Source organism: Gopherus evgoodei, chromosome 3 (assembly GCF_007399415.2).
Source record: "Gopherus evgoodei ecotype Sinaloan lineage chromosome 3, rGopEvg1_v1.p, whole genome shotgun sequence".
In the NCBI taxonomy this organism is placed as follows: domain Eukaryota; kingdom Metazoa; phylum Chordata; order Testudines; family Testudinidae; genus Gopherus; species Gopherus evgoodei.
Genome location: NC_044324.1, coordinates 180,709,117 through 180,781,205, shown reverse-complemented (window position 1 = coordinate 180,781,205; position 72,089 = coordinate 180,709,117). Strand labels below are relative to the sequence as shown.

The window sequence follows — 72,089 nt, the reverse complement described above, 5'->3', positions numbered from 1 at the left end:
GATCAGTTGTTAAGTAGAGTTTTGACCGGAGAAGAACGTAGTAGATTGTGGATGGCAGAAAGGACATGGGGAGATAGCAATGCAGCTAATTTTACTTGGATGGATAGGCGGGATCTGGCCGCTGGCTGGAATCCCCTAGACTGGACTCAGCTAAGGCTGACTCAGCTGCAAACAGACCGAGAGCGATTGTTAGAGAGACTCAAGGAAATGGCTCGCCGCTCGCCTAATCAGGCTAAGTTCATGCAGATTCGGCAGGAATCTGATGAGCCGCCCAGAAAGTTCTGGTCGAGGCTATTGGAGGGGGCCCGAATGTTCACTCAGATGGATCCTGAGAGAGAAGCAGACCACCCTACTCTGTTTCATTTTTGTGAATCAGTCGGTGCCCCCTGTAAGGGATTACTTCTTAAAGTTTCGCCCTGGTTGGGGAGGTGAGTCAGTCACTTCAGTGTTGGAAGTAGCTGATTTTGCCTGGGAGAAAGAAAGGGAAAGTAGTAAAAAGAAAGAGAAAAAGGAAGAATATAAGCTGATGGCTTTAGATTTTCACGGTGGTGTTCAAGGCAAAGGCCGTGGCCGTGGCAGGGGATTCCAGGGTGCCCGGGGAAGAGGGTCCTGGCGACCCCAGCCATCAGGAAATTGTTTTCAGTGCGGACAGCCTGGTCACTTTAAACGTGAATGCCCCTGGGGACGCCCAGAGGGTCTGGTTGCATCCGCAGATGCTTATACAAGTGAGGAATACACCCCTGCACCACCAGCTCAGCCCATCCCCCAGGCCTGGATCAACTACGGGAAACAGCAGCAGCCGCAGCAAACTCAGCCTCCTCAACGACGGTACCCCGGGGGCGAAGGCAAACAATGTGATGGTCTTATTTCCTTAATGTCTTTAGCCGGCTCCTTTCTCACTTTCTCCCCTCCCAGCAAAGAGCATCGTTTAACCCTTTCAGTCCAGGGACTGCCTGTCTCTTTCCTCATTGATACTGGGGCTACTTTCTCTCTTTTAAATCATGCCCCCTCTCCCTGGCTATCCTCTGAGGTTAAAACTGCGACTGGGGTGGAGGGCAACCCACAGTCTCTGGAACTCACTTTGCCTTTGAATGTTGTTTATGCTGATAAATGTTTTCCTCACCGTTTTCTTTTTTCCCCAGCTTGTCCGATCCCTTTGATGGGCCGGGATTTACTCTGTAAGCTTGAGGCTACTTTAACCTGCACTCCTGAAGGGGTAGGATTATTGATGACAGTGTTAGGAGATTCGGCCCCTACTCAGGGTAATTGGGAAACACCTCTCTCTCTCTCCCCTGACCTCACTGACTTGCCTTCAACCCTCTGGGGAATTTCTGACACTGATGTTGGCCTGCTCCTTTCGGCAGAGCCCGTAAGGATTCAGGTAAAGCCTTCCTTAACCCCCCCGTCAGTCCCTCATACCCCCTGTCGCTGGAAGCCCGGGAGGGCATCCGCCCCATTATCGAGGGATTCATTGCACAAAAGCTAGTCCGCCCTCAGCGCACTCCCTGTAACACCCCTATACTGCCTGTCAAAAAGCCTCCTAAAAAGGACGGAGACCCTGTTCGTTGGCGCTTTGTACAGGATCTACGAGTTGTTAATCAGTATGTGGTCCCTCTTCATGCAGTAGTTCCTGACCCAGCTACTATCATCAGCCAAATCCCCAGGGATGCTGAGTGGTTCACTGTTATTGACTTAAAATCAGCTTTTTTCAGCATTCCTGTGCACCCAGACTCTCAGTATCTCTTTGGTTTCACCTGGGAGGGACAAAGTTATGTCTGGCAACGACTTCCTCAAGGCTACAGAGACAGCCCCACGATTTTCAGCCAGTGCCTCCGCCACGACTTGGAAGGTTTCACCAGTCCGCAGGGATCCACATTGGTCCTATACGTAGATGACATCCTATTAGGTAATCGCGAAGAAGCTGCCCTCCGCATCGATGGTAAGGCACTTTTATTATACCTACACACCAGAGGCCACAAGGTAGACCCTAAAAAGATTCAGTGGGTCTCACAGAAGGTCCGATATCTGGGCTTCCTGTTAACCCCAGAAGGAAGACAGATGGACCCAGCCCGCATAAAGACTATTCAAAACTGCCCTCTACCGAACACCAAGAAACAACTTCGAGGTTTCTTAGGATTAATTGGCTTCTGTCGCCCCTGGTTGCCGTCCTGCGGGGAGTTAAGCAAACCGCTCCACCAACTCACTGCTAACCTTGCTCCTGACCCTTTGCAGTGGTCCCCGGACACTATTCAAGCCTTTCAGTTACTCAAGGACAGTGTGGCCTCCTCCATGTCTCTCCGCCCCCCCAATTACAGCAAACCCTTTCACCTTTTTTGTCCACGAGAGGGGCGGAATTGCTAGTGGTGTCCTTACCCAGCTGAGCGGGCCCCACCATTTCCCGCTTGCTTTTTACTCTCAGCAAATCGACCCTGTCGCTCAGGGAACCCCATCCTGCACCCGGACTCTGGCAGCAGCTGCCCTGCTGATCACAAAGGCAAAGAGCCTAACCCTGGGTCATTTTACCACGGTTTGGACCTCTCATGCCTTGTCAGCCCTTCTGCATAGGGGCACAACCCAAGTCTTTTCGGCCCATCGTCAGCAACAGCTAGAGGCCGAACTCTTAGAAGACACTAACCTAATTTTTGAAAGGTGTGGACCCCTTAATCCAGCTACCTTGCTTCCTGACCTGCCAGTCCCCCAGGACCAGCACGACTGTGTGGAAGTAGTTTACAGCATCTTACAGATAAGAGACAACCTGTTTGACGTGCCACTGAACAACCCCGATTGCATCCTCTTCTCGGACGGAAGCTCCTTCTATGTTGATGGCAAGCGTTTCACTGGTTATGCTGTCACCTCTGAATGGGACATTCAAGAGGCCGCCTCACTGCCAGGCAACTGGGGAGCCCAAGCCGCTGAACTCTATGCCCTGGCCCGAGCTTGCCAGTTGGCCGCTGGTAAGACCGTTACCATTTTTACTGATAGCAAATATGCTTTTGGAGTTGTGCATTGTCATATCCACCTCTGGAAGTTTCGAGGTTTCCAGACAGCTGCCGGTAAACCCATTCAGCACCTCCCCCTCATCCACAAGCTTTTGGACGCCCTCCAAAAACCCTCTGTCCTGGCTGTAGTTCACTGCCGGGCCCATACTAAAGATAGCAGCCCCGTTACCCGTGGGAATGCCCTGGCTGACGCCTCCGCCAAGAAGGCTGCCACCTTACCTTTAGCCATGCCCACATTGGCTATTGCAACCTCCTCCTTTACTCCACCGCACCCCGTACCAGTACCCGCTGCTGAACTAAAATCATGGGAAAGCCTCGGGGCCACTCTGGTCAAAGGGACCTGGCTTATGCCAGATGGCCGAGCCTGCCTCCCTCGCTCCACGTACCCCGTGGCAGTTCGCTGGCACCATGATAAAGGGGGTCACTACGGCACGCACGCCCTCGTGGACACTATCGCTCGCTTTTGGTATGCTCCAGGCATTCAACCCTATTGCCTATCAATAGTGAAAGCATGCAGCACATGTCAGCGTAATGGACCTGCTCCACCTCTTAACAAAATTAAGGGTGGAAGACCTCCGCCTGCTGCTCCATTTCAACATCTTCAAATTGATTTTGCAGATATGCCAAAGGCTTTTGGGAAAAAGCACCTCCTTGTTTTGGTTTGCCCTCTGACTTCCTGGGTCGAAGCTTTTCCTACTGCTAATTGTACTGCTGCCACAGTGGCGAAGAGTCTCCTTAGAGATATTGTACCCCGTTTTGGCATCCCTCTTGTGCTCGACTCAGATCGCGGACCTCACTTTACTGGTCATGTCCTTGGCCATTTAGAACAAGGACTGGGCATTTCACACTCCTTTCATACACCCTACCACCCCCAGTCTAGCGGGAAAGTTGAGCGTATGAATAGGGAACTTAAGTTTACATTGGCTAAATACTGTCAGGAAACAGGATTAAAGTGGCCTCAGGTACTTCCCTTGGTCCTGTTTCACCTTCGTACTCGCCCAACCCGCGCATTGGGATTATCCCCCTTTGAACTGCTCTATGGACACCCCCCTTTCAAAGGCGGGGCGCTACCACGTGCTGATGTTTCACTATTGGGAGGTGATCATATGACTGCGTGTCAGTTTCTCTCCCTACAGGCTCGCCTCCGTACCCTTTGGAAAGCCTCGCAGTTTTCCCAGACCGTGCCGCTGGAGGAACAAATCCACCCGTTCCAACCAGGGGACTTCGTCTGGGCCAAAAAGTTCGTTCGTGACGACACCCTCCAGCCAAGGTTTGCTGGACCCCACCAGGTTCTTTTGACAACCCAGACTGCAGTGTTCCTGGAAGGACGCAAATCTTGGATCCACCACTCCCACGTCAAGCCAGCCGTAGTGGACCACAGTGACGGACCAGCAGCTCTTGTCACCACTGAGGACACTGCCTTCGACCAGTGGACCAGCTTACCTCTCTCAGACATTAGACTTAAATTAACTCGAAAAAAATGAGAGGACCCTTTATTCTGACAACTGTATGTTTTTTATGCTTTTTTAGTTTATTTTCTGCTTATGAAGATAATGCTTTTATTAGATATTCCCACGAGGTTAAAACTCGTATTTTAGGAAATAGAAGTGATTGCTGGGTATGTACTCAATTTCCAGTAAATGCAGCACAGGGACTCCCCTTCACACCCATTCCCCTAACCACTGCTAATATGACTTGGATGCCACCGACTAGAATAAAAGATCCAGTCCAACCCAATCTTACATGGGACAAAACAGAAGTGCCAATTAACAAATATCTCAGGGTAACCAATCAAACAGGATCACTGTGTTTTGTTAAAGAAAAAGGGTCAACTTTTGTGGGAACAAGTAAATGCAACATATATTTTAATGGCACCGCCTTTAGTAAAAATCTTGGCTTCAAGCCTTGCGCATCCCACTTATCCCATATGTGGATCCCTCACCCCGATCCAACCTTTTCAACTTTTTCATGGAGGGGCAGGTTTTCAGAGTCAGTTTTTAAAAAGCCCTGCTCAGATCTCGAGGGTGTCCAACTAATTGTTAAAGGATACACAATTGCCTTCTACAACTGCTCAAGCAGTACTACACTGCCCTTTGAGGACAACACTACCAAATTGTGCCTCTGCAGTTCACACAACGACCCCTCTGCGTTACCAGGGGAACAGTGGTACAACGGGTGGTGGGTTACCTCCTACTTTGAGAAATGGAATACCCAAAACGCATTATATGGAACATACTGGGTGTGCGGGCCCAAGGCTTATTATTTTCTCTCCCCTGATTGGGCAGGGTCATGTTATTTGGCATGGCTAGCACCGCCTTCTCGGATCTCCCTCACTCCCCCCTCATTTTCCCCACGTTCATAACATCCGTGAAACTGACAGAGATATTAATCTCCGTGATGGTTTGTCCTGGCAGCGGTGGGCTGGTCACACTAGCTTGAAGGGTGCCATCATCCGTCTACAGGGACTATTAGAATCTTTGACCAATGAAACTGCAACCCTATTTGAGAATCAGGCCGGGGAAATGTCCCAGCTGTGCCAGTTGGCTTTGCAAAACAGAATGGCTTTAGATATGATGTTAGCAGCCCAGGGAGGAACTTGCGCCCTCATAAATGAAGAATGCTGTGTTTTTGTAAATGACACCTACTCTGACACTTTTCAATGTACCAAACACCTAAGGGAAATGGCTAAAAACTACTCCTCTGGCCAGCCACCTTATGATTGGTGGGGAGCCTTATGGAATTGGCTGCCCGGATTTGGGTGGGTTAAAAACCTCTTGGTGGGTGTTGTTGGGGCCATGGTAGTCCTTATAATACTGTGTTGCTGTATTCAGTGTGTCCCCTCCCTCATAAACTCATGTAAGTCAGTTTATTCTTTTCCCACTTCAGCTAAAAGCCTTACTCTCTTCGAATTGGCCCAGGCTGAAATTGCCAAGCGGCCCTTGAGATCTTGAAATAGGGTGTAGCTTTTTGATTAATAGTTATCTCAAAGCTACAAATGGAGGAATGTTGGGTCTAAACTTTTGGTGAACTTTGGAGCCAAAAAAAAACACCCAGACTGGCCGTCTCTGCATAATCCTTTCTGAACCTTTTTTTTTGAACAAAGCACTGACCTGCAAACTACTCATGACACCCCCTTCCTCAAGTAGCCATTAGCCTTTATCTCTATGCATTTACTTGTTAAACTTGCTTTTCCTGTAAAATCTTGATTGATTATGCATGACCATTATCTTTTATTAATCACTTTGTTTACTTCTGTGTATAAATATTGATGCTCACCCCTAATAAAGGGGCCACACTTATTCTAAAGCTTTTGGGGTAGTGTGAGCCCGTTGATCAACGCATTGCTGTCTGGTCTCTGACAGAATTGTGTGCCCAAATTCCAACTCCGCACGAACTTGGGTGTTGGAGAGGTGAGTGAGGACTTGCTTTATTACCTAACACAAACACCCCCCAAAGAACCCAGCCAATGAAATCAACAACAAGTAGGTCAGCAGGATAAAGCATTTACATCCATTAAGTCCAATTGCTTTAGGATTGCACTGGCATATGACAACTGAACAGCAAAGAATGCTGACTCAAAACCAGTTGATCAAATGGAACCTTTTGAAGATGTCACAGCAATAACCTCTAAGAGATTTCTTCAGTTTTGAATCTCAATCCCATTTGCAAATTGTATTTCTGACAGTGCAGCTCTTTCCCTCGAAGCGAAGTTTTGCATTCTAATCCTTGAGCTGTTGTAGGCCTGCCAGAATCAGCTGGTGCGCTCAGACATTTGCAACAGTTGCCAGCTCCTCTCATTCCTTCTAAACTATTTCTTGCACACCTACAGCATTATGTAACTAATAATTATGCCTCTCATTGAATTCTGCTTCCTCCCATTCTCCTAGTGATGTTACACCCTTGCCAACTGCAATGGACAGAGATTTAAAAAATAGAACTAATTCTGGAAAATAAAATATTTTTCCGTTAATGGATAACTGACAAATGTTTCAAACTGCCACAGAACTGGACATTTTGGTTCCAGAAGTATCTCCCACTCAGACGCTTTGTTCTTCTACCACAACCTCTATATCTGTTTTCTCACTCACCTAACTCAAAAATGACTGAATAGATCAGGGGTCAGCAACCTTTCAGAAGTTGTGTGCCGAGTCTTCATTTATTCACTCTAATTTAAGGTTTTGCATGCCAATAATACATTTTAACATTTTTAGAAGGTCTCTTTTTATAAGTCTATAATATATAATTAAACTATTATTGCATGTAAAGTAAATAAAGTTTTTAAAATGTTTAAGAAGCTTCATTTAAAATTAAATTAAAATGCAGAGCCCCCCGGACCGGTGGCTACGACCCACGCAGTGTGAGTGCCACTGAAAATCCGCTCACATGCCACCTTCGGCACGGGTGCCATAGGTTGCCTACCCCTGGAATAGATTTTTCTCAAGCTTAAAAAAAAAATCAAATAACCGTTAGGCTAATAAAAGGACATACATTTTGAGCCCTGCAAATATGCCACCATTGACAATTACACATGCTGAGCAGTATAAAAACCTACATCAGATAGAAATAATATTTTTTTCGTTAATTTATGAGCAGATAAGGAGGTTCAAAAAGAATAATATTTTGTAGTTCTATAGTTACTTTTGTCCAAACACCTCAGAGAACTTAACATTAAATTAATTCAGCCTCACAACACCCCACTTGGTAAAATTAGTTTTGGTCTTGTCATTTTATAAGTTAGGAAACTGAGGCACAACGAAGTGGATGAGGGCACACAGGAAGGATATGGCAAAACCAGGAACAGATCTGAGCTACCCCAACATCCATCCTGACGTTTAAGTCACAAAAAGCCTGTCTACGCTACTGCTACTGGTTGATTTAAGCTAAGCAATTTGAGTTATGTTAATAGTGTAACTCAAGTCGACGTAGCTTAGATCTACTTACCACAGGGTCCATGCTATGTGATGGAAGACGCTCTCCGGCCGACATTGCTTCAGCCTCTCATTGAGGTGGAGTACAGAAATCGATGGGAGAGTGCTTACCCATTGACTGAGCCTGTGTTCACTAAACCTGCTAAATTGATGCCACTTCATCAATTGCAGCAGCACCAATTTAGCTCCATAGTGAAGACCAGCCCAAAGTGTCATGCTATAATGGAAGCCAGCTTGCAACTGCAGAGATAAACTGCACAGGCTTGGCACAAAGTTATACAACTTGTCAGTAAGACTCAAGAAAAGGGGGAAAGTATGTGGCTGTAACTATTATTTGTATTACTGTAGTGCCCAGGAGCCCAAGTCATAAACCAGGACCCTGCTGTGCAAGGGTCAGTACAAACATGTGATCAAAGAGACAATCCCCGCCCCAAAATGTTCATTGAAAAGCATCTTTTGCACTTTAACAATATTACAGCTCATCTGAGCTGCACCCTCTCTGGTTTCTTTGTCAGAATGAGTGACATCACAACTACCATAAGCAAAAGAAACAAAAAAGAAGATTTTCTTTCAGCCCCCCATGCTAACAATAATTAGAGTCATTCACCTTGGCAGAGAAACAAGGAAATTTACAGCTCAGACACCTCAGGCCCTTAAAGAAAATGTAATCGTGTAAAAAAAGTTTAATCAGTGATAATTATATCTATTTTTTCCATTTGCGAAATCACATGAAATCTAGGCAGTCCAGCTTTAACTATCACCTTCAACATCTCAGTCACTATAACTAACAGGAGAATAGAGTTCAAAGTTCTGCTGATAGTGGGACAGATGAGTGGCTAGGGATGTCTTCACATCATTCCTCCTGAGATAGTATATTGTCTGGGAGGGTACTAATGGCTCCAGGAGACAAAGGGAAAGATTAGCTCAGGCTGAACAAACAAGTTTCTCTACACAGGCGGTTAAATACATCTATTGGGGTTTTGTTTATGTTTATGAAAAAGATAACTTATTAAAACAAGGGTACCCATGGAAAACCCATGTGAGCTTTCTCCTCTGTCTTGATTGTGGGTTGCTTTAACTCTTTTTTTTCACTTCTTGTTACAGCTGATTCCCCAGTCCCACTGCAGCACCTCCCCTCCAGCCAGGGCCGGCTCCAGAGTTTTTGCCACCCCAAGCAGCAAAAAAAAAAACAAAAAAAACCACGATCGCGATCAGCTCTACCGCCACCGCTTCAGTCTTCGGTGGCAATTTGGCAGCAGGTCCTTCACTCCGAGAGGGACTGAGGGACCCAGCGCTGAACTGCCGCCAAAGACCCGGAAGTGCCACCCCTCACTGTTGGCCGCCCCAAGCAGCTGCTTGCTGGGCTGGTGCCTAGAGCTGGCCCTGCCTCGCTAGGAGGGACAAAGAGTTGTAGCTTTGAGGCTTAGGCCCAGATCCACAAAGATATTAGGCTCCTAAGTGCTGAGCGCTATTAGATCAGTCACTGAACCTAGTCCCCATATCCTTCCAGAAATCACCACTTCTCAGGAAATGCCCCGTCCATGGGTTGTTATTTAGTTAAGCACCCACAACTTACTGCACAGATTTCAGAACTGAACGAAGTGTTCTGGTTCTTCAAACTCAAGCACTGCTCTGTGTATTTAGCACACTTTCTGGAATGATTTCACATACCTGTGTCATGCTAAGTCCACAGGCTTTTGCCTTATGAAAACTTTAGCATCAGCCAACTGGCTGCACAATCCAGCCGGTATGTTTAAAGCAATCAGCACTGCTGGCACACATGCAATGGGGAAGAGAAGAAACATTTTGATATCATGTGAATTCACTGTCGGGAAATGAAACCTTATGACGATTCCTGTTAAGGAACCCCTTTCTTGTACAATAGTGGTCACATGGCTATAAGCAATCATATACAAAAGATTCTGTGTTGGTCAGCATGTTTCTCTGATTATTCCTACTGTACTGTCAGCATTTTAAACTTCCCCCATCATCCAAGCCACATACTTTCCTTGCCCTGCTGTATACATTTCTCTGGTTGGGAGAATTTCATTGAGTCAGAGAACAAAAATAACACAGAATGAAAGAATAAAGGGAGAAGAGGAATTCCCATTTCCCCCTATCCATAGAAGAGGATTCAGAGTTTAACAGCCCATTAGATAGTGTTTTAGGTCCCACTTTTCAATCTCAAACACAATTATTTTCCTCAATATATGAAACCAGGAAAGGCACAGGTGAAAATTCCACCCCAAGAACAGGAAATGACAAAGACACTTACTAATGTAACTTGCAGACTGCACATAGTAATTAAAATGTTACAATGAAAATAGCCAGGGATCAACACACCAGGGAAATATTTCAGCTGCGATTGCATACAGGCGACCTATCAGACCTGACCACTTAGAAAACTCTTGATCCTTACAGTAAAAGAAGGGAGAAAAGAAGATTCTGGGATCTTATGCAGTCCTTTGGGTTGAGGTTTGGGCAGCAGGGATACGCTGGCCGCCACTTCCAGCAGCTCCCATTGGCTGGGAACAGTGAACCACGGCCACCGGCAACTGTGGGGGCCATGCTTGCAGACGGTCAATGTAAACAAACTGTCTGGGGGCCCACCAATGGATTACACTGATGGGCCACGTGTGGCCCGCGGGCCACAGGTTGCCCACCACTGATCTAAAACATTGAGACATCTCCTTTCATATTTCATTTTCATGGAAGATAAATCTTCTAAGGGCAGGTCTACACTTCAAACGTTGTATTGGTGCAGCTCCACCGATGCAGCTGTGCTGCAATAGCACTTTAGACTTTTTAAGATGACAGGAGACAGTTTCTCCCACTGGCTTAGTTAATCCACCTCTGTGAGAGGTAGTAGTTATGCCAGTGGGAGAAGTTCTGCTGCTGACATAGTGCTGTCTACACCAGCGCGTAGGTGAGTATAACTATATCACTCAGAGAGGTGGATTATACATACTCTGAGCAACGTCATTGTACCAAAGTGGTTCTGTAGCGTAGACCAGGATTAAAAGAGTTTTAAATTTTTACCATTATTCTTTAATGGCCCAATCCAAGGCCTATTCCAATAGAAACAACCCTATTGAGTTCAATGGATATTGGATCTGGTTCTAATGGTGTCTGGAGTCAGCACTGACCTCTTCGAGTGGCATTACCTACACCTCAACCTATCACTGTTGCTGACAACAGTTATTAATCTTGGCTGCAGCTGAACAAGCTGATCATTGTGTCAACTAGGTGTTGATAATCTCGCTTTCAACCAAGGGTTAACAGCTGTAACATTTAGCTAATATGGTGCTGGACACCGGTTATCTTTGCCTACACTTACAGCTGAATGATGCTCAGCACTGTGAATGTTGTTAACAACATTAATAGTTCCGCTTTATAATGTAAACAGGGCCAGAGCGTTTTGGGCTGGAGATTTGATCTAGACCAGTCTCCACCACTAAACTCAGGGAATGAAAGACACTGAGATGCCTACAATGTGGATTAAAGTAAATGGAAGCCACTTGATCCTTACCTATGGGATTGAAAAAAGAAGAAAAAAAGCAACCCTCCCACCCCCAGCCTGACAGACACTGTCTGATAAATTGAGAAAATGGCCATTGCTCCATCAGCACATTAGAAATGTGTAGTTAAATCAGTAGGATTTCAGTATCACAAAATGGGATTATGAGGTGCCACATACATTCTATAGGAAGAAGAGTCAATTTACATATAAAACTCCTGGAGGATTACACGGGAACTATTTGTGTTTCTAAATATGAGTGCTCATGACCAGTCATCATTGCCAATGACTTTTCCATTCTCTCAGCACCCCATGTTGGAAACATATAGGAGATTAAGTGTTTCTCAGCCCTGTGTGTTTGAATTAGGAAACTATGAACTGCTGACCAAGCCTAAGTGATTCAGCTCAGATGTGTACCCCTATATTCCACTGAAGAATCTTATATCTGCAAATCTGGATGGAAAATCTAGTAAGACCGGGCTTTCTGGTAGCTGGGCCAGAAATAGCAAATCTTCCGGTTCCTGTTATCATTTATTGAGCACAGGGCAAAACATGGAAGTTGGTCCTTGTCCCAAACAACTTAAAAGCTATGGGCTTTCTCCTTCTCTATGAAAGTCAATGAGAGTTTTACCATTGACTTCAATGACAGCTGGGTCATGTCATTTTAATTAAGCAATTGATTTTACCATTCAGAAAAGGAACTCAGCCCCAACAAACACACACACACACACACTAATTTGTCTCCAGACTCTTAACAATTCTAAATACTACAATTTTACATAAAAAGGTACAAGAAGAGTTATGATACATTAAATAATAGCATTTCACTCCCATTAAATTATATTACTCTGTGTTAGATTGTAAATTATTTGCAGTGAGGATTCGGGCTTAGATTTTGTTAAGCGCTACATTCTCTTACAAATAAAAATTAATCATAATTAATCAGAACTGTCCAGTTGCCTCTTCCCAGTTGTATTATATCTTAATAGTATGTCCTTGAGATTGTCATGCTCACTATAGTTACCAAAGGCAATGGAGACATAGCTTCCATTCAGTTACGGGATCTAATTACTCACTCATTTGACCTATTAGTTCTGGTATGAATCATTTAAAACTAGACTGGAGAGTTTTTATGAAAAATAATGGAGGGAATATTTCTGCATGAGGGTTACTGGAAAATGTGAACTTAACGTTTTCCTTTAAAAAAATACATTTTTACAAATATAGCACATAATAATCCTGCAATTCTTACTCTGGCAAATTGCTCAAACTCCTAGGAGTCTGTGACACTGAGGGTACGTCTACACTACGGGATTATTCCGATTTTACATACATCCGGTTTTGTAAAACAGATTGTATAAAGTCGAGTGCACGCAGCCACACTAAGCACATTAATTCGGTGGTGTGCGTCCATGTACCGTCAATTTCTGGAGCATTGCACTGTGGGTAGCTAACCCATAGCTATCCCATAGTTCCCGTAGTTTCCCCCTCCCATTGGAATTCTGGGTTGAGATCCCAATGCACGATGGTGCAAAAATAGTGTCCCGGGTGATTCTGGGTAAATGTCATCACTCATTCCTTCCTCCATGAAAACAACAGCAGACAAACATTTCACGCCCTTTTTCCCTGGATTGGTCTGGCAGACGCCATAGCATGGCAACCACGGAGCCTGTTTTGCCTTTTGTCACTGTCACCGTATGTGTACTGGATGCCGCTGACAGAGGCGGTACTGCAGTGCTACACAGCAGCATTCATTTGCCTTTGCAAGATAGCAGAGACAGTTTTCAGTTGTTCTGTACTGTCTGCCATGCCATTGTAAATTGGCAATGAGACGACGGTTATCAGTTGTTCTGTACCATCTGCTGCTGTCATGGGTGCCCCTGGCTGAAGTCGGCCGGGGGCACAAAGACAAAAATGGGAATGACGGGTCATTCCCTCCTTTATGTTGTATCTAAAAATAGAGTCAGTTCTGCCTAGAATATGGGGCAAGTGTGCTAGAGAACCAGTGTACTAGAAAGCACAGCTGCTCCATGTCAGATCCCACAGAAATGATGAGCTGCATACCATTCTAGGGGGTGCACCTGCAACAACCCCATCCGTTGCTTCCCTGCTTCCTCAACCCTCCTGGGCTACTGTTGCAGTGTCCCCCCGCCCCATTTGTGTGATGAAGTAATAAAGAATGCAGGAATAAGAAACACTGACTTGTTAGTGAGATAAAATGAGGGGGAGGCAGCCTCCAGCGGCTATGATAGTCCAAGCAGGACATTAAACGGTGCGGGGGAGAGGAGCCCAGAATCCCACTGCTATGATAGTCCAGGCAGTACAGAATCTTTTCTTAACACATGAAAGGAGGGGGCTGATGAAGCTCAGCCCCCAGTTGCCATGATGAAGACGGTTACCAGCCGTTCTGTACCATCTACTGGGAATGACAGGGAGTCATTCCTATTTTTACCCAGGCGCCCCCAGCCGACCTCACCTGAGGCCAGCCAGGAGCACTCACGGGCTGATGATGACAATGGATAGCAGTCATATTGTACCATCTGCCAACAGGGAGTGGAGGGGAGAGGGTGCTGCTGTTCAGTGCTGCAGCATTGCGTCTACCAGCAGCATGCAGTAGACATAGGGTGACATATAAAAAAGTCAAGAAACAATTTTTTTCCTTTTTCTTTCACACGGGGGGCGGGGTGTAAAATGACTAGCTGTACCCTGAACCACCCTGGACAATGTGTTTGACCCAACAGGCATTTGGAGGTCAGCCAATAATACAAATGCTTTTCGGAGACTGCAGGGACAATGGAATAGCTGGAGTCCTCAGTACCCCCTCCCTCCCTCCATGAGGGTCCATTTGATTCTTTGGCTTTCCGTTACGCTTGTCACGCAGCACTGTGCTGAGTCCCTGCTGTGGCCTCTGTCTGGAGATTTTTTTCAAATGCTTTGGCATTTCGTCTTCTAGAACGGAGCTCTGCTAAAACAGATTTGCCTCCCCATACAGCAATCAGATCCAGGATCTCCCGTATGGTCCATGCTGGAACTTTTCTTGGATTTGGGACTGCATCACCACCCGTGCTGATCAGAGCTCCATGCTGGGCAAACAGGAAATGAAATTCAAAAGTTCATGGGACTTTTTCTGTCTACCTGGCCAGTGCTGCTGAGTTCAGATTGCTTTCCAAAGCAGTCACAGTGGTGCACTGTGGGATACCACCCAGAGGCCAATACCATCGATTTGCGGCCACACTAACCCTAATCCGATATGGTAATACTGATTTCAGTGCTACTCCTCTCGTTGGGGAGGAGTACAGAAACCGGTTTAAAGAGCCCTTTATATCAATATAAAGGGCCTTGTAGTGTGGACGGGTGCAGCATTAAATCAGTTTAACGCTGCTAAAATCGGTATAAACGCATAGTGTAGACCAGGCCTAACTGATATTTATCTCAGTAGGGCATTTAAGAATTTTTTTGTTTTTTTAAAACATGCCAACATAAAGACACAAAATCTTATTAACAGCCAGGAGTTAGAAGATCAAAGCAGACTGGATCCTTAAGTCTTTCATCAATGCATGCTAAAAAGCTCTCAGTCATTGGAAATGCCTCCAATAATCAGCTGGCTTGCTTCAGCACAGTGATATTTGTAATGCATCTTGCAATGCTTCCACTGGGCAAATAGAGCTTATGGCCTTGAAATTTGACAGCAGCCCACACCTGCCCAAAGTTCATGCTCTAATGTACACCAGAGTATTGAAAATCCCCAAATAGACAATGCCTGAATATTTCTCAACATATTATGTTGCCCAAGTACAGTATTCACAGGGAAAAGAAAATATATCTCTCTCAGTAAGACCTGGTCTACACTATAAGTTTATCTCGAATTTAGCAGCATTAAACCGAATTAACCCTGCACCCGTCCACACAACGAAGCCATTTACTTCGATATAAAGGGCTCTTAATATCGATATCTGTACTCCTTCCTGACGAGGGGAGTAGTGCTGAAATTGGTATAGCCATTTCGAATTAGGGTTAGTGTGGATGCAATTTGACGGTATTGGTCTCTGGGAGCTATCCCACAGTGCACCATTGTGACCGCTCTGACAGCAATCTGAAGTTGAATGCACTGGCCAGGTAGACAGGAAAAGCCTCACGAACTTTTGAATTCCATTTCCTGTTTGCCGAGCATGGAGAGCACAGGTGACCACGCAGAGCTCATCAGGACAGGTAACCATGCAGTCCGAGAATCGAAAAAGAGCACCAGCATGGACTGTACGGAAGGTACTGGATCTGATCACTATATGGAGAGAGGATTCTATGCGAGCAGAATTCTGTTCCAAAAGACGAAATGCCAAAACATTTGAAAAAATCTCCAAGGGCATGATAGAGAGAGGCCACAATAGGAACTCACTACAGTGCCACGTGAAAGTTAAGGAGCTCAGACAAGCCTACCAGAAAACCAAAGAAGCAAACAAAAGGTCCGGGGCAGAGCCACAGACATGCCGCTTCTATGCTGAGCTACATGCAGTTCTGGGGGGGGGCGACCACCACTACCCCACCCCTGACCGTGGATTCCGAGTTGGGGGTAATCTCAGCCATGCCTGAGGATTCTGTGGATGGGGAAGATTATGGATGATGAGGAGGAGGACGACGAGCTTGTGGAGAGCACACAGCACTCCATTCTCCCCAACAGCCAGGATCTTTTTCTCAGCCGGAATGAAGTACCCTCCCAACCCTCCCAAGGCATTATCCCAGACCATGAGACCAGGGAAGTGACCTTTGGTAAGTGTACCTTTGCAAATATAAAACATGGTTTAAAAGCAAGCGTTTTTTAATGATTCATTAGCCCTGAGGACTTGGGATGCATTTGCGGCCAGTACAGCTACTGGAATAGTCTGTTAATGTGTCTGGGGATGGAGTGGAAATCCTCCAGGGACATCTCCATGAAGCTCTCCTGGAGGTACTCCAAAAGCCTATCCAGAAGGTTTCTGGGCAGTGCAACCTTATTCCGTCCTCCATGGTAGGACACTTGACCACGCCATGCATGTAGCAAGTAATCTGGTATCATTGCATGACAAAGCCTAGTGGCGTATGGTCCCGGAGTTTGCTGGCTTTCAAGCAACATCCATTCTTTATCTTACTGTGTTATACTCAGGAGATTGATATCATCATGGTAACCTGGTTGAAATATGGGAATTTAATTAAGGGGACAGAAGTGGCCGTTCCTACTGGATTGTTTGCCTGTGGCTGAAAAGAAATCCTTCCCTGCAGTTAGCCAAGTGGGGGTGGAGGGGAGGGATGGTGCTGAGCTTTTTTGTGTTTGGCTAGCAGGGATCATCCCTGATACCAGCCACATGGTGGAGGTGGCTAGCAGGGATCTTCCCTGATACCAGCCACGCGGTGGGGGGAGGGGTAAAGCGATCATCCCAGAGAATTGGATGGCAGGGGGTTAGTTTGGTTTCTGCTGCTACACGTTAACAGGAAAGCTGCAGCACTCAACAGGCTTTGCTTGGTATGTGGGAAAGGAGGGCGCTGGTTTTGTGAAGCTGCAAAAGCTGAAAGACAATGGCTTACCATGGCAGCACGCAAGCCAAATTCTGTTGCCCAGACCGGCATCTGTGATCTCTAACACCAAAACTGCAGGCACTGAATATTAAGATGCAAAATGCAACCTTGTACTGAAAACACATGCTATGTAATGTGAATAGTGTTGTTCACGGTGAAAGAGTATAAGCATTGTTCTGTACCATGTATCTTTTTAAATACTTCTCTCCCTTTTTTTTCCTCCCTCCCTCCATCCCACAACTGCAAATTTTTCAAGCCTCCCTCCTCCATCCTGAAGGCTATCTCAGATAAGGCGGAGCTAAAAAGAAGAAGAGGATGCAAAACGAAATGTTCTCTGAAATCACGGAATCAACCCACAATGAAAGAGCTCATCTGAATGAGTGGAAGGACGTGGTATCAACGTACAAGAAAGATGCCAGTGAACATGAGGCCAGAAGGGACCAAAGTGAGGACAGGAGGGTTGAACGTGAAGAGAGGAGGGACACTTGAGATGAGAGGTGGCAGCAGGAAGATCAGAGGTGGCAGGATGCAACACTGGGGCTGCTGCATGATCAAACTGACGCCCCGGCATCTAGTGGAGCTTCAGGAATGGCAGGAGGATCACAGAGTGCCACTGCAGCCCCTGTATAACCACCCTCCCACCCTCCCAAGTTTCATAGCCTCCTCACCCAGACGTGTAAGAATGCGGGGTGCGGGGAGGCTCCATGCACCCGCCCATTCCACCCCAATGGACAGCCCAAGCAAAAAGCTGTCATTATTTTGAACTTCTGAAGTGGCCTTTTCCTTCCCTCCTAGCTTCCTCCCAAACCCCACCTGGGCTACCTTGTCAGTTCTCTCCCTCTTTTTATTATCAGTTAATAAAGAATACATGATTTTTAAACAATAGTGACTTTATTTACTTAGAAAGCAAGCTGTGATCAAAGGGGGAGGGTGGGTTGCTTACAGGGAATGAGTCAATCAAGGGGGCAGGTTTTCATCAAGGAGAAACAAACAGAACTTTCACACCATAGCCTGGCCAGTCATGAAACTGGTTTTCAAAGCTTCTCTGATGTGCAGCGCTTCCTGGTGTGCTCTTCTAATTACCCTGGTGTCTGGCTGCGCGTAATCAGCATCCAGGAGATTTGCCTCAGCCTCCCACCCCACTTCTGTGAGAGTAAGGTCTCCCCCTTACTCTCACAGAGATTGTGGAACACACAGCAAGCAGCAATAACAATGGGTATATTGGTTTGGCTGAGGTCTGAGAGAATCAGTAACGTGCGCCAGCGTCCCTTTAAATGTCCAAATGCACATTCTACCACCATTCTGCACTTGCTCAGCCTGTAGTTGAACAGCTCCTGACTACTGTCCAGGCTGCTTGTGTATGGCTTCATGAGCCATGGCATTAAGGGGTAGGCTGGATCCCCAAGGATAACTATAGGCATTTCAACATCCCCAACTGTTATTTTCTGGTCTGGGAAGTAAATTCCTTGCTACAGCCATTTAAACAGATTAGTGTTCCTGAAGACATGAGTGCCATGAACTCTTCCCAGCCATCCCACGTTGATATTGGTGAAATGTCCCTTGTGATCAGGGGTGGCCCAAGGCACCAGCACGCCAAGTGCGTGCCTGGGGTGGCAAGCCATGGGAGGGCACTCTGCCAGTCGCCGCGAGGGTGGCAGGCAGGTTGCCTTCGGCAGCATGCCTGCGGAGGGTCCGCTGGTCCCGTGGCTTCAGCGGATCTCGTGCAGGCATGCCGCCGAATCAGCGGGACCGGGGAATTCCCGCAGGCAAGCCACTGAAGGCAGCCTGCCTGCTGTGTTTGGGGTGGCAAAATACCTAGAGCCACACCTGCTTGTGATCCACCAGTGCTTGCAGCACCATTGAAAAGTACCTCTTGCAGTTTATGTACTGGCTGCCCTGGTGCTCCGGTGCCAAGATAGGGATATGGGTTCCATCTATCGCCCCACCACAGTTAGGGAATCCCATTGCAGCAAAGTCATCCATTATGACCTGCACATTTCCCAGAGTCACAACCTTTCGTAGCAGCAGCTTAGTGATTGCTTTGGCTACTTGCATCACAGCAGCCCCCACAGTAGATTTGCCCACTCCAAATTGATTACCGACTGACCGGTAGCTGTCTGGCGCTGTAAGCTTCCACAGGGCTATCACTACTCACTTCTCAACTGTGAGGACTGCTCTCATCTTGGTATTCTGGCGCTTCAGAGCAGGGGAAAGCAAGTCACAAAGTTCCATGAAAGTGCCCTTACGCATGCGAAAGTTTCACAGCCACAGGGAATCATCCCACACCTACAAAACTATGCAGTCCCACCAGTCTGTGCTTGTTTCCCGGGCCCAAAATCGACGTTCAACGGCTAGAACCTGCCCCATTACCAGCAGGATCTCCAATGCTCCGGGGCCCATGATTTGAGAGAATTCTGTGTCCACGTCCTCATCACTCTCATCGCCATTCTACCATATCCACCTCCTCCTCGCCTGGTTTTGCAGGTCCTGGTTCAGCATAAACTGCACGAGAATGCACGAGGTGTTTACAATGTCCACGATTGCTGTCTTGAGCTGAGCAGGCTCTATGCTTGCCGTGGTATGGCACCTGCACAGTTCACCCAGGAAAAAAGGCGCAAAAATGGTTGTCTGTTTTTTGCCCCATCCGGCATTGGGATCTCAACCCAGAATTCCAATGGGCGGGGGGGGGGGGACTGCAGGAACTATGAGATAGCTACGGGATAGCTACCCACAGTGCAACGCTCTGGAAGTCGACGCTAGCCTTGGTACATGGACGCACACTGCTGAATTAATATGCTTAGTGTGGCCACGTGCACTCGACTTTATACAATCTGTTTCCAAAAATCGGTTTCTGTAAAATCAGAATAATCCCGTAGTGTAGACATACCCTAAGAGACCTGGGAATCAGGCTCTTAATCTGGAAGCACCTCTTCCTTTTTCAAAGCATCAGAGCAGTCCACGTACCCAATCGCATAAATCCTTTAATTTTACCATATCTACTCCTCCTCTTCCTTTCAAGCAAGTTCCTTTTTGTATTAGGCACACAAGACCAAATTCATCCTTGTATAGACAGACACAGCTCCCACTGAATTTAATGGGGGTAGTGACTGGCTAGGACGGGGCTAAATTTGGCTAAGGACTTCATCTCCATATGAATAGCATTAAGCCAAAGCAGTGCTGCTGTCCTTCCCTTTATGCATGTCAGGATTGCATAATAGAATTCAAAGTTCTTTGTTCCCCATAGAAGTGCTTTGTCTTTGAAGATCAACACCCATTCTCTAGCCATGGTGGGAGCAGCCACCCAGCAGGTCTTTAGTCAGAAAGGGACCTGTTCTTACCTGCTTTGCTGAGGAAATTCATTCCACAGTCCCTTCTTGCCTACTAATACAAGGAGTAATAGGGGAGCCTCTTTCTGATCTGATCTATTTTGCCTGCCACATGGAACTCTGTCGCTCCAGATCTATAAAGAAGCTGGAATTTCAGAGGAGAGTCACCTGCACCTGCAGATCTGCCCCTACAGCAAACTGCAATTCCCTGTAGGGTGGGCTTCCAAAAGCATTTATCACTGGCCTGCCTCTGCTCCACTAAAATCAACAGTAAAACTCTCATTGATTTCTATGGGGGCAGCCAGGCCAATTCTGAGTGCTTCTGAAAACCCCACCTGCAAAGTGCTGCATGTTCTCCCGCTGTTTCTATCATATCTGTTCCACTCGATATAAGTTTCTCAGAGCTGCTACCAGCTGCACTAGTAAATGTATAGACTTCCTCCTGTCTTCTTTCTGCCTCCTCTGTCTTCCAGAGGTTTTCTCACTTATCTTGCCTACCCCTGTCAATCCCCACATCCTCTTTACTGGTTACCACATGACCATATGGAGTACTCAGAAACAGTCTTATGGGCATGCTACCTCACACTCTCTCCCTCTATGTTGGAGGGTAGGGTATATGTGGAGTCAATCACCTTCTAGATTATCCTAACAGGTCCCTGGGTATCTTTGCTGAAGCAAAAAGTTCAGCACACCTGCAAATATGGAAAAGTCCTATAGAACTGAAGAGAAAATCATAACCTTACTATAGATTTTTGGGGCAAGATCACCTGATATAATTTAAGAGATAATATCCCCACTGTGGAATTCTATAAATGAGTTAAGTAAAATTATTCTCTAAAATATATGGGATTTTAGAATACTTTTTCTATCAGCCTATTGGGTGAATCACTATTCAAGAGAACTCTTTCCATGATGAACTAGGGTGATGCAATAAGAGAGGCAGAAGGGTGTTTAGTGTGTACGTGTCTGTCTGTGAGTTGAACATTTCCCGGCAAGATGAGCTCAACAGGCAAAGCTCAGCCCAAGTGTTACTTCCTCAAAGTCTCTGTGTATCCAAATCTAGGATTTTGCTTAGGCCCAGCAAAGAGCAGGGGCCAGTTTAAGCTTGGGCATAAAGTCAGATCCAGCCTTTCCTGTGGTTCAAAGGTGTTTCCAACAGACATTCTGGTTCAGGCCCATCTCTAACTTTCTTGTTTGTATAATGCAGGTAAAAACCTCTGAGCCAGCCCTGATAAAAGACTACTGGACAGTCGCCCTTCCTTAATTTGCCCTATCCTGTGAATACATCATCATTTTCAGGGATGGAACGTTAAATGGTGACAAAGGGATATTGATTGTCCTGCTATAGGCGGAACACAAAGCATTGGGAACACAGAAACAGCTCAAATGTGGCTGGTCACTGTACTTCGGTGTCATGTCATTTCTCATTCAGATTCTCTTCCATGCACTGTTGCATGTTTTGGTAACATGAGAAATTGTACTGCTGCCTCTTCCTTTTAATTTACTGGTGAACACCTTTCCATCTACTTCTAAATGCCTTATCACCTTCCTGCAGAAACCCATGACACAACGCCCTTGTCTCAGCGAATATTGTAGTCATAAATAAACAAGGACAGCTCCCTGCAGCACTGGCACTAACTGATCCAGTCTCTTCAATAGCCAGGAGCCAGTTTCATTCTTAGTACTGATGGTCTTAACATGAAGAGTTCAGATAAAGATCTGTTCTGAACTTCCCCACAATTCATGGGGGTTTGGATCCAGTTATTTCACTGTTAGGGCTTACCTGACAGAAAAGCTACATCCCACCACTGCCCTAAAAATTGGGTAGAAGATTATGGAACTATTTATTAATTTGGTAAAAATTAATTGTATTGGAAATTGTGCTGCCAGTTTTCTCCTGCTATCAATGCCTATTGTGCTGCTCAGATATTTTAATCTGATGTGTTTGGCAATAGCAGTTTCATTTCTGCAAAGAGCAATTTATAGCATTTTAGCAACTGCTAGAGTAACAGGTTTGCTGCTGGGCCATTTTTCTCTCAAAAGAACAGATGAAGCCTTGATGAGCCTAACAACAGTCTTGGCTACACAAAGTGGTATCAGTTTGTGTAAACCCTGCTGTTGTGCACTACAGGCTCCCTAGTGTGCTTTCATGGAGTACTGTTTCAAACAGCACTATATTAAAGTGCACCAGCAGGGTATGCATGGGCCAATTAATGTGCATCACATCAGTGTGCCTTAAAAATCATACCCTCATAGACCACATTACCCCATAGTGTAGATAAGCCCTACAGCTCTGTTCGCTTGTAAGCTCCATCTCCAAGGTAGCAATTGTTCTCAAAGACATTGGCTATCTGAAGAACTCTGGCATGGGAGGGTTCCACTGGGGTGACTTGTGTTTTCTGGGGTGCTCACTGAGCCGTTCCAGAAGGAGACAAACCACTGTTGGAGTAAAGGGTTGATATTATTTGCAAGTACAGGTCATGTTCAGGTAGGATTGCTCAACCAGCACATCCATACTAGTGCCCCAACAGCATAACTCCCCCATGCTGAACCTAGACTTATAGTCCCTAAACAACACAACAGCCACATCTCACACCAAGCTGCCACTCCCCTCCCTGTAACATTTAAAAACATTCTGGAGGCAGGTTAGGCAGAGGGAGAGTACAGCATTTTTTTTACTAAGTGAACACTCAGCAAGTCAGTGCCTGGTCAGGCTCCAGGAATTAGATCCGGCACGCTCAGGGTTTTAGCACAAGTATTAGCATAGTCACTCCCATAAGCTAAGTTGATACCTATCATTACATCTAAACCTTTGTAACACCAGCCCATTTCCCCTGCCAACACCTTTCTAACCCTTACACACCAGCGCTCTGATCCAGCTCTCCCTCTGAGCTGCAAATCTCCAGGCATATAAGTTCTCTAGCTCATTTCTCCCAGTGAGCTGCCTCTATGCCACTCAACTTCTGCACACCAGCAGCCAGTCCAGGCCTCCTACTATCTTCCACTTTTCCAATGTCAGAGCGCAAGGACAATTTCCCCTCCCACCCCAGCAACTGATTTAGTCCCAATCACAAATTCCCCTACTGAGCTTTCACAACCCTTCCAACCCCCAAATATCAACATTTCAGCCTGTTCCCCTTTCTAGTTCATCCTTTGAACTTCTGTTACTGGCCAGGCTCAGTGAGGTGAGGTGAGGTGCCAGCACTCTGCTGAGATCCAGACACCTGTTCTCTGAGCTTCTCTCTCAGGCACCACTGCCTTCCTGATGCCCAAACAGGAGGTCTCCGACCTGCTTCCCTTTACTCCAGCTGCTCTCAGCCTCTTGGACCTGAAACATCAGTATTTAAAGCTCTCGGGGGTCTCCTTGTATTTGTATGCAGAGTGGCTAGCACCTTTTGGGTACTACCTTCATATAAATGTATCATCATTCCAGAATGATCCCTTCCTCCTAGGAAAACTTCTTTGTCATGCAAAATATTCCGGGGAACCTCTATAAAGAACAGCCCCAAAATGGAGTCCCTCTTGCTGCAAGAAACCTACCCTCCACATATGCCTTTCAGTGTTTCAACTCTCCTGGCCCAGCAACTTGCAGATTTCCAGCTCAGTTTCACTCTTTCGTGATGCTACTTTACTCCTCTCCCTCAACTACCAGCACTTCTACTCAATTGCTCTCCTCCCAGCTGCTTGCTGATATCTCCTGAACTCCAGTCACCTGGAAATCAATCCACTCCTACTCCATGTAGAGTCTAGTCATCTGGAAAGCAGCTAGAAAGAGATCTGCCCTTCAACACCACTTACACAACAGAGAATCTGCACATGGACACCTAAACATACAGATCTGATAGTGAACAACACAAGCTTATAAGGTGCTCAAGTCGATACCACTGTAACCTAGTTATTTGCTGAGTACACTGAAAGGAATGGCACTAGATGTGCACTGCAAGTATGTATCCACTAGAAAAGGCCATGTATCTAATCTACTCTCTGACCTTTCTAGAGCACTCATTGCCATAGTGTCTAAGACATTTTGATTGGCACTACTGTGATTTTCCTAATTAAAGTTTGAAAAATTGGCAGGCTTCAGCAGGGTGTTTTTCTGTTGATTTTTGCTTACTTTCTTAAAGAGAAATGTTTAAAAAGAAAAATTGTTTGTTAACAGGTTTTTCAATGGAAAGTTGTCAATTTGTTTGGTCCTAGCCAGGTTTGTTTTGTTTTAGTTTTAAAAAGAAAATCTTTATGTTTTGGCAGCCTAACAGCAGTTCTCAAACTGTAAGCCGGGACCACAAAGTGGGTCACGCCTCTGTTTTAATGGGGTCTCCAGAGCTGGTGTTAGACTTGCTGGGGCCCGGAGCTGAAGTCAAGGCCCGAGCCCCACTGCCTGGGGCCAAACCTCAAGGGGTGCGGCAGGGCTTAGGCTTCAGCTTCAGCCCTGGGTGATGGGCCTCAGGTTACACCCCCCACACACACCCTGCCCAGGGCAATGATGCTTAGGCGGGTTCAGCCTTTGGTCCCCCCTCCTGGGGTCATGTAGTAATGTTTGTTGTCAAAAGGGGGTCACAGTGCAATGAAGTTTGAGAACCTCTCTGAGCACTACTGATTAGTGTTTGTCTGAAGCAACAGATAATCATTTAGTTCAATGTTTATCATAAAAAATAATTTGAGTTATTACACCCCAGCCTTAACTGCAAGATCTTAGTGCTGTTACTGATATATAGTTAGGGTTTCATTCTCTCAGTGTTCCATCTGCCCTCATTTCATTAACAGTCATAGAAGTTGCAAGAACATAAAGGGAAACAGACTTGAAAATAAAATTACTTTAAGCATCAGGAATAAAATTTTGAAAAAAGCCTAATTCCCATTGAAAGTCAACTGGACTTAGGCTTCTACAGGTTACGTAGGCCAGATTTACAAAGGTATTTAGGCTCCTAAGGAAGCAGATAGGCATCTTATGGGATTTTCAAAAGAGCCTTAGGGTACGTCAAGACTACCTGCCGTATCGGCGAGTAGCAATCGATTTCTCGGGAATGGATACATCGCGTCTCATCTAGCCCCAAAAGCGCTCCTTTCGACTCTGGAACTCCACCAGTGCGAACAGTGATAGCGGAGTTGACAGGTGGCGCCGCGGACTTCAATCCCACACAGTGAGGACAACAGGTAAATCGATCTAAGATACTTCGACTTCAGCTACACTATTCATGTAGCTGAAGTTGCGTATCTTAGATCGATTCCCCCCCACACAGTGTAGACCAGCTCTTAGTAGGTCAGATGCTTAACTCCCATGATACCTAACCAGCTTAGACCTTTCTGCAAATCCTGCTAGGCATCTATGTGCATCTTTTGGAGCCTAAAGACCCTTGAAAATCTGGCCCTTGAGCATTTCTCTTACCCAGGTCTGCAGAGTTTAGACGTTTTTGAATCATACATTAGATTCTCAGCAAGATTGAACAGAGTTTCATAGACTCATAAAAATGTAGGGCTGGAAGGGACCTTGAGAAGTCACCAAATCCAGCCCCCGGTGCTGAGGCAGGCCTAGGTAAACCTAGACCAGCCCAGACAGGTGTTTGTCCAACCTCTTCTTAAAAAGCTCCAGTAATGGAGATCCCACAATCTCCCTTGGAAGCCTAGTCCAGAGTTTAACTTCCCTTATAGATATGAGAGAAAACTTTCTAACTAAACTAAATCTCCCTTGCTGAAGATTAAGCCCATTACTGCTTGTCCCACCTTCAGTGAACATGAAGAAAAACTGATCACCATCCTCTTTACAACTGCCTTTACCATATTTGAAGACTTATCTGTTAGTCATCCTAAGGGAATTAAACTGAGCACTATACAATTAACTAGGTGTGGATGTCTCAGGTGAGACTTTCAAAACACGAGTCCTGTCTGTTCTGCATACACAAAGTAAAGGTCCCATGAGATTTTCTGTAAGAGAAGGGGTTTGCCTTAGCAATGACTACTATATCCTATCCTTCCTCTGTTATCTAACAGGTTGTGTACCAGAGGTCCATGCATTGCAGTGGTATCATGAATATGATCTGCAAACAGCTTTCAGGTCACTGAGGACAAAATACAAAAACTAAATAGAAAATTTAAAAATTAAATTAAAAATATGTTTACATGGCAGAAATTGCTTCCTAGGAGCACTTTCTAAGATTAAAAACAAAACTGAAGAATTACCAGTGATTTGGAAATCTATTTCTCTCCTCTAGAAAGGAAAATACTCTTATGCAAGGGATATGCATGAGAGCACCAGAGGAGGTGATGTGGGATAGCTGCTCAGGTCTTCATGTTTATGTAGTTGGTTCTGGTCCTTATGAAGAGTTTTAATAGCATTGTTTTATAATGAATAAAGATATTGGAGCAAATTTCCTGCTGCTTAGATTGGTGCTGCTCTATTGAATTGAATGGCACTATGCCAATCGACAGCAGCAGAATATGGTCCAGAATATATATTTTAGCCTTTTTAGGAAATCTCCTCTCCAGGTAGAATGTTCTCCCTTTGTAGAACCTCTGGGAGAAACCAATTTTAGTAAAATGAGAATAAAAGAACTCCCATTATTCTGACTCTGCCAGCTTCTCTGGGTATCAGAGAAAATCCAAACCATGCAGATCCCAACCACTTCAGCTTCCCTCCTGCTCTGTTGGCATGGCAGTCTCCCTCAATATCACTTTCAGTCTGCTTACTCTACAATAGCATTCAGGATATGAGAGGCTAAAGCATCCTGCTGTGCAGAAAGCTTTTACTTGAAAAGTCTACCAGTCTCTCTCTCTCCCCTAATCTACGGAACATAGCTGTGATCATGAAACAACTAAAGTCATGAGGTTGTTAATGCTAAAATCACGGCTATTATAACAACAGGGTATTTATTAAGCATCTTGCAACCCTGCTGGGTCCCCAGACACCAACTTCTTTCCAAGACTTTTTTGTTTTGTTTTTAATAACCAAAAGTTAAGAACAGAAGTCTGTTTCTGTTAATTTAACAAGAAGTTATGCAAAGGAGAAAATAGTTTATAAACTCTCTTCCCTCCATGCCAGCTTGACTTCCATTACCAAGGGAAGCTACATTCGTTCTGCTCTATTCTTCTGCCTGGATGTAGCAGTATAGTCTTACTACACACACACACACACACACAGCAGCATAGGTTTATCTTTTTTTGGTATCTAAGTGACACATCATAATGTTGCATTGAAGGTCAGTGCTGATGTCATTTTACAGTCATGGATACCATGGCTTTGTCATGACTTACAAGTTGGCGCTGTTCGTTTAGTAAGTAGTTTGTAAACTAGCTCGTGTCTGGTAGACCTGGACTTTTCACTATTGTTAATCTGTATTAGGATAGCACCTCGAGGCCTCCACCAATTTGGGGTTCCATTGCACAGATAAGTGATAGTCCTGGCCCCAAAGCACTTACAGTCTAAAAGACAAGATGTAACAGGTGGATGAGACAGAAAGGCTGGCAGTGGGGAGGGAAGATAAGTGACAGTAAGAGAATTTTTTAATATACACTAGCTGTGTGAACAATTCATAGATGTCCAAACCAATCAGTAGCCTTTTTCACAGGACTCTTTATACTGTATAACCAATCAGTTGTTTCACTGCTCAATCCTAAGGCAGTTATTTCCCACAAGTTTCTAACTCCCTAGAATTTATGATATATGAAACATAGATTTTAAAGTCATAATTAGACCTTATCTATTCTCAAAAAGGGCAGTAGTTTCAAATCAATCTCGTTAAACCATTCCAAATTCTTCACTTACACACACAAACCAGTTTAACTCTAACATATCAATTTATCTTAAAATCAGTAATTTACATAAGCTAGATCCATATAACCAATAGTTAAACCATTTTAAGTGTATGTGTGTTAGGGTTTTGTGCTGGTTTAACTAGATAGATTTCAAAAAAATCTAATTCATTAGGCTGGTGCATTTTTCTAGTACACACAAGGTCTTAGCAGCAGAATGTAGCTTTTCTACAATTTTGCTGGAAGCTATGCCATGTTTATGCAACTTTCAATTTCTACCATTCACAAATTTGCCAAAATCAAATAAAATCAATAAACACACTCATCATGCAACTGTGTAATTGTAAAGAAAGCACAACAGATCAACACTCCTCCATGTAAGATACAGGATACAATTAGGCTTGGGAAGATTAGATTTTTATCAATAAATGCTGGTAAATATCAATTTCACTCTCACAAACCAATGAAAATGAATTCCATTCATAATAAACATTTAAAAATAGGCAAAGTAAAGAAATGCAGCTGCGTGAGAACTTAAGAGTTTGATTTAAGGATATTTACTTTGTATATTGTGACAAATGATGCTGACAATTTGTGTTTTAGCCATTATAAAACTTTAACTTTTTGAATCTCAGTGTCTGCAGCCATTAAATAATTATTCTCTGACTTCCCCAACTGTCTGACCCCTCCACAGTTTCCCACAACTGTGAAAATTTAAATAGATAAAAATAGATGTGCGTAAAGATAAACACTGATATTATCCATCAAAATCATACAACAATAAAAATCAAATTCTGACAAGCCTCGATATAGTGCTTTCTCCCGCCCTCAAAATTGTGGTTCACATCTCCTAAACCTGATGGCAAAGCAAGAGCAAAGAAACATGCTCGAAGGATTGAGGTAGGTGGAAAAGGAAAGAAAACTAGCCCAAGATATTTGCCTTTTTTTATTATTATTATTTTAACATACACTAAGGCCTGGTCTACACTCGAAAATTAAGTTGGCTCATCTATTCACTCAGGAGAATAGTCTGACATTTCAATGTTTGTTTCATCACAGATTGAGACAAAAAGCTGAAAGTTTGAAACTTTTTGCAGAACAGAAATTCTGAACAATTTAGATTTGGAAACATCAAAACCTTTCATTAAACATCTTCAGTTGAAAAGAAGTCATGTGATGCTCCACACAACTCAATAAGAGGGGAATCCATCTTGCATTATGGGAGATGAAGTCCTGCAGGTAGCCCAGCCCATAAGAGAGAATGGAGTCTTGAACTACAACTCCCACAAGGCATGCACCGATGAGGCAATGTAGTTTAATATTTTGTTGAACTGATTTGAAACTAAACATTTTGGGTCAGTTCAACAAAAATTAAATATTTTGATTTGGATCAAATTGACCTGAAACAAAACATTTCATTTAGATTTTCCCAATGGAGAATAGGATTTTCAGCAAAAATCAAAGTTTTCAGTGCTTTGGAAACTATTTTCCATCAAAAGCAGCAAAGAGTCCTGTGGCACCTTATAGACTAACAGACGTATTGGAGCATGAGCTTTTGTGGGTGAATACCTACTTTGTCGGATGCATGTAGTGAAAATTTCCAGGGGCAGGTATACATATGCAAGCCAGAAGCAGGCTAGAGATAACGAGGTTAGTTCAATCAAGGAGGATGAGGCCCTCTTCTAGCAGTTGAGGTTTGAAAACCAAGGGAGGAGAAACTACTTTTGTAGTTGGCAAGCCATTCACAGTCTTTGTTTAATCCTGAGCTGATGGTGTCAAATTTGCAGATGAACTGAAGCTCAGCAGTTTCTCTTGAAGTCTGGTCCTGAAGTTTTTTTGCTGCAGGATGGCTACCTTTAGATCTGCTATTGTGTCTCCAGGGAGACGGAAGTGTTCTCCTACAGGTTTTTGTATATTGCCATTCCTAATATCTGATTTGTGTCCATTTATCCTTTTCCGTAGGGACTGTCCAGTTTGGCTGATGTACATAGCATTGCTGGCATATGATGGTGTATATTACATTGGTGGACATGCAGGTGAATGAACCGGTGATGGTGTGGCTGATCTGGTTAGGTCCTGTGATGGTGTCACTGGTGTAGATATGTGGGAAGAGTTGGCATTGAGGTTTGTTGCATGGATTGGTTCCTGAGTTAGAGTTACTATGGTGTGGTGTGCAGTTACTGGTGAGAATATGCTTCAGGTTGGCAGGTTATCTGTGGGCGAGGACTGGCCTGCCACCCAAGGCCTGTGAAAGTGAGGGATCATTGTCCAGGATGGGTTGTAGATCCCTGATGATGCGTTGGAGGGGTTTTAGCTGGGGACTGTATGTGATGGCCAGTGGAGTCCTGTTGGTTTCTTTTTGGGGTTTGTCTTGCAGTAGGAGGCTTCTGGGTACACGACTGGCTCTGTTGATCTGTTTCCTTATTTCTTCATGCAGGTATTGTAGTTTTAAGAATGCTTGGTGAAGATTTTGTAGGTATTGGTCTCTGTCTGAGGGGTTGGAGCAGATGCGGTTGTACCTCAGTGCTTGGCTATAGACAATGGATCGTGTGGTGTGCCCGGGATGGAAGCTGGAGGCATGAAGATAGGCATAGCGGTTGGTAGGTTTTCGATATAGGGTGGTGATAATGTGACCATCACTTATTTGCACCGTGATGTCTAGGAGGTAGACCTCCCGTGTAGATTGGTCCAGGCTGAGGCTGATGGTATGGTGGAAGCTGTTGAGGTGGAATTTTTCCAGAGTCTCCTTCCCATGGGTCCAGATGATGAAGATATCATCAATTTTAGCATAGGTAGAGAAGGGGTGTGAGTGGAAGAGAGCTGAGGAAGTGTTGTTCCAGGTCAGTTATAAAAATGTTGGCATATTGTGGGGCCATGCAGGTGCCCATAGCTGTGCCACTGATCTGGAGGTATATACTGTCATCAAATCTGAAATAGTTGTGTGTGAGGATAAAGGCACAGAGCTCAGCAACCAGTTGTGCTGTGGCATCATCAGGGATACTGTTCCTGACAGCGTGTATTCCATCTGTGTGTGGGATGTTTGTGTAGAGAGCCTCTACATCCATGGTGGCTAGGATGGTGTTTTCTGGAAGGTCACCAATGCATTGTAGTTTTCTCAGGAAATCAGTGGTGTCACGGATGCAACAAAAAAACTTCAGGATCAGACTTCAAAGGGAAATTACTGAGCTTCAGTTCATCTGCAAATTTGACACCATCAGCTCAGGATTAAACAAAGCCTGTAAATGGCTTGCCAACTACAAAAGTAGTTTCTCCTCCCTTGGTTTTCACACCTCAATGGCTAGAACAGGGCCTCATCCTCCCTGATTGAACTAACCTCGTTATCTCTAGCCTACTTCTGGCTTGCATATATATACCTGCCCCTGGAAATTTCCACTACATGCATCCGACAAAGTGGGTGTTCACCCACGAAAGCTCATGCTCCAATATGTCTGTTAGTCTATAAGGTGCCACAGGACTCTTTGCTTTTTTTACAGATCCAGACTAACACGGCTACCCCAACACAGCTATTTTCCATCAGATCATAATTCCATTGTAATTATAGCTCTAATTTTAAGAAGCCAGAAGGTGTTCCAGTCATAGGCGCCAACTCCGTGGGTGCTCCAGGGCTGCAGTACCTATGGAAAAATATAGTGGGTTCTCAGCACCCACTGGCAGGCACTGCCAATCAGCTCCTCCCCTCCCCCTCAACATCCCCCACCCACCACAATCAGCTGTTCAACAGCCTTCAGGAGACACTTGGGGGCAGGGGAAGAAAGGGGAGCAGGAAGAGGTGGGGGGAAGGGCGCGAAGAGGTGTGGGGAGGGATGGGCTTGGGAGAAGGGGAGGAGTAGTTGAGGGTCTGGGGCAGAGCAGGAGTCGACCACCCCCCAGGAACTGGGGAAGTCGTTGCCTCTGGTTCTAGTAATTCTAATAATTTGAGGGCAGAATTCAGAGTGAACTGGTTACTGGAGTTACAAACCCTGAAAAGCAGATTTTAAAAATTAAGCTAATACATGCCCTCAGAACCAAAACATAGAGTTCAGTGTAAATGCTGCCAGAGTGTTAGCATTTGTGGTAACAGATAAATGGATTACAGTCTCCTATTGCACAACTCAGAGGTACAGCCTCAGTGCATTGCAAAATCTGCCATTTCACCTGTTTGCAATATTGTTGTCACCATCCCAGGATATTAGAGCAGGAGTGGGCAAACTTTTTGGCCTGAGGGCCACACCGGGTTTCCAAAATTGAATGGAGGGCTGGTTAGGAAAGGCTGTGTGTCCCCAAACAGCCAGGTGTGGCCCAGCCCTCGACCCCTATCCAACCTCCCCTGCTTCTTGCCCCCTGACTGCCCCCCCAGAGACTCCTGCCCCATCCACCCCCCCCGCTCCCTGTCCCCTGACTGCTCCCGGACCCCTCACCCCTGACTGGCCCCTGCCACCCTATCCAACCCCCCTCTCCTTCCTGACTGCCCCCCAGGAGCCCTGCCCCCATCCAACTGCCCCTTCTTCCTGACTGCCCCCCCGGGACCACTGCCCTCATTCAACCACCCCTGTTCCCCACCCTCTGACCACCCAGACACCTATCCACAACACCACCCCCGACCACCACCCCGAACTTCCCTGCCCTCTTACCGCACTGCGTGGAGAACTGGTGACTGGCAGTGCTACAGCCGTGCTGCCCAGAGCACCGGCTCAGGCCGCGGCTTTGCAGCTACACTGCCCGGCAGCCCAGAGCATTGCGCCAGGGGCACAGTGCGCTGAGCCTGTGGAGGAGGGGGAACAGCAAGGGAGGGGCTGGCTGGGGCCAGCCTCCCAGGCCAGGAGCTCAGGGACCGGGCAGGAAGGGCCCGTGGACTGTAGTTTGCCCACCTCTGTATAAGAGAGACAAGGTGGGTGAAGTATCTTTTATTGGACCATCTTCTGATGGTGGAAGAGGCAAGCTTTCACGCTTACACAGACCTGAAGAAGAGCTCTGTGTAAGCTCCAAACTTTGTCTCTTTCACCAACAAAAGTCAGTGTAATAAAAGATATTACCTCACCTTGTCTCTCCAGTTTCACCTGCTGCTTATGTTAATGAGATGTGCATAAATCCTCACACAGCAAAATTAAAGCTGTATTCCTCACCTCAAACAGACATAACCATTTACACTGCATAATATTACAGGAATGAAATAAACACATGAAAATGATGATGCTAGCCAAGGTTTCCTCACTTTTGGGTGGTGACTTTAAGAGTAATTAAACAGTGCAATGAGCAGGAAGTACTAGACTGATTTAAAGGGACAGGACACCACCGAGGAGGAGCATATGCATTCAGCCATCACCACCAGTGAGGAAGAGGAACTTCTTCATTAATAGCCAGATTTCCCATTCACTGCTAGCGTACACAGATTTTTCATGGTCTTTGAAAGCAGAAAGATGATCTTATGCTTAAGGTACAAGACTTTGACCCAGGAGACGGCGGTTGTAGTTCAGGTTTTGCCACACAGTGTGGCCATAGGTAATCCATTTTATTTTGCTGGGTCAGAGTGCACATATGGAAAACAGGGATAATAGTACTGCTGTATATCTGAAATGTTGTGAGGCTAAACTAATTGATGTTTGTGAGGCATTTGGACACTACAGTGAGTAGCACTACAGAAAAGCCAATAATAAAATATCTCAAGGTTCAGAGTTTTAGTGGTTTCAGACTTTAACAATTTATATAAAATTTGCGCACATCTTTTTCAATTCTGTTACACAGGCAATTCTCATTTCCATCCATGGTAATGCTTCACAAAGGAAAACTAGATTCTTCTTAGAGTATGCGTCCGTGTGGATCCCACTAAGTGTGCACAAGACCTGATTCTTTGCATAGTGTTCACCGGGCCACACCTGCACCTTGAAGGTCCTTGCCCTCTCACTCCCAGCCCAGGGCATAGCAGTCAGAACTTCCCCTCGGTTCACGCTTACCACCCATGGCAGTGAGGTGGAACCAGGCTGTATCTACCTGGTACCTCTTAGCACATTCTCCAAAGAGGTTCTAGATCAAGCTAGTTAAGGTTAATTACATAGATATTTCCAATCTTATCTCCTTTAAATTTACTCCTTTTAAAAATATTTCTCTCAGGCTCTGCACCACAACCATTTCAACAGCAGGTTCAAAGCCTTCAGGCTTCAAATGCTGCCCATCTTATGATGACCTCATTTCCCTTACAGATGGTGATAAGCATTTATTTTGTCTCAGCAAGAGTTATGTACTTGACTGTTGCTCTGTCTCCCAGCTGTTCTCCTTAAGACAGACCATCTAGAGACAGCAGCTAAAAGTCTATCTCCTGCAGCAGTCTGTGAGGGGTACTTTGGACCCAGAAGAATGGGTGCAGAACTTTAAGACAGGACCTTCTACGTCGAAGTCCTAGTCTGTCAGTGCTTTTGTCAGTCAGAACATGACTCCCAAGGCCAGTATCAGTAAGAAGTCTGACCCAGCACCAATAGGCCAGAAGCAATGACACACCACAGACCAGTTGAGCACTGATGCCTGCTCCAGCACCAAAGATTAGTTCTCCTCCACACTAAGAGGTAAATCAGAAAACTGGAACAAGCACAGTGCCTCGGTCAGAAGAAGCGGGGTGGGGGCTAGCTTCCCCAAGGGGAAGCTTCAGCCACCGCCCATGCCTTATAGGTCATGTTTGCTAGAGCTTTAATCATTTTTGTTGCGCTTCTCTGGACTTTCTCCGATTTTTCCACATCTTTCCTGAAATGTGGTGCCTAGAACTGGACACAATACTCCAGCTGAGGCCTAATCAGCGAGGAGTAGAGCAGAAGAATTACTTCTCGTGTCTTGCTTATAACACTCCTGCTAATGCATCCCAGAATGTTTGCTTTTTTTTTTTTTGCAACAGTGTTGCACTATTCATTCATATTTAGCTTGTGATCCATTATAACCCCCAGATCCCTTTCTGCAGTACTCCAACTTAGGCAGTCATTTCCCATTTTGTGTACAGCTGATTGTTCCTGCCTAAGTGAAGTACTTTGCATTTGTCCTTATTGAATTTAATCCTGTTTACTTCAGACCATTTCTCCAGTTTGTCCAGAACATATTAAATTTTAATCCTATCCTCCAAAACACTTGCAACCCCTCTCAACTTGGTATCATCCGCAAACTTTATAAGTGTACTCTCTAGGCCATTATCTAAATCATTGATGAAGACATTGAACAGAACCTATAAACAAATGAAAACATCTTAGACCCAGGCAAAGATCTCTGGCTGATCCCTGTTACCTTAGTCCCAACTGCAAAGAAAGTAGTAAAAAAGACGTGTGATGCCTCAGAAGGGTTTCAAACAATTCTACACTCATTTAACAGATGAGACCTTGCACTCCATGAAAGACTCCAGAGCCACACTGCGATATCTGTGCATTTAAACCCCAGCCTCAAGGCAGAAATCTTTCAGATACTAATCTCAGACCAGAGAGAGTGCCCACCTACAAGGTCTCTGGATCTCTGGTGGTCTCTGTGATTTAGGAGAAAGCTAGACACCCTGACATACCAAAGGCTGCTACCAAAGATAAAGACTACAAAAAGCTGGATCACTGTAGAAGTAAATCTTAATCCTTTGCTTCACAGCATCTACACATGTCAAAGTGCTATATGTTATTTGCTAAGTATGACCAAAAAAATCTCCCTTTGTGAACAAGCTTCCTCCAGGTGCCAGAGATGAATTAAAAACCATGATCTCTGAAGGGCAACTGGTGGAAAACATTACAAGCAGCCACAGACACTTCTGAGACACAGTTGGTTCCATGGCCACAGAAGTTTCAGGGAGGAAGGCTTAGTGGTGACAAGTATGAGCTATTCCAAAGAGAGGTTCAGAGCACCATAGATAACTTGCCTTTTGAGGGCACAAGTATGGTTAGCAATTTAACAGCTCCTTGAAAGACTCCAGAGCCACTTTGAGATCTCTGAGTATTTATATCCCAGCCTCAAGATGGAAGCTTTTCAGACACCAATCTCAGACCAGACAAAGGGCTCACCTACTCTCAATAACTTCCTACTTATGCTCACAGGAAGGAACTCAGGGTCTCTCAAAAGGTGGCCTCCATCTTCTATAGTTAGCAACCAACCTAATCATCATCAAGAAAGCAGGTTTCAACCACCGTGTCTGAGTAACAACCTAGCCAGACTAACGCTATCCCCAAACCCTGTCTTCTGAAGCCATCTTTCCCTATTCTACCAGGCTTGGATTGGAATAGTCACCAACAAACAGGTACAAGAAATCCCCTACCATGGACACACTATTAAATTCCAGTCCCTGTCTCATAACCAATCCCTTCTTCATCCCTATTCAGAGGCCCTTCTCATGAAGGCCAACTGAAAGAAGTTGCCCCCTGCTTCACCTTGGAACCAAAGAAATTCAGGGGAAAAGGTTTCTACTCCTAATATTTTCTTACTCTAAAGGGAAAAAAAACATTAAAAAAATATACATGTAGTCTCAGATTCAAAATAGTAATGTTAGTCTCCATCATCCCTTCCTTATAGGCTCAAGACCAGTTTTTGGCTTGACCTCCAAGATGCATACTTCCAGACTGTGATCCATCTGTCCCACAGGAAGTACCTGTAATTCACTGCACACAACAGAATAGACTGTGAATCAGTAAAGGTATATCTTCCCAAGGAGAAATTTCAGTCTACCAGTATGTGAGTTTGGTGAGTGGAACTACATGCCCTTCTGTCTATCTAGACAATTTTCTACAGCATCAAGATAAATCTATCACCATATGAACCGGTCTCAAATATGTCGGGCCACGTGTCAGCTTTCACTTATGTAACAGTGCTAGCTAGACTTCACCTACATCTCTTACAGGGCTATCTGAGTCACTGTATCAATCTGTGAAACACTAAATGGACATGTTCCTCGCTCCCAGCTCATAGCCTATTGTCACTGAAACGGTAGATGGACTTTCAGAACATTTGGAAAGGAATATCTCTATACCTCTGCCTACAAAGATGCTGATAAGGAACAGTTTGGGGATCCATGCTCACCTGGACCATCTTCAGATACATGGGATATGGTCTCTGAAGGAAATGAGTCTTCCCATCCACATCCTAGAACTCCAGACAAGCAAAGAATTTTTCTCAACTTTAAAGAATTTCATTATATACTTACCAACAACCTAGGTGAAGTCTAGCTAGCACTGTTACATAAGTGAAAGCTGACATGTGGCCCGACATATTTGAGACCGGTTCATATCGTGATAGATTTATCTTGATGCTGTTTACCATAATACATTTATGATGTATTATGGTAAACAAGTAGGGAGGTGCCCATTTAACCCCTCTGTGTCAAGAGGCAATCAATCAGTCTTATGGGATAACTCCAATTGCTTTTCATCTTCCAGGGGCCAACAATTTAGATTTCTCAGAAGATGGTCTGTCACCATTCACAAATGGTCTCCAGAGAGCTCCATCCTTAGTCAGATATTTCAATAGCAGGGACTCATAGAAAGGTAGAACTGGAAGGGACCTCAATAGGTCATCTAGTCCAGTCCCATGCACTCAAGGCAGGACTAAGTAATAACTAGACCACTCCTGATGGGGTTCATCTAACCTGTTAAAAAAACCTCCCAATGACAGAGATTTCACAGCCTCCCTAGGCAATTTGTTCTTGTGCTTAATTACCCTGCCAGTTAGGAAGTTTTTCCAAACATCCAACCTAAACTTCCCTTGCTGCAATTTAAGCCCTTTGCTTCTTGTTAATCTCTGAGGATAGGACAAGAGCAATTCTCCACCCTCCTCTTTTTTAACAACTTTTCTATGTACAGTAGTTTAAAACTGCTATGTCCCCCCTTCACTCTTCTCTTCTCTAAACAAACCCATTTTTTTCAATCTTTCTTCATAGGTCACATTTTCTAGACCTTTTAATCATTTTTGTTGCTGTCCTCTGCATTTTCTCCAATTTGTCCACATCTTTCCTGAAATGTGGTGCCCAGAACTGGACACAATTCTCCTGCTGAGCCTTACCAGCAGAGTAGAGCAGAATAATTCCTTCTGGTGTCTAGCTTGCAACACTCCTGCTGATACATCCAGAGGTGAAAGTGGGCTGGGTTCGGGCCAGTATAGTGTACCGGTAAGAAGTGGCACCCAGTACTGGCCCATACACAGCTGATGTTAAAGTGCTGCTGTGGCAACACTTTAATGTTGCTGCCCCTTTTGCCCCCTCCCGACGGCCACTGACGGGGGGTAGGAGGCAAAAGGGGCAGCTGCCCCGGGATTTAAAAGGGTCCGGGGCTCCTAGCCATCAGAGCTCTGAGTGGCATGGGCCAGGCAGCGTGGAACTGCTGACTGCGGGAGGCTTTCCCCCTAGTCCTGCCCCTTCTGTCTGAGGCCATCAGAAAGTTTAGACTTGAAATGAGACAAAGGTTTCTAACCATCAGAGGAGTGAAGTTCTCGAACAGCCTTCCAAAGGGAGCCATGGGGGAAAAAGACATATCTGGCTTCAAAACTAAGCTTGATAAGTTTATGGAGGGGATGGTATGATGGGATAGCCCAATTTTGGCAATTAATTCTTCTTTGACTACTAGCAGTAAATATGCCCAATGGCTTGTGATAGGATGTTAGATGGGGTGGGATGTGAGTTACTACAGAGAATTTTTCCTGGATGTCTGGCTGGTGAGTCTTGCCCACATGCTCAGGGTTTAGCTGATCACCATATTTGGGGTCAGGAAGGAATTTTCCTCCAGGGCAGATTGGCAGAAGCCCTGGGATTTTTTTGCCTTCCTCTGCAGCTTGGGGCACGGGTCACTTGCTGGAAGATTCTCTGCACCTTGAAGTCTTTAAACCATGATTTGAGGACTTCAATGGTTCAGACACAGTTTTGATACAGGAGTGGGTGGGTGAGATTCTGTGGCCTGCATTGTGCAGGAGGTCAGACTAGATGATCGTAATGGTCCCTTCTGACCTTAAAGTCTATGACTCTATGGCACACATTCCAATTTTGGCACCAGACCACCTTGCAACTGAGTACATCAATAGGAAGGGGTACTTCTCTATAGTGTTGCAGGTACTTGTGGATCGCGGTGGGCATTTCACTGACATCAATGTGGGGTGGTCTGGGAAGGTGCATGACCCATGCATCTTCAGTAATACCAGCCTGCACAGAAAGCTGCAAGTGGGGACTTCCTTTCCTAACCAGAAGATTACCGGGGGGTGGGGGGGGCAGCAGAGAAGGGTTTGAAATGCCAATACTAATCCTCGGGGACCCTTTACAGACATGGCTCATGATACCTGGACAGCAGTAAGGAGCAGTTCAACAACAGGCTCAGTGGGTGCCAGATGACAGTTAAACGTGCCTTTGGCAGATTAAAGGCATCCTGGCAATATCTTTGTGGCAGGTTGGACCTCACTGAAGATAATATTCCTATGGTCATAGCCAAATGCTGTAAATTGCATAATCTCTGTGAAGCTAAGGGTGAAAGATTTGCTCAGGGGTGGAGTGCTGATGCAAACTGCTTGGCTGCTGATTTCGAGCAGCCAGATACCAAGGCAGTCAGAGGAGCCCGAGGGGAGCTATTCGAATCAGGGAGGCTTTGAGGCAGCACTTTGACAATGAGCACCAGTAACATATATCTCTGTCTGAGTTGCTTCAATTTTACATTACACATAGTTTTCCTAGACAGCAATGGTGACATTTGGGGCCTTATATTCCTGTAATAAAGTGATTAAAATGCCTGTGCATATATTGAGTGTGCCTGCAATTTCACCTTGCAGAAAAAAAATAAAGATGATTTTCCATTATGAAAGTTTGCTTTTATTGCACAAGAAACAGCACACACAAATGCTTGGTGGGCAAGGAGGAACCAGAGAAGGGTAGACTTTCACAACTGTGTGTAGGTCCATCTATCACTGTAAAAGTTGTCTGAGGGGGTAGAGTGAAGCGGAAACTGAAAAGTCCAGGAAGGTGGAAAGGAATATGCAGGCAAAGTTTGTGGGGCCATGAAAAAAAGTGTTTGAATGTGCTGCAGTAGAGGTCAAGCACTGATCTGCTCAGTCTGCAGCTTTATTAAGAACTTCAGCATCTGCGTTTGCTCCTCTATTACTTTAATCATCTGCTCAGTAACATCCTTAACAAACATGTTATTCTCTTTTCTGTCCTGCCATTTGGCTTCCCAGGACACCTTAGGTTCCCTTTTTTCTGCATTGGAGCTCTGCAGGACCTCCCAGACATGTCTTCTTTGCTGGGTCTTGGGCGCTTTCTTATCTGGGGGAAACACTCAGCCAGGGTGCATGGAGCGTTCCAGACGGCCACATCTGGTGGCGCAGAGGGGACAATGCACAGAAGCAGAATTGTTAAATTCACACATAGCTTTGAAACATTTCTGTCAAATACACCTTTTGCAACATTGCAGAGACGTATGCTTGGCTAGGGTCGGTGAGAAAGTGATGGCAAACACTCAAAGCATGGTGAGCGTTGGTGGAGGGAGGAGTGCGGCACATGGGGAAAAAGAGCACACACTCTTTGCAAGCATTGTGATGCAGCATTCTAGGGAACAGATTCTAAAATTCTCCCACACTTTTCCACAGGCAGGGGTCATTCTAGCAGACATCTCACTGCTAAGGGTAAGCAGGGAAATGAGGGTACATCTACTACATGCTTGTGACTTCCACCCTGCTCCCTATGCGGCTTGTCTGTGTGCCGCTTTGGTCTCTGCACAAGTGATTGCCAATTAGCATGGGAGAGTTTCCTACAATGCGAGAAGGAACAAAGCTGCTCTGCCACAGAACTTTCAGCAGAAGATTACTGAGTATCTCCAAAAACAACAACAAATTTATTTGGGCATAAACTTTCACGGGCTAAAATCCACATTAAGTGCTGGAAATGGGTGACTTCCACCGTGATTGCACTGGCCTCATTAGCACTACAAAAGTAATTTTCCTCCTTTGATATTCACACCTTCTTGTCAACTGTTGACAATAGGACACTTCCACCTTAATTGAATTAGCCTCATTAGCACTGATCCCCCACTTGGTAAGTCAACTCCCATCTTTTCATGTGCTGTAATATTTATACTGTTTTCTGTATTTTTCACTCCATGCATCTGATGAAGTAGGTTTTAGCCCATGAAAGCTTATGCTCAAATAAATGTGTTAGGGCTTGTCTACATCACAAAGTTGCAGCGCTGGTGAGGGGGTTACAGCGCTGCAACTTAGGAGGTGTACACATCTGCAGGGCATCACCAGCACTGCAACTCCCTGTTTGCAGCGCTGGCCGTACTCCCATTTTGTCTCGGGTGTAGAGGATCCAGCGCTGGTGATCCAGCGCTGGTAATCAAGTGTAGACACTTACCAGTGCTTTTCTTGACCTCCGTGGAATAAGCAGGTATCCCAGCATACCTGAGGAAGCCTCTGGTAATCAAGCTGGTCTCCTTCCCCGGTTTGCTCTCGCGTTCCCCGAACCCCGAGCAAGCAGGTCTCCTTCCCTGTGGTTTGCAGGGCGGTTCGGGGAATGCGAGAGCAAACCACGGCGAAGCTGGTCTCCTTCCCCGGTTTGCTCTCGCGTTCCCCGAACCCCCCTTGAAGCCGCCCAACAGCGCTGCAGTATGGCCACATCTAACACCACTTGCAGCGCTGGTTGCTGTAAGTGTGGCCACTCTGCAGCGCTGGCCCTATACAGCTGTAACAACCAGCGCTGCAAAATTTTAGATGTAGACATACCCTTAGTCTCTAACGTGCCACAAGGACTTTTTTTTTTTTTTTTTTTTTTTTTTGCTGATACAGACTAACACGGCTACCCCTCTGAAACCTGACTACCTTCAGGAAACTTTCCTGGAGATCTCTCTGAAGGATTCCCATGAGATCTCAGCATGCATCAACACCCTGTTTCACCATACTGATTAGCTACAGAGGGAAATGTCCAGCTTACAGAAACACAGTCAGCCTCCCACATTTCTATGCCTTGAACCCACCTCCACACTGTACAAGCCACAGCCAAATACCAGGAGTCTCATCTCCTGCTTCTTGCTCAACGGAGAGCAACTGCTGAGACTGGCCAGACACCTCCAGAGTGGTGAACAGTTCCCAGCTGCCTGCCCCATTTGGCAACCCCACTAGGAGCTGCACATCTTCATCAAACTCCACCTCTTATCAATAACTTCATCCTCCGGGTTAGGTCCTCTTTCCACTGCCTCCATGCCCTCCAAAGTATACATGGGGCTCTTGGTAATGGAGGTGGGGTCACTGAGGATATCGTCCAGCAGGTCTTAGGTGAAGCACCAGAGCGACGGTTTGCCTCTCTTGCCTTATGGTATACCTGTCTTAGCTCCTTAATCTTTGCTCTGCACTGCAGCATGTCCCGCTCACAGCTCTTTTCACAAAAGCTTCAAGAAATCTGCCTGTAGTTATCCCAAATCCTATGGTTAAAGTGCAGCTGGAACTGCATAGCCTCCTCTCCGCATATACTGAGCGGATCCAACAGCTCTGCAGTCGTCCAAGTGGGAGAGCGGTGGCTGCGATAACCCACCATGGGCACCTGGGAAGATGCAATGAGAGCTCTCCAAGCTGAGCAAACACGAAATGGAATTTCAAAAATGCCCAGGACTTCTAAGGGGGAGGGGCAGATGGTTATTTACCTGGCTGCAAGGTAGTGGAGTTCAAACTGCTGACCAGAGTGGTCGGGGGGGCCATCGTGGGACACCTCCTGGAGGCCAATTAAAGCAATGAAATGAAGTGGGGGGTCTACACTTGCACTTTGATGACAAAAATTTAGAGGAAAAACCATGTAAATCTCTCATGAGGGTGGATGCATTTTGTCGCCAAAACTGGGCCTTTTCCCAGACAAAAGTTGCCTCAGATTGTGTACGCACTCACTGTTTGTCGACCCAAACAGCAGTTTTGGCAACAAAACTTGGTAACGTAGACAAGGCCTAAGGAAAAAGGTTAAGATCTCCAATGATAGTGACACTAACAGCACCTTTCAGCTAGAGACAGCTCAATACTTCACAGAGCTTTGCAGGATGCACTGAGATCTACACAGCTCCAGTTCAGTGGTGGATTAAGTATGTCCATGATGGGAGACAGCAACTAATTACAGCAAAAAGATACCTACCAATTTAGGGGGACAGCAAGTGAATACTTTACCCAACAGACTTCAGGGGGAATTAAAATTTGGCCAGAATAGCAGGGCTGACAGTCCTATTTTAAAAAATGGTATTTACTATAAAGTTTTTTTTAAAAAACATGAACTGAAGAGGTCAAGGGCTCTTGTACCTTCACAACGGCACAGTGTTCCCTATCACCATGCTAGAGCATCGGCACAATACCGATGCACATGCAAATGCAACTTAATCTACAAACACCACCACTTCTGGCAGCATAAGGATTTTCTCCAGAGGTCTCCCATCTAAATAGGAACTAGACTCAAAGCCTGCTTAAGTTAGGTGGTCACAACCTGGGATTTGCATGAATGAAAGAACCACAGCCACAGGACTGTAAAGTTAGTTCGTTTCACACCACCCACTGAACTTTATATAAAATAAACACAATAGCATGTCTCATAGAACGTTTATAATACATGAACAGTTCACAAAGCCTCATACTGAGGTAGAAACAGCTTTGTAAAAATGATGTACATTATTACATATATTCATAGACATTACAATGTTTTAAGGTAAAAGAACTCAAACATACAGATCTGCAGTTAGGGAGGTGATAACCACATAAAACTGCATCACTTTTTCCCCAGGCAAACACTAAAGTTACGTAAAATAAGGACTTCACGAACACACTGATGCATTTCAGTGTGCTGTTCAAGATAGAACTTAAGAGCATTCCTGTCCTATGACTTGTTAACGAACCCTACATATATTTTGCTGCAGTCCTTTTTCTTAGGACTGCAATGTTTTTGGATTGAAAATTTAAACTATAGAACACAGTGTTTTATGTGCTAAAGTAGCTAAAGTCTACAAACTCTGAAAGCAAAGTGAAAAGTGTATATGTCATAGATTTAGCAAACCTACCTTAAATTTAACAGAGACTTACATGTTAAAAGTTTAACTACTGGTATGCAGCAATTTGGGGAGATTTTGATATTCAAAGATTTATTCAAACACTGACTACCTCTTCTTAAAAAAATGCTGAAAGTTGGTTTATTGTGATGACACAAACTCAGTAAGTATTCATATATTTGCACCAGAAACTATGACAGGAGGTACGATAATTTGGTTTTACAACTCACTTCCCAACTTTGTTTCTACTTACAATGTTCCTATTTTAAAAAAGACTGAATGCAAGTAAAAGTATACTGCTATTGGTCAAGCAGCTGATCAGCAAGATTATTTAAGTGCTTCTCATTGAATAGATACATTTTGTCACAAGGCTTTATTTTACAATACGTTGTTTCTTTGAACGTTGATTTAATAGAAGCCAAGCCCAATTTTTCATTGATGAAGTCTAGACAATAGGTACAAACATGTCAACTAGGTCCCCTCAACAGTGGTTACAAAATTAAACTCATGGTGTGAGAAAAGAATCCTAACTAAACCCACATGCTTTGGGAAATATAGCCTAAAGGCGTTGTGTTGCATTTTTTTAAACAAATACTCAGATATACAAATGGAAAAAGATACCAGGCTCACATTTATACAATATCAAAAGGTATCCCAATATAGACAATTAATTTCACAAACTAAAGGTCTTAAGGAAGAATCAGACCTCCTGTTATCAGTAAGGCTGCTTCAGGCTTGGAAAGCTTTCAGGACTGTCTCAATTCAGGCACATGAAGAATCTCCTCCTTTCCATCCATGAGAGAAATAAAAGGTTAAGTACAAGGCCAACTTAAACATCACAGAACTGAATAAGCAACATAAAAATCAGAATTCTAAGAAGGCTAAGTAACTGATGCTGCGTTATGAAACAAATCCAATATGTTTTAAATACCCTTAAATAGAGCATTTCTCACTCCCATCACACAACAATACCAGAATGTCTAGATATAAAGATTCAGAAAAACAACAGTCTAACCTATTCTGCTATAGGGAAATGTGCATTCTAGAAATAAACTTTGTTTCTTAACTACCCACTGACTTACTTGATTGCCTGCTTTTCAGAGGTGCTAAGCAATACCAGTTCCAACTGAAGTCAGTCAATAAGAGCATTGGTGTTTGATGCCTTTGCAAAAAAAATCAGAGTTAAAAGCCAGGACTACTTATGTAACAAATTGTGATGGGAAAAACCCTGTAGAACTACCCATTTCATTTTATATTGATTTAATCACTAAAAATCAGCACCTAACTTTTGAGGCTTCTTTTAAAAAGCCATAGCCCCTATTGCGTATTTCAATACTCACCCAAGTATTCCCTCTGAGTTCAGCAGGACTATTCATGAATATGAATGTTTGCAGTATCAAGCCCTTACATAGTTTTCCTCAAGCTGCCTCAATTTTGCTCTGCTTCTACTTGTTTACTACACACCTCTAGGAAGTTGACTCTAAAGTAAGTATATTTATGAATGAAACTTTTTCCCAGATGTAAGATACTCTACCAAGTGACATCAGATATATTTCTGAAAGTTTTCATGAGAAGCATAAACAAGAACAGACATTGAAGTATCAATTTCCTAAAATTCAGTGTTCCATGTTTTTATTTACAAAATCAGGAATGCACAATACAATCAGCTGCTTTCCTGTCCCACCTGGTAAAGTGCTTACTCGTATGATAGTCACTAATTTCATGCTTTAAAAAATGATTTATGCAGTAATTCAAGAAAGCTACCAGTATTCCGGAATTATGGTCTTCAGAATTAAATCAAGTCTGCATAAATCAGATTAAAAGATTGAGATGTATTGCAAGTTATCAGGATACAGTTTGGGCTCATTACAGCAACATGAATGTACAAATCATACTCCAATTGCTGTGCAACTCCCACCTTGGACCTAAAAACGGATTATACACTGTACTCAAGCGGGAGGGGAGGGAGTTTTCTCTTTTTAATTTAAAGATAGCCATTGCCTGCAATGGACACAGCACTTCAAAAATATGACTTTTAGCACAAACGGATTAAGCATTTGCAATGGAATTAGTGTCTAGATTTCTAGACCTACTCAAATGCATTTATCTGTGACTGTTACCTAAAGAGGACAACAATGTCAGGACTAGCCTCTCTATAAAAGCAGAAGGAAAACAAATAGTCATAACTTTCAATACTACTATATTTTTGGCAATAAACTGTTTTATATTTTGTTAGTGGTAGTCATACAGCAGGACCTTGCAAATTCCCACTAGCGACTGGGAGACCAAATACAAACTATTAGGCATACTAGTCAAACAGCTTACAGTAAAAAAAAAGCAAGGATATGTACTTCAAGTGCACTTTGTTCATGTCAGAGGTGCAGTTTGACAATGCTTCATTGCACATTAGTAAATATATGTTAGTATATTTTGCAAATAAACAAACAAAATCTTAATGTAAAACCTAATTATAATGCTTGCTGAGAAGCTGAGTAAGTCTAGTAAGTCCACTGTCACAAACAGGCCCAGTCTCCCTCTGGAAGGGCACCACTTATGAGTGAATATTATAGGGAACATTAGAGACGTGCAAATTAGTGAGGAGGTCTATATTCGGGAGGGGTGGAGGGAGAGAACCTACATTTCCTTCACTAACCAAAACACTTAATATAAAATATTTAAATACTGTTTAAGGCCTTAAAAACACAGTAGGCAGTAAATCCACAAATAAGGCCAAAACAGTCCTTAAATTATCCTGCTGTGCCTGGCTATTGCAGCACATATGTAAAAGGAACCACTGTTGGAAAACAAGCAATATAACAACTTTGCATTTCTAAGATTTCAAAGGTCTTTAGAAACTAATGCATTAAGCCTCACAATACCCCATGAGGTAGGTATGATCTGCATTTTACAAATAGGTAAAATGAGGCAGAGAGAGGTTAAGTGACTAGCCCAAGGTCACACAATGCAAGTGACGGAGCTGGGAAAAGAATTCAGTCCTTCCAACTCTGAGTTCTGTGCTTAATTACTAATTATTGTTTCTCATCGTACATATGCAACTCCAAAGGTACATTCTGGCCTGGAACAAGACTCTTAGCATGGGACCAAAGTCCCTTAGTTTCCCCTTTTATATTGCCTTCTGTTCTCCCCAATAACCCAATTCTTGAGAAAGTATGAGTTGATGGCACACTGTAACAGCTTCTTCAGAGCTAGTCTATTATTTAATTGAGTTAAACATTTTTAAACTGAATATTTACAAATTCAATAGGTAAAATTCTTTGACACATATTACTTTAAAAAGGGTAAAATATATTGGATGAAATCCTGGCCCCACTTATGTCAATGGCAAAGCTTCAACTGTCTTCAGTAGGGCCAGGATTTCACCTACCGTAAAAAGTACTTACTGCTGCATTGAGACTATCAGCAAAATTTCATCCAAGTGAATTTTTACTGTAGTTATTTAAACCCTTGAAACCCAGGAAATATAACTCCATTGTTGACAGATGCTCCACTTTAACAGCGATGGTTGGCATTACTATGATAAATACCAACTCCTTTAAATAAAAGTTCCAGCTCTAATGTTACAGCACTGGAACTTAAAGGTTCTGGCAAATTCTTATATTTATACAATGATCTAATGAAATCAAGAGTGCAACTGAACTTGTGAAGGAAGAACACTGAATGCATTAATTTTATGAATTAGCCAACAATTAATTACTTTATCAGTCACTTCATCTCTCAGTCTGACCAGAGGAGTCTACAACAGGTTGAACTTACATTTTAACAGAACATAACTTTTACAACTGATATTTTTACAGCCAATTTTAATTACCCCATAGCCCCACTGGGGAAAAATATTGGACAGTTTTCTATCGTGATACGTTTCCTTTAAAATACGCTACTATTTATGCTATGCAATAAAAAAACCCACTCACAATAGTTCAGTGTATACGTTTATGGAAAATGTGTGAAACTGACAAAGTGGTTTCTGGTTTCATGTTGTTCTATCCATAAAAACATTCTATGAACTTTGGTTTTCATGTGGGTTACAAACAATATATTAAAATATCTACAAATCAAATATTAAAGGGAAAAGGTAGCCCCAATGAGAAGTCTAACACAAATTGAATTCCGATTTACTTATCCCAAGTAGCTTTTCAGGGGAGAAAATATTTTAATTTGAAGCACAACAAAAGTCTCTGTTGAAGTGTTGAAACTAGTTTTCCAAATTATTATTATTATTATTTTTTTTACAGCATTGGCACTCTTTTGGTGCCACTCATGACCAAGTCAACACAAACACATTGTGTCATGACAATGACAATGCTATTATGTTCTTTAAAACAAGCATTCTAGACATTCAAGAACAGGGACTTCAGCAATTACACTGCTGGACAAACTTGCATCTCAAATATCAGTCCCTTCTCCTCACAATAAAGCTGTAGCTGAAGCCATCAAAACTCAAACAGCACAACCCTGGGGATTACAAGGATGATTCAAACTGCATGTCTGGGTCATCGTCTGCCTCTAGCCTAACAGCAGGTATATTTTCAGATTTAGTCCTCCTAGTTTTGTGGTGTGGAGAGTCAATGATTATTTCTGAGCATGAAATAGCAATTGAAGAGGTCTTTGTCTTCTTTTCAGTACTGCCTTCTGCTGTCCCACAACACTGCTTCAGAGCACACTGAGTTCTGCAGGGAAACTCACATTTACCAACACCCAATTCAGAGCCTACACTGGAAAACTCAGGCTGAATTGTAGTGGCATGGATCCCTTCATCATGAAAAATCTCTTTAATGTGCTTTGCCACCTTCACGTATGATGCAGGGTCATGACATTTTATGTGAGCAGTACCAATGATCCTGCTGCCTGCCAGCTGCCAAACATGTAGTTCATGGACTGCTTCAACTCCTTCAAGTTTACGTAGTTTCAAGTTCAAAGAATAAATATCAATTTGTTTGGGAACAGTTTGCAAAAGGATAAGGGCAGATTCCTTAAGTAATGGATAAGTTGTGTAAAGCAGTATACAAACCATTATCAGACAAAGAGAGGGATCTAAATACAGCACCCAGCAGGGACCAGCTACATGAATACCCTCTTGTGAGAGTAGATCAGCATTGTCAAGCGGTGGGGCTACAGTAGCATTTTCTATGCAATGACTATTGACACACGGATTAAAACAGGGCCCATCTTTGGGGCATGGATTCCAATAAAAGTAAAAGACTGAGGCATTCACCACCACAATCACTGAACCCAAGGCATCTCCAAGCACATGCAGAAAAACTCCACGCATGTTAAGCTGTCCACTGGAGTCTTCTTCAACCTCAATGTCCAGAGAGTTAGGATCAATGCTCCCATTTGCTTGTAGTTCTGCCTTGCCATCACCTGCAAAGAAAACAGTGAAACAGTTACATGCTACATCACAGTATCAGATATGATAAACATTGTACTATATCATGGATGGGTGGGGTTCTGTGGCCTGCCTTGTGCAGGAGGTCAGACTAGATGATCAGATTGGTCCCTTCTGACCTATGAGTCTATAACTCATAATAAGTTTAGAAACCACATTACTACAGTGACTTCACTTAGGTTATTATTTTTTAAAATCCTCTACCACTGCACAATTCACCTACAGTTATATCCCAGCAACTCAATTTGTGTCCTTGTAGCTTATAGCAGAATAGTGGCTAGAGAAGAGTTTATTGATTATCTGTACAAAGTAAGCTGTGAAACTGTTGTGCTTTCTATAGTAGGATAAAAAAGGGCCAGGTAAGAGAAAAGATGTAGTTTATTCAAAAAAGAGGTTCAACTGAGTGCAGTGACTAGAAACTTCACTACTTTCAGAGCAAAATGCACAAAAAGCAGGCCAGCCAGTCTACCACTTCCACAGTAACTATGAAAGAAAGTCTGGTGGTCACTGCTGATCAGAAGGGAGAGAAATATACCCATATGTACATTTTTATAATTTTGGAAGGTACTCAGAAAATGGGGGCCACAGAAGAACTAGATGAAGAGACAGACAGATGGCTCATACATAGAAGGCAATTGGTTAGGACATTAGAATGTAGATTGTTAGTACTTGTCTGCACTAGGATGTGACAGTGTTAAAACACATGTTAACTAACACAATGTTAGACATATGTTAGTATTCAGCATAGACAATGGTTATCATATTTCAAGTTTATCAGGTGGTCATGCTTAACCCCAGTATTTATATAATGTTTTCTAGTGTAGAAGAGACCTATGACAGTATAACAGGCATGTAGTGGATACTACAAATTTCAGAGGTATACGGTGTTCAGGTATGACAAGAAAAATTTCCATGAAAAATACTAATTCTAACTCTGCATTTTCTGATTTCCAAGCATTTCAACTTCACAAACTACAATATTCTAATGAGGTTCTGTCACTTAACTTTAACTGCCTAAGGATTTTACAGAGACTAGGTGGGTGAGGTTATATCTTTATTGGACCAACTTCCGATGGTCAGAGAGACGAGCTTTCGAGCTAACACTGAGCTTGACTTCAGGTCTGGGAAACAGAATACCTCTGTGTAAGCTTGTCTCTCAAACCAACAGAAGTTGGCCCAAAAAAAAGGTATTACTTTACCAACCTAGTCGCTCTAACTCAGTGGGTTACTGTATGTTGAAACTAGGATACTTACCGAGGAAGTGAAATGACACTAAGGTTTATTAAGTGGTCAAGTTAATGCTTACGGTACTAGAGCAAGCTTCCTATATTGTCACAAAACACATCTTTTAAAAACGAACATACAGCCAACTACACAATAATTAGCGGATTGAGTTTATATTACACTAAACACTAAGAGAACAAGAATCTGTAAAGTATTTCACTGTTTACCTGACAGGTATCTGGTAGAGATGCATTTCCCCCCCAACCCACACCGAAGTCTGCTGGATTGCTAAATAAGGGCACAATGCAGAAAGGAAGTTGTCGGAGAAGAAGGGTGCATGAGTGTACTGAGTACCTGTGGATCCCTTGACTAGCTAATATAGGAATAGCAACTGTTGCCAAGATACTGCTACATAAACTACTACCTAGTGAGAGAGTCTTACTTTTCTTCCACCAGCATGCAGATGGCCTTCAAAATCCACTGTGTAGTACAGGATATCATTACCCCCCTACCACGGAAGTTGACAAAGTCATCTCTCTCTTACTTTGTCCTACTTCACTTCTGAGAATGAGGAAGTGGCCCTCTCCCAGTCTGATACAGGCATGTCTATCAGCCTCTCACCTTCCTAAATTTTCCCCCTCCAGACCTCAGGCTAAGGGAGGGCTCCTACCGGGGGCAGTACCGCTTACCTAGCTTCTCCTGGTTGACTCCATTGGTGCTGCTGCAATTCTCCACCAGCGTGTTGGTCTCCTCCTTGCGCAGCCCAGCATCACCGTCCCCCGAAGAGCGCTCCAGTTTGGTGCGGCTGCCGCTGCGGTGGTGCTGGCTCCCGCCGTGGGAGTGCCCGTGCCCCCCAGCTCCATGCTGGTGGAAGAGGCAGAGCCCCAGCAGGTTGACGAGGAGCCCCGCCACTCCCACGCCGATCACCACGAGCGGCTGCTGGATCTCGTGGGGCTCGGTGAAGCGCTCGATGGCCTCCAGCAGGATGGTGAAGCAGAGGGCGGTGAGGAAGACGGCGTTGACCAAGGCGCCCATCACCTCGGCCCGCACCCAGCCGAAGGTGTTCTTGTGGGTGGCGCGGGTGCGCTGGGCGAAGCGCACGGCCACCAGGGCCACCACCAGGGCCATGACGTCGGACAGCATGTGGAAGGAGTCCGAGAGCATGGCCAGCGAGGCGGTGACCCGGCTCACCACCACCTCCACCACGAAGAAGAGGAAGGTGAGCGCCAGCATGCACATCAGCCGCACCCGGCGGTAGCGGGGCTGCCGGGGCTCGCCCGCCCCGTTGTCCGCCATCCTCGCGGGGAGCGGCGGCGGCGGCGGCGGCTGGCCGCCCTGACCGGGACTCGGCGCTGCCGGCTGCGGGGGGACCCCACGGGAGGGCGCCGCGCGGGGACGGGGCGGCTGCGAGCTCCGCACTCACCTGGCGGGACAACAACTGCCGCGAATGAAGAGCGGGGGGGGGGGCGGCGGCGCGAGCCGGGCGCGGGACGGGCGCGGTCGGTCCGCTGCGGCGGCCCGTCGCTCTCCAACTGCCCCTCCTCGGCCGCTCTTTGCAGACGGTTTGAAACGAAACTTTGCACCCGAGCCCCCTGTTCTTTCCACACGGAACCCCAGCCTGCTGCTGCCGCCGCCGCCCGCCCGGCGCGCCTTATTGGCTGCGGCCCCGGCAGTGGAGGGCCGGGGCTGCCTCATAACTTCTCCCCTATTGGTCCGCCGCTGTTACGTCATGCGCCTGGCCGCGCCCTCGCGCAGCGCCCATAGGCTCCGGCCGCCACCGCTCCCCGGCCTGAAGCGGGGAGGAGGCCAATGAGGCGGGGCAACGAAGCCGATTGGACGCGTGTCCCTGTCACTCCTGCTGCGTTCCCTTAGCTGCGCCCCCTCGGCGAGGCCGTTTGCGGGACTGGTGCAAAAGGGGGTTCTGTGGGGCGAGTCTCCTCCGGCCGCTCCCGCTCTCCACACGGCCCGGCCGGGCCCGAGGGCGGCTGCTTGCTGCCAGCCCGGCGCCGCTGCTGGGCTGGGAACCCGCCCCGCCCAGGGCCCGTGTGCACCGAGCCGCCACTCCCGGGCGGTGACAGCCTGACCCGCTCCCCGCACGCAGCCCCGGGGCACTGGCCCCCCGCGAGAGCAGCGCCACGGGGTGGGCAAAGGGCACCCCCGACCCAGAGGCCTCGGGCTTTGAAGTGAGCGCCCCCATCCCGTGTCTGCGGCTCCCCGCCCGTCCCGGGACTGGGCACCCCCCAAACCTCACCCCCGGGATCGAGCACCTGTAGGAGACAGGGCCGACCGCCACCTCTCTTGTACCCGGGACCTAGTGGGGCCTGCACCCTTAGGAGCAATAACAGAGCTGTCTAAACGCCCAGCTTCGGCTCCTCTGAACCCAGTAAAGCGAGTCCTGCTCCCACGGAGTCCCCTCCACCGCCTAACCCTCTAACTGGGGTCAGCACCCATGCAGCACGGCCTGCACCGCAAACAGCAGACTCAGGGGCCCTTACATCTCCCCCAAGCCTACAAAACTAACATCCATTTCAATGGGATACTGCCACAGGTGGCTCAGGCCAAGCTAAGGAAATAGCACCAGACACATAGCAGCTTGTTTAGTTTCAAGATAATCATTACTCATCAGAGAACCATGTTCCTTCTTTTTTTTCAGCTCTACAATTAACTTTCAAAATGTTGCAATGCTGCTGCTGTGTAAAGCACTGGAGTTGCTAATAGGTCATGCTGGGATAATGGTTATGTGAACCAATCCTACCTACCCACAGTAAGCATCAAAGTTAGGAATGGGTGAGGAAAGCAGGGAAATGATGTTTTGGCTTTATTGACCTTCAGCTGGGCAGACCTGGAATAGAAGTTATCCATACTGATCACTGTATCCTAAATCAATGACGGATTCTTAACCAGACATTTGTTAAAGCAAATGTTTCTACAATGAGTAAAAAAAGAACTGAATAAAAAAGTTCAAAATAATGAAAAACACTCCATGCTTTGCTCATACGTACATTGCAAAGTGTTTTGTCTTGGTTGTAGCTAAAGATTTTTCACTCTCACCATCCCACAGTTACCATTACGTATCTTTCCTCATTTGAGGTTCTCATGCACAATGACTGGACGTCTGGTTACAGAGGTTGCTGGGGTATGTATGTTTGAGACGAAACTAGAGCTGCACTGGAGAAGGCCAAAGGCGAAGTGCCACAGAAATGTGTCTTTTGGTCCCTAATCATCAAAAGTCATTCCTATAATCCTTTCCCTGTTCTATAAATATCTTATTCTCTCCCTCTCGTGACCATTAACTATTTTGAAATATTTCCTTTTCTTAAAACTCTCACAGTGTTGTAATCAGCTGTGCAGGTTCCAGGATATTAGAGAAACACAGTCATAGAATATAGTGTCATAAGACACTGGGACATGCTACTTTTTACTTTATCCACCAGCAGCTCTTCTGTTCCACCAGAAGGACCTCATCATGAGAACAGCTCTCCTCAGCCAGCCTGTGCCAACAACCAACCCTCAAATTGTTAGTTGCAATGGCCATTCCCTCAACTACCAAATCCAGTAGCCAATCTTCCACCTGCCAGATCTGACAGCCAGCTTCTGGTGTTATTCCCAATAGCCAATCCAACAGTCATTCCCCCCAAGTATCATTCCCAATTGCCAAGCCCCCAACTGCCATGAAATTTTCTGGTTCCAACATTCCATCCATTCCCTTGTTAATGGGGTATCCCACAAACCAGTCTGCTCACCACTTCATAGCAGCAGTGAGGAAAAATAATATCACCCTGTGTCTACCTTCTTTCCACATGCAACGTTTCTCTGCCTCCCATGACTTCAGCTCAACCATAAGACTGAACCCTCAGTGGCTGCCTGTTCTGGATGCTGCAGTTATGATGAAAATAGTAATTGGATGTGGCTTGGGACTGGCCAAACTCCATTGGATTCTTTGCCTGGCCAGTAGCATTCAGTCACACAGGCTGAAACTCACAGGTTTAAAGAGTTATCACATTACATCAAAACATTAGATCACAATCATTCATGTCCCCCTCCTCTTGCTGCAAACATCCTAGCACCACAATAAGAGGAAATAGAATCACACTAATGAAATAGGGAGAATCCTGGAAAATATGGGATATAAAACATTTTGGAGGGAACATTTCTTGAAATGAATGGACAGTTTCCCTTTGACTCTACTAAGACTGCACAAAAGAGAACCAATTGTGGTGATTTAGTGATGTGCAAAATTTAAGAAATGACTGAGTTTTAAGTTAAGTCCTATCTCCTCTGGTAATTCACTCCACAGACAAAGGTCATTAACAGAAAATCTCTGGCACTCTATAGGTTCACCCTGGTCATGCTTTGCTGCATTACCCTGAAGGACTGCAGCTTTTTGGGTGGATCATAAATGAAGTAGTCATCTCTAATACAGCCAGACTTTAACCCATTCACAGCCTTCATAACTGAGACCAATGCTTTGAATTGACATTGGAAGCAAAGTAGGAGCCAGTGTTGTCTCCAACTTTTCAGTCCTAGATACATGAAATGAAACATGGTTTCCTGGCAAGCTGGAGGTGGAAGACATCACTTATGCCACTGTTGCTATGTGAACATTTTTATAGCTACAAAATAACCATTACTGTTATGTTTAGACAGATAAACATAATAGCTATTCCTGTTTTTCTGTTGTCCAGAGCAGTGGTTATCTACCTATTTTTACTCAGGGTCCCTAAACTTAAATAGACAAACCTGCAGACTTCCAATCAGAGGTGACATGCCCCCCTTCCAAATTTCTGCCTTCCATTTGTCCCTGCTCGCTGAAGCGCTGATGATGCAGGGCAGAGCAGTGGTGTATCTCCTTAGCTAGCTGCTGCCTGCTCATGGAGTCAATGGCTGTGTGGCTACCCCTTCTAATGGCTGGGCTGGGCAGCCCACTGAGGTGAGTCAGGAGGTGGTAGTGGCACTCCTTCCTCAAGTCCCACCTGGGCTGATGCCCAAGCTCCTACCACCTGGGCTGAAGCCCAGTTTATTTTGGTGGATCCACCAAAACCTGCTCACAGCCCCCCAGGAGTCCCCGGACCCCTAGCTGAGCACCAGTGGCCTAGAGGAGGTTTAACAGGACTGACCTTTACTCAGAGAGAGGCATGAGTGAACAAGAATTTCCCCCAGAAAATTACATTAATGTCATGAATCTTCCTCATCACCACCCTACCACCTCTGTAGTCCAGTTATCTCACCACCCTGAAAAATCGGTTCCTGGGCATAATCGTTATTATTGTTATAGAGTATATAGTTCATTGTCCGGGCAGAACTCCACTTCCATTAACTGGCCCCATATTGGAGAATGCCCTGAACTGGTGGCCAAATTCTATGGAGTTTATGAAGTTTTAATAGGAGACATAAATATTAAGCCCTTTGTGCTGCTGTGGCACAACACAGATGACGCACATTGTCAATGAATGCCTGCTGACTAAGTTCAGTGGTGGCCTGGAAGAGCTGAAGATGCCATCGCTTGACTAGACAACTATGCACACACTAAAGAAAGAAGTTGCATCTATTTATTGCACCAAGTCCTACATAGGATCAGTGGCCCAGCCAATACAAATCCAATCAGTGTAAAGAGACTTGTGGGGAAGGAGGATTGCAACTGGGACAGATACTTAATCCAGATAAAAGTTGATTCTAGATGTAATCTTTTTCTAATCCCCCACTTCTGTGTGACAAATCTTTTGGTCATCTTCTTCAGCTCTGCAACCAAATTATGAGCCAAAGCATCTGTTCCTTGTATGCTATTAATGCTCTTTCCATGGCAGTTTAGCTTAGATCTGGTAAAAAAAAATCATTTTAGACTTTTATTTGATGAAAAATAGCCTTTTAACCTTTTTGTGAAAAATTTTGATTAAGTTTTTCCAATTTTTCATTTTTTGTTGAAGCCAAAATGTTTGGAATTTCAAATTTTGAAGTTTTTGAATTTTGAAGTTTCAATGTTTTGCTCTCTCTGGGGGAGAGAATGAGGCTATTTTTACTTTTTCATCCTCCTTTTTTCCTCTTTTCCTTTTGCCATTCTGTAAGTTTTCCAAACTTGAGGAAGTTTTGAAAAATTACCATGTACCATAATAAATAATTAAGAGAGTAAAATAACCCCAGTCACCATTACTATACTAGACATTCATTTTATTATGTTCAGTCAAGGGTGCTGGAACAATCTGTTTAACGAGGGTGCTGCAAGCCATTGAACCAAACTGTAAACCCTGGATATAATGGAAACTATTTCAAGCCAGGGAGTGCAACAGCAACCTCCAGTTTCAGCGCCTTTTTAGTCAGTGGGGGAAAGGGCTGAGGGGGGAGAAGAGAGAGAAAGGGAAAAGCCCAAATTTGAAATCTCTTTTTAAAAAAAATCAAAAAAGTAGAAAAACATAACCAATTATTTTGTTTCAAATCATGTGAAATAGTATGCCAATATTTTCATGGCCGACTTAGAACACTGCTTCCTCAGCTCTCATCCCCAGCACCCCTGCTCTACTTGCGTTACATTGATGACATTATCATCTGGACCCATGGGAAGGACGCCCTTGAGGAATTCCACCTGGATTTCAACAATTTCCACTTCACCATCAACCTCAGCCTGGATCAGTCCACACAGGAGATCCACTTCTTGGACACTACAGTGCAAATAAGTGATGGTCACAAAAACACTACTCTATACCGGAAACCTACTGACCGCTATACTTTCCTACATGCCTCCAGATTTCATCCAGACCACATCACACGATCCATTCTCTCTCTCTGAGGGATTGGAGCAAATGCAGTGGTATCTTAGAGCTTTGCTGTAGATAAACACCTATAGGATCTCTATCAAGCATTCTTAAAAATTACAGTACCCACCTGCTGAAGTGAAGAAACAGATTGACAGAGCCAGAAGGGTACCCAGAAGTCACCTACTACAGGACATGCCCAACAAAGAAAATTAACAGAACACCACTAGCTGTCACCTATAGCTCCCAACTAAAACCTCTCCAGTGCATCATCCAGGATCTACAGCCTGTCTTGAAGGACAATCCCTCACTCTCACAGACCTTGGGACACAGGCCAGTCCTCACTTTCAGACAACCCCCCAACCTGAAGCAAATGCTCACCAGCAACTACACACCACACAACAAAAACACCAACCCAGGAACCAATCTCTGCAACAAGCCCCCTTGCCAACAATGTCCGCATATCTATTCAAGGGACACCACGATAGGACCTAACCACATCAGCCACACTATCAGGAGCTTGTTCACCTGCACATCTACAATGTGATATATATGTCATCTTGTGCCAGCAATGCCCCTCTGCCATGTACGTTGGCCAAACCGGACAGTCTCTACACAAAAGAATAAATGGACACAAATCAGATGTCAAGAATTGTAACATTCAAAAACCAGTAAGAGGGCACTTCAGTCTCTCCGGACACTCAAACTTAAAAGTGGCAATTCTTCAACAAAAAAGCTTCGAAAATAGAAAACAGAAAACAGTAAGAAACTACAGAACTGGAATTAATTTTCAAACTGTACACCATTAAATTAGGCCTAAATAAAGACTGGTAGTGGCTGGGTCAGTACAAAAAGTAATTTTCCCTTTGTTGATACTCACACTGTCTTGTCAACTGTTGGGAATAGAATCATAGAGTATCAGGGTTGGAAGGGACCTCAGGAGGTCATCTAGTCCAACCCCCTGCTCAAAGCAGGACAAATCCCCAGACTGATTTTTGCCCCAAATGGCTCCCTCAAGGATTGAACTCCCAACCCTGGGTTTAGCAGGCCAATGCTAATAGGCGATGTCCACCTTGATTGAATGGTCTTGTTAGCATTACAAAAAGTAATTTTCCCTGTTGATATTCACCCCTTCTTGTCACCTGTTGAGAATAGGCCACTTCCACCTTGATTGAATTGATCTTGTTAGCACTTACCCCACAAACACACACTTGGTAAAACAACTCCCATCTTTTCATATGCTGTAATATATATACTGCTTACTGTATTTTTCACTCCATGCATCTGATGAAATAGCATTTAATGAAAGCTTATGCTCAAATAAATTTGTTAGTCTCTAAGGTGCCACAAGGACTCCTCATTGTTTTTGCTGATACAGGCTAACACAGCTACCACTCTGAAACCAGAAACCACTTTGAAATTTCAATTTTCATTAAATCATTTCCCCTATTTTTTTGACCAGCCCTAGATTGGATTTACATGAAACCTTACCTGGGCCATCAGTACTGAGATGAATTTCACAATGAATCAGAAAGGTCTGGATGATTTCCCTTCCTCACCTTTTGTCTTCTCAGAGGCCAAAAGAGAACACACACTGCGTAGCAACCAAAAAACTAAATGTGAAGGAATGAAGTATGCCTGGAGGAACTATAGTGTGAGATGAAGACAGAGGGAACTGTAGATGCAACTAATTCAGATGAATATAAGCGGAGGCAGCAGAAATAGCTGGAACATAGAGAAAATATCAAAAAACATGGGAAGAGAATACAATAGGAGGACTGGAGACTGAGTCTACAGGTAGAAATATCAAAGGCATCATGATACATGAGCATACAATATGTTTCAGACAGATTATGATGGAAAACCAGATCCAGTACATTTATAAGATTACCAAGGGGGTTCTTCCTACTCCTGTGAAATACCCAAGCAGCATAAATAGGCCCAGCAATTTAACACTTGTTTCTACCAGCCTCAGCCAAGCACTTCATAGTCTAGTAACTCCCTTATAGTCATCATCCAGATTAATCTGATCCTACGTGCCATTTTGTATGCCCTCACCCTCTCTCCTGCTAGATCATCTTCCTCATATTACTCAGACTGCCCAGGCAGTACAAGTCCAGTTATGCTAACCTATATACCTATATACAGTTTCCTGAAACTCATTTTGTGTGCGTTTGTTTATATGTTAAAATCTAGGTCTGTTTGTTTTTTAATTGTTCTGCTGGAGAAAACTACATGGATTGCTTTAATGAACTTCATAAAGAGAGGTATTATAATAGAGATGATAATTAGATTGCCATTAATGTCAATAGGAGCAGACCCTAATTTTGAGATTTGTAGGTCATTGGACAAATCCATTGGGCTGCCTCATAAAATGCAGGCTAAGTAGGAACATCCAGATTTAAGCCATATGCAGGTATGCTTATAGGCAATCATTTTGTCCCTACTTGAATGAACTCCTTGAGTACCAAACCTCTAGAGCAGTCAGGACTCTGAAGGTGAAACTTTATCCATACACCTCTAGAGCAGTCACACACAAAATTCCTCTTGTGGTCTGTAGTTTGCAATTAGATTGCTGAAGTTCCCCCTACCCCTCTTTTTTTTCCTCCTTAAAAAGCTTACTTATATTAAGTTGTGTTTTATGCAGTAATCAGACATTTATGGCAAACTCCTGGCCCCACTCAAGTCAGTGGCAAAATTCCCCACTGATTTCAGTGAGGCCAGTATTTCACCCAGGGACTTTGGGATGTACTCGGATGCTATGACAGACCGATAATCCCAGAGCTCCTTTTCATAATCATCCATTCTTCTATGCTCTGTCAACACTGGCCCACACAGTGCACTCCGACTTCTATGGACACTTAACTTGTTCCCCTTCTGTACAGTCGCCAAAGCTGTCTTTGCTTCTAAGAGAGATTTTCTGGACTCTGTTTGGTGAGCATGACTGTCACTCTGTTCCAGTTCAGAGACTGTAGGCTCTGAAGCCTATAGAGACTGTGTTCATTTTAGATTGTGATTCTAGTAGTCAATGTCTCTGTCAATTAGCTGTCCTTAAAATATACCTTCAGATTACACCCAGTCAGCAATAACAGCAATTTACTCTACAGTTATCTACACAAACAAGTTTATGTATTGTGATGGAAAACAATACAAATCAAAAGTAAATCAGCTACATATATAGCCCTATTTCTGTTCAATCTGAGGCTCTAATTCACAAAAGCATCCCTGTTCAAGAAAGTGCTTAAGTATGCGCCTAAAACTATGTAAGTGCTTTCTTGAATAGGGATAGACTAAAGCATATGCTTAAGTGATTTCTTGAACTGTGGTTTTAAGGTGAAAAAATATTGCTGTTATCAGCCTAAAAGACAAGACATGAAGAGCATCTTATCACTCTGGAAAGCAAAGCTATTTCTTCTTCCAAGGAGACAGTGGGTGAAATTCTGCCCCCATTCAAATCAGTGGCAAAACTCTCGTTGACGTGAATGGGGACAGGATTTCACCCATTTTTTTACCTAACCCTTACAAGGCAGGGGAAAATGACCCATTCCTACCAACTTTTGAGCCTTCCCTTCTTGATTAGATTTAACCAGTTTGTGTTGCTGCTAGCAATCTATTTGTTTGATTAAGGTGCATGTGACAGTCGGCAACACCTCCAAACCATCTGCCATAATTAAATACAGACCCAATCTATGACTATCTTCATTGAATGTGTACTTTCCTTTGAACTTCCAAGGGATTTCCTGGCTGCTTTAATTACCATTTAATCTATTTAAGTTCCAGACAGACATTTTCTCCAAATTCACATGTAAACAGGCAATCTATTGCTCCCGTCAGCTATGAAGTTCAGAATCATTCCAAAATTATTTGAGCTAACACTTTTTTCTGTAGCATTTTTAGCTCTCATCCATTCTGAATTAGATTCTAAACTGAAAAATATTCACCACTGTATTAATCACTTTCTAGAAAAAATTGCTTTGAATGTCATCCACATTTCCAGACTATCATCTGTTCTCTGCTGGAAAGACAAGTAATAATGATTCAACAAGGAGAGGGGAAGTCTATAAATACTGAACTCATGGAAGGAAAAACTATCTTTCAAGTGATTGGTGGGAAATACTTGTATCTTATTGCTGAAGTGAATAGTCCTTTATGTGATATTTGTAATAAATCACATTGTCAAATCATAATTCTTGCTGAGACTACATACTGATTATCTTTAGAAAGAACCTAAGAGATATAGCTCTATCACCGATAGGAGTGGCTTACTGATCTAAGCAGCTAACTAGACATGCTTATGGTTCTAGTAAACATAGGTTCAGATCCCAGCAAGTTCAGTTCATCATTCTCTGATGCACAGTAGGTAAAGAAAGTACAGAGGCATTTGCACTGTAAGTGTCTTTTAGAAGAGACTTTAAAAACTAGGGCCAGTATATTCAAACTTTGGCCCTTAGCACTAGGCACCTAAATCCATATTTAGGCCTATAGCCTGAATTTCAGAAGTTGAGCACTCTTATTGAAACAAATGGCAGTTGCAAATACCCAGCACTGTTGAAAAATTAAGCCACATATTTAGGTGCTAAACTTAGGCACTCACGTTTGAAAATTGTGGATGAAGGTCCTGTCTGCTCTACTACTGTCATTAAATATCCCATGGTGCTTTTGTAAGAGCAGGGCTTTCCTCTCATTCTTGTGTTGGGTGTTTGGAGCAGGGGCCTCCTTTGCCTCTCCCCAATCTTTCATTGCAGTAGTTCTCAACTTGTCCTACACTAGGACCTGCTTTTCCATACCAAGACTCCCCTGTGAGCCCCCTCCTAGTTAGCAACAAGGAAAGGATAAGGGTGGCCATGACCCTCTGACACTTGTTCATAACCATCCTGAGAATTGCAATCCCCAGGTTGAGAATTCATGTCTTAAGGAACCTAGGGCAATTATTTCAATATGCAGCTGAATTTCAGTGAGGTATTTTATAGGGGTTGTGAAGAAATCCATCAGAAAGCAAGGTGCTTGATACACAAGATACTATGACACTTATAAAAATGAATGCTACGGGGAAATGATGAGTGTGCACATCAGTCATTTGAAAAGACATCACTTTTAGTTTTAAATTAATTAAAAACATGCAGTGGGGAAACAAACCCTAAGTGTGTGACAAAGTTAGGCCCCTAAATCCATATCTAGTGGACTAAATAAATGGCAATGAATGGAAACTGCTGGGTGCTTTACACTTTTGAAAATCAGGCCATTTATTTAGGCACCTAAATGAGGATTTAGAAGCCTAACTTTAGGCATCCAGTTTTAAAACTCTTGGTCCAAACCTCTCATGCTGTTATTCTATACAGTTCATTAAGTCATTCGTATGGTAAAATGGTGATTGTGAATGGCATGTACTTGGGAGCACAACTTGTATTTCCCTTATTTATATCTACCTTAGTTAGATAGTAAACCATATACATCCATTAGGTCTGCATGGTGGATGAGATAAGAAGCAGATAAATCTATTTGCCTGGGTTGCAATGTGAAAGTATGGCTCTTCCAGAGGCATCTCTACACCCAGAAGGGATTTCTGAACCTGGCACAACACATCTGCTTTAGCTCAAAAGGATTAAGCACATTGTAGCACCAATATAGACTCTCCTGTTTCACCATTTGTGAAAACACAGACTACGTGTTGCAGAAAAGACTGTCCACCCTACACATGGATTAATTACTGCTCAACAGCCTCTGCAGATGCAACTGAGTGAAGCCATCTGTGCAACAGCACTGCCACTGTTAAGATTACAAGACTTCAAGAATATGGAGTTGATTGTAGCCACCCCTGGAAGGGCTTGTCCACCAAGTCTCCATGTAATCAGAGTGGCAGCTTGTGAAATATGTGATCCATCCCACCTGATTCTCAACATCTGGAGTCTCAAACTCCAGCATGTAGCCACCTAGAAACATAGTTGAAAATGACTATGCATCACTAAGTGACTGTACATCCACATTACAATGAAAGGGGTCAGGATCCTGTGAACCACTTTTGTCATAGATTCATATTCATAGATTCTAGGACTGGAAGGGAACTCGAGAGGTCATCAAGTCCAGTCCCCTGCCTTCATGGCAGGACCAAATACTGTCTAGACCATCCCCGATAGACATTTATCTAACCTACTCTTAAATATCTCCAGCGATGGAGATTCCACAACCTCCCTAGGCAATTTATTCCAGTGTTTAACTACCCTGACAGTTAGGAAGTTTTTCCTAATGTCCAACCTCCCTTGTTGCACTTTAAGCCCATTGCTTCTTGTTCTAGCCTTAGAGGCTAAGGTTAACAAGTTTTCTCCCTCCTCCTTATGACACGTTTTTAGATACCTGAAAACTGCTATTCATATTTGTTTGTGTGAGGGAAACCAACCGTATGACAACTTAGTGCTACATATGGGGACATGTGGCAACTGTCAGTGAATTGTCCTCTAGGATGTGTTATTAATGGAGTCAAAGGCATGAAATGTTGGATGTTACTGAAGCTTTACTCAATTCTACTTTATTAAGAGATGCAGGATAACTAGGAATGCGTTATAACTGTTGCTGTGGTTCTTCATTCTCTTTTCATAGACACTTGTCACACTTTAATTACGTGTACTGTTATGCTAGTATTGGGTCTAAACTGTTAGTGTGGACAGTCCTGCAAAGTTGTTACGTGATGCTATAGGAAACGGTTAGGTTCTGCTTAATGAGCTGATTCATGATGGCCTCATAGCCATACTTTCCTTTCTGACCCTTTTATTTAACCACATTGTAAGGGGATCCATTACTTACTGCAAGGGTGCTTCTTCCTGTCTGCTCAGGGGATTAGCTCTGTCCAGGTCTCACACCCCCTTCCATCATTGCTCTCACCACAGCCTCTCTTGCTCTTGGTGTGCTCAGTCTTCATGACTTGGTCCTTCAGCCACATCACAATGTGTTTTCCCTCTTTCAGATTATCAAAGTCCCACAGGAAGAATTGTCCTAGGAGGTTTTCAAATCCACTGCCCTGCCTGTGCCACTTCCCCAGAGGCTGGTAGGCAAACCCAGGCCCACTCTCTACTCTAGGTTCCAGCTCAAGGACCCTCTAATCAGTGGCCAAGGTCTGCAACATCCCGCTGTGTTGCTATTTCCCTGAGCTATTTCCTTACTCTGCCTCTCTCAGGCTTTTGTGCCACCAGTTTTCTGGGAAAACCCTTCCTTCAGGGCCTGGAATCCCCAGTTTCTACTCCCCTTCCTGGTTTTTCTCTTTTTCCCTCTCTAATACCCAGAGAGTGACTACAGCTCTCTTGCTGCCAGCTTCCTGACTTTATATTAGCCCTACCTGCTCTTTCTCAGATGGGCACAATCATCAACCAGGGGTTACTTAGGCCACCGAATTCTCCTCAGGTGTGGCCTATCTGCTTAATTAAACCCCTTCTCAGCATCAGTAATTCCCTTTTCCAGGCTAGAGTGTGGTAAATACCCCATCACACACACATATATCATAACCCACTCAGTCTGTTTGTGTCAGGATGATCATCTTTGTACACACTGGTGATGGTGAAGAATGAGGAGTGAGGTCTTTATTTGAGAGACAAGGTGGGTGAGGTAATAACTTTTATTGGCCCAACTTCTGTTGGTGAAAGAGACAAGCTTTCAAGCTTACACAGAGTTTTTCTTCAGGTCTTTATTTGTCAGACAAAACACAGCATCTTGTCCTAGTAACACACATGCCCTCTAACCAACAGATGGGGCTAGAAGTTAGGCTACTGATGTGTACTGTATAGACCACTGCCTATCATGCTGACCAGAATGTCTCACTGTTTCCTTGCATTCCCCAGCTATTGTCTCTTGTCTTAGATTGTAAGCGCTTTAGGGCAGAGACTGACTTTTTGTTGTGTTTGTATAACACCTAGCACAGTTGGGTCCTGGTCCATGACTACAGTAATGCAGATAATAATGATAATAAATGTGTCTGAACGCTTACCAGCCTTATCACAGCCTTCCAACAACCAGAGTCACAAACACCAAACCAGCCTGGCAGATAGAAGGGGATTAGAAACGGTGCCCAGTGAGAAATCTCCACAGAGATACTCCACAAGGAGGATATAGCCCTGTTCCATCCTCAGATTCCTGATGATGAACAAAGCACAGTCTGTTGTGGTGTTTTAGACTCAGAGTCGAAATCCACTTACTGACCTGTCCTAATTTAAACCTATGCTTGAATGTGGGCCAGTTTCATGTTTCACATTCAGTGCTCCACCCAGAAAGCCCAGTGAATAAAAAGAGCATAGATCCTTCCTCTCTGGGACTGCTTGGATATCGAGAGCATCAATACTGCTCCTCTCAGCAAGAGGGATACAACAAGCTGCAGCAGTTCCCAAAGTTGGGTTTGCAAAGGTTCCCCCTACCCCCACTCCCCAACATGGATTTATCTCAGTTAGACACAGCCCTTTAAAGAGAAATGTCTGCCCAAATCTTTCCATTGTAATGAACATCTTTGTGTGCAAGCCTTTGGGTGTGGCAGAGCATCATTATCTCTGGAGGACATGAGCAGCTTGCTGAACTCAGTGTGCTGGCTATAGAGCGAATAATTAAACCTAGTTTGTTTTTTTTAGTTTTGCTGCTAGAAAAATGCTTCCATAGCAAACTACTAGGAAGAATATAGCTCTCCTTTGTATCAAAGGATTATTCAGACACCCAAGGTAAATACTAGGTTGTACTTAGCATGCTATTTTCAGTGCTACATTCTACATTCCTAATACTTTCAGTTAGGTAAGTCATTCTTAAAAACCCTCTGGTCTATTGTTACTGGGGCAAAGAGCTGCTTTTGCTCTGGGTGTGGCTGCATTTCCAAGGTGGGTTGGAATTATTCCTATTTGGGAGCAAATTTTCAAAACTGTGTCATAAAATGTACACATGCATCCATTTGTACATCATAAGCATACATATGCATGCACGAATTGGGTGATTACACAGGCAGCTATCTGCACACACAATTGCCTTCTTCCCATTCCAGATTGTGTGAAAAGGAACAGAAAGCAGCAGAGAGGAAAAAAATCCTGTGGAAAAAACCAAAGTGACTGAAAAATAAGCAGAGTGAAAAACAAATACAGAGGAAATGGACAAAACACACAATGGAGCAGAAACACAGAAAACTCAAAGGAAAACAACAAAGACAATACCTACTATAGCCAAGATTTCTACCTACCTCTTCCAGCTTTGATTGTCTTGGGGGGAGTAGGAGTAGTCCCCACTAAATAGCATAAACCTCCCTTTAGATTGAAAGGTTTATTATTATTATTTCTTATTTCTACCACTGTAGCATCTAGAGACCCCATTTCAGAAAGAAAATCTCTTTTTAGCAAAGGATTTAAGCACATGCTTAATTTTAAGGATGTGCTTAAGTGTTTTGCTGAAAAGGGAGAAACATATTCACAATTAAGTGTTTTCCCGAATCAGGACCAAAGCCCCAAAGAGATTGGGGTCCCCTTGTGCTAGGCACTTTGTAAACAGTAAGAGAAGAGTTCACAGTCTGAACTGACAAGACAGAAGAAAGCTAGGAAGAGAAAAAAGAGGCACAGAGAGGTGAGTGACTTGCAGACAGTCACACAGCAGGTCAGTAGCGGAGCTGAATCCCGGTCTTCTAAGTGACAGCCCAGTGCTCTGTCCACTGAATCACACTGCCTCTCCAGACTTGGGTTTATTACAGTAAATCACCCCTGGGGAAAAAACAGACACAAAAACACCTGGAGTGAAATCCTGATCACCACCCCCCAAAGTCAATAGTAAAACTGGGGGTAAAGTGATCGTGGATGTTTGTGAGGCAGTCAGGCAGGTGCTTTACTCAGCAGTGGTGGGCATAAACAATATCCCTGAAGTTACTGAGAGAATGAGGGTCTCAAAATTCTCTAATTTTTGAGAGAATGAAGTTTCAAACTGTGCCAGGGCCACTGATGGCCCTCATGTGCCCATAGTTTGCCTTCCTTGAGAAGCACATGAGTATATACATATACCACAAAGGGTACTCCATTGTTATGCAAGCCCATGTGGCCCACAGAGGCCAATTTATGGATGCCAATGTGAGCTGCACCAGAAAAATTCATGATGCCAGGGTTTTCTACTGGTCAGGATTCCACATACATAGACAAGCTTGGACACTATTCCCACCAAATGACATTGTCATAAACAGAATTATTGTCCCTATTGTTACTCTGGGGACCCTACATATGACCTTTTGCCTTGGCTTATAAAAACATACCCTGATCTCAGAGATCCTGGTAAAAAAATTTGCTACACACTCGGGAGGTGCAGAATGGTGGTTGAATGTACATCTGGCAGACTGAAATCCCGCTAGTGCTGTCTACAGACCCATTTGGATTTCAGTGTCATCAGTGTTGTCTGCATTACTGTGGCTTGCCATGTTCTTCATAGTCTTTGTGAGACCAAAGGTGAGTCATTTGCCCCTGAATGGACCTATGACAATAATGGATTGCTGAACTGGTACACTGAGCCAGAAAGTGCACCTATCGCAGCTGGAGCGGGATGCACCTGTGCAACATCCATCAGTAATACTCTATGCTCCCACATTGTGGCCTTGGATGGACCAATGGAAGAGGGAAAATAGTACATTTATGATTGTTTTTGTACAGCAGTACTTACAGTACATGAGGTACAGTCACATCATCCAATGGAAGTGGGTGTAGTGTGGAGGATGACTGTTTTTGAAAGGTGGGGAGCTGTGCATTTACATCGTGGATTGTTGTACAGAAATTGATTGAGAGATTGTATTTGGATACAAAGTCCCTGTTGTGCCATACCATGTGTTTATCTTTATTTATTCGAAATACACATTGTATGATGTGAGGTAGTGATGGCAGTAAACTTTCTTAATTAAATAAAAGTATTTATTTTGGATGTATTACTAAAAAAATAGAAAGCATTGCCAGGCTGGCCAGCTGCCTTTAGAACATCAAAACACACTAATAAACCAACACCAAAACCATTAATAAAACTAAGTGCATAAACCAGACATTGAACAGTGAAAACAGTGCCATCAAGCAATCTCCTAATTTAGTATGTTTTTGGCATGTTCTCCTTTCCCTTTTTTGTGTGTTTAGCTTGCACTTGGCGCGGCTGCATGGGTGTGGATGCTAGGGTGAGCAGATGATAACTTCAAAATATTGGGACAGCCGCATGGGGAGCGTCTCTTTAATTGTTACACTCACCAAGTCCGGTCTTCGGTGGCACTCCGACAGTGGGTCCTTCAGACACTGACAGTCTTCGTCAGCATTTCGGTGACGAGTAATAAATCTTGACAGCAAACAAAGAAGTACCCACTACTGAAATGCCGCCGAAGACACGGATGTGCTGGGTGAGTGTAACAATTGAAAAGGCGCTCCCCTGCCTCTCACTGCCGCCTAAGCAAAAAAAAAAATAAAAACAGGCCACCATGCCCGAAACAAAATATCAGGACAAATGGCACCCCGACCATACTCCGGTCAGGATGCAGGACAAACTGCTCAATATCGGGACAGTTCCGATTTTATCGAGACGTCTGCTGGGGAAGGGGAGTCAGCAGCAGGGGGGGAGGTAAGCAGAGGGGAGGGGGGCTGGACTGGGGGAAATAGATTTTTCATGTCCAGATGCTGTTAAGGCTTTGTCTACGCTGCCATTGGAACAACAAAACTTTTGTTGTTCACAGGTGCTTAAAAAAGTCACTCCCCCAGAAGACAAAAGTTTTGCGATGGCAAGTGGCAGTGTAAATAACTCCATGTCAACAGGAGTGTGCTCAGGGGATGGAAATATTTTGTTGGCAAAAGTGCCGACAAACAACGTTTACACTGCCTGACTGTGTAGTGTAGATAAATCCTAATTAAGTTCCAGTTGCATGGGCCACCCATCCATAGAATTGTTCAAAGTGTTCCTATCTGCATCACATGGTACTGTGGGGGGGGACTCAAGCTATGGAGTGGGATCAGTAGGAGCCTGCAGTCTAGCGGCCCTGTGTGAAAGCAGCTGCTCAAACAGGCCTTTCTGTTGCACTCTGTCTTCCTTCCTCAACCAACATTCCCGTTCCACTGCAATGCTAGTGTCTACTCCTGCACCACAATTCTCTCCTCAAGCTCTGCAGCCTGCCTGTGATATCCACTTGCTGTGAACCCTAAGGGTTTGGCCTGTATCTTACTACATAATCCCTTTCCATCATTTCAGACATGCCACGTTTTGGAGGACATAAGAATTCTTGTGGCTCCAGAATGCCAAAGGACTATTTCATTCCAAGCTGCCTGTGGCAAGCCAGCCACAGAAATTTTCAAACTGATGGTGACTAAACAGCACTTCTACAAGTGGAGTGGGTTGGTCACATACCAAGGCGGCCCTGAAAACACATCCTTCCCTGAAATGTGACTACTTATCTGGAGTTCCTGCTACGGGAAAAGTTTGCAGCTATCGGCATGTAGGATTGGCTTAAAACTCCTGGGACAATCAAAAGGGTGTTGCATTAACGTCTGCATGTATTACTGCCTCCCCACAGCTTCCTGTTATGACTACATGCAAATACACACACTAATACTGTTACCAGATTTACCCGATACTTTGGGGTACACTCATTCATTAGGTTTATTCTTCTAGGGGAGGGGGGTGTTCTGTAATTCTATCAATGTACTGCTTGCGTCACTTTTGTTCTCATACAGCACTCTACTTCTCCCTTCTGCAAGTTTCCTAGGGTCCCAGGGTTGGGTTTTTCCAGCCCCAGAATCAGACGAACAGACACACATTAACAGAGCACGTCTGAGAGGACCGGGTTAATCAGCACTCCCAAGCTGACCCCTTATATGCCCCTGGACTCGGTGGGCTTGGCCGAGCAGCATTTCCAAGCTGTCACCCTCATATGTCTCAAGTTTAGCATGTCCCTATCCCCACATTCATGTTACAATTGTTCTGGTAGTAACCCACTTGATGAGCGAACTCCACAGGATTTTTGGGTGCTGCGGGGATCTTTAGTTTAGGTATGAGGAGCATTGATGCAGCGCGAATAAGGAAGCCAAAAATCACCCATGAGGGGAAAAGAGAGAGAAGCAACCAGCTTAACCATGAAAGTTATTTATTGCCAGGTAATAACCATAGGGGAGCCAAAGAAACAAAACAGTTATAATATTAAATCTAACTTATATCTGATTATAAAAATCAGATTTAGAAAACTATGAGGAGTCTGGTGGCACCTTAAAGACTAACAGATTTATTTGGGCATAAGCTTTCGTGGGTAAAAACCCACTTCTTCAGATGCATGGAGTGAAAATTACAGATGCAGGCATTATATATTGACACATGAAGAGCAGGGAGTTACCTTACAAGTGGAGGATCAGTGTTGACAGGGCAAATTCAATCAGGTGGATGTAGTCCATTCCCAATAACTGATGAGGAGGTGTCAATACCAAGAGAGGGAAAATTGCTTTTGTAGTAAGCCAGCCACTCCCAGTCCCTATTCAAGACCAAATTAATGGTGTTATGTTTGCAAATGAATTGTAGCTGTACGGTTTCTCTTTGAAGTCTGTTTCTGAAGCTTTTTTGTTGGTGTATAGCTGCTTTTAAACTTAAGGTTTAGAAAACTATATTTGATCACACAAGTCAGGGTCAGAAGGCTGTACCCAGAGAGAGAGAGAGAGAGAGAGAGCAAGACAGAGAGAGAGCTGGGTTCTCACTACTCCATGAAGCTTGAATCAATCGGAGGTCCCAGGTGGAGGTGGTAGCTGAGGGTCCGGAGTGCTGGAGACAGGCAGAGTCCCCAGCACGATCAGACAGGAGAAGATGAAGTCCCAATGGAACTGGTGCAGATTTTGGATCCAGGCATCAGAGCACTTACTTGAGCATGGGTAGGGGTTTTTGTAGGGAAACAGTGGTTCAAGGGAGAACACTAGATTTGTTTGTGGGTAAACTGGTGGCTCAAGGGAGTATACCAAAGGCCTGGTCTACACTACAAGTTCATGTCGAATTTAGCAGCATTAAATCGAATTAACCCTTCACCCATCCACACAACGAAGCCCTTTACTTCAATATAAAGAGCTCTTAAAATCGATTTCTGTACTCCTCCCCGACGAGGGGAGCAGCGCCAAAATTGACATTGCCATTTTGAATTAGGGTTAGTGTGGCCGCAATTCAACGGTATTGGCCTCCAGGAGCTATCCCACAGTGCACCATTGTGACCGCTCTGGAAAGCCATCTGAACTCAGATGCACTGGTCAGGTAGACAGGAAAAGCCCCACGAACTTTTGAATTTCACTTCCTGTTTGCCCACCATGGAGAGCTGATTAGCACAGGTAACCATGCAGTCTGAGAATCGAAAAAGAGCTCCAGCATGGACTGTACGGGAGGTACTGGATCTGATCGCTGTATGGGGAGAGGATTCCGTGCTACCAGAACTACATTCCAAAAGACGAAATGCCAAAACATTTGAAAAAGTCTCAAAGGGCATGATGGAGAGAGGCCACAATAGGGACTCACTACAGTGCTGCATGAAAGTTAAGGAGCTCAGACAAGCCTACCAGAAAACCAAAGAAGCAAATGGAAGGTCCAGGTCAGAGCCGCAGACATGCCGCTTCTATGCTGAGCTGCATGCAGTTCTAGGGGGGGCCGCCACCACTACCCCACCTCTGACCGTGAATTCCTAGGAGGGGGTAATCTCAGCC

At 44.4% G+C, this 72,089-nt stretch overlaps 1 protein-coding gene across 1 annotated transcript; it reads right to left on the bottom strand.

Moving 5' to 3' along the window:
• Nucleotides 1-46,005: 46,005 nt before the first annotated feature.
• On the bottom strand, nucleotides 46,006-51,967 carry SLC30A1 (solute carrier family 30 member 1). The gene is made up of 2 exons (XM_030557576.1): nucleotides 51,361-51,967; nucleotides 46,006-49,422 (listed from the first exon to the last, which is right to left on the bottom strand). Exons 1-2 carry the CDS (start codon nucleotides 51,965-51,967, stop codon nucleotides 48,521-48,523), a joined length of 1,509 nt encoding a protein of 502 aa, XP_030413436.1. The 3' UTR covers nucleotides 46,006-48,520.
• Between the last annotated feature and the right edge of the window lie 20,122 nt (nucleotides 51,968-72,089).

Coding starts and splice junctions, on each gene's coding strand:
- SLC30A1 (XM_030557576.1), bottom strand. CDS start 51,967: ATGGCGGACAACGGGGCGGGCGAGCCCCGGCAGCCCCGCTACCGCCGG. Junction 49,423..51,360: donor AGTCAACCAGGAGAAGCTAG/GTAAGCGGTACT, acceptor TTTTCTTTGCAG/GTGATGGCAAGGCAGAACTA.